Source organism: Quercus robur, chromosome 7 (genome assembly GCF_932294415.1).
Source record: "Quercus robur chromosome 7, dhQueRobu3.1, whole genome shotgun sequence".
NCBI lineage: Eukaryota > Viridiplantae > Streptophyta > Magnoliopsida > Fagales > Fagaceae > Quercus > Quercus robur.
In genome coordinates this window covers 21,246,061-21,317,318 of record NC_065540.1, presented here as the reverse complement: position 1 = coordinate 21,317,318, position 71,258 = coordinate 21,246,061, and the positions used below count along the sequence as shown (strand labels likewise).

General features: G+C 36.7%; 6 protein-coding genes, 1 long non-coding RNA gene and 3 other non-coding genes across 13 annotated transcripts in view; 8 read left to right on the top strand and 2 right to left on the bottom strand.

The window, feature by feature from the left end:
- LOC126692729 (nuclear transcription factor Y subunit A-10-like) overlaps nt 1–595 on the top strand; it is a 4,839-nt gene extending 4,244 nt beyond the window's left edge. For all 4 annotated transcript variants that reach the window (XM_050388430.1, XM_050388427.1, XM_050388428.1 and 1 more), the window contains one exon: nt 1–595. This exon is cut by the window's left edge and continues 292 nt beyond it. In XM_050388430.1, coding sequence (XP_050244387.1) covers nt 1–104 — 104 coding nt within the window. In that variant the 3' untranslated portion in view covers nt 105–595.
- An 8,012-nt stretch (nt 596–8,607) lies between these two features.
- Nucleotides 8,608–9,189, top strand: LOC126691155 (uncharacterized). Its single transcript, XM_050386221.1, has one exon. It carries the CDS (start codon nt 8,608–8,610, stop codon nt 9,187–9,189), a length of 582 nt encoding a protein of 193 aa, XP_050242178.1.
- A 12,069-nt stretch (nt 9,190–21,258) lies between these two features.
- Nucleotides 21,259–24,103, top strand: LOC126692728 (33 kDa ribonucleoprotein, chloroplastic). Its single transcript, XM_050388426.1, has 4 exons — nt 21,259–21,956; nt 22,053–22,154; nt 23,171–23,479; nt 23,571–24,103. Exons 1-4 carry the CDS (start codon nt 21,465–21,467, stop codon nt 23,700–23,702), a joined length of 1,035 nt encoding a protein of 344 aa, XP_050244383.1. The 5' UTR covers nt 21,259–21,464; the 3' UTR covers nt 23,703–24,103.
- A 2,151-nt stretch (nt 24,104–26,254) lies between these two features.
- Nucleotides 26,255–36,167, bottom strand: LOC126692727 (uncharacterized). Its single transcript, XM_050388425.1, has 12 exons — nt 36,019–36,167; nt 35,864–35,884; nt 35,671–35,771; nt 35,253–35,310; nt 35,090–35,133; nt 34,887–34,967; nt 29,583–29,653; nt 29,350–29,460; nt 28,636–28,718; nt 27,493–27,709; nt 27,117–27,200; nt 26,255–26,736 (listed from the first exon to the last, which is right to left on the bottom strand). Exons 1-12 carry the CDS (start codon nt 36,038–36,040, stop codon nt 26,664–26,666), a joined length of 966 nt encoding a protein of 321 aa, XP_050244382.1. The 5' UTR covers nt 36,041–36,167; the 3' UTR covers nt 26,255–26,663.
- Nucleotides 36,168–40,029: 3,862 nt separating this feature from the next.
- LOC126692726 (uncharacterized) lies at nt 40,030–43,108 on the top strand. The gene is made up of 2 exons (XR_007645072.1): nt 40,030–40,268; nt 42,070–43,108. It is a non-coding gene; the product is annotated as an uncharacterized LOC126692726 (long non-coding RNA).
- LOC126693847 (small nucleolar RNA snoR26) lies at nt 40,387–40,477 on the top strand. The gene has a single exon (XR_007645559.1). It is a non-coding gene; the product is annotated as a small nucleolar RNA snoR26 (small nucleolar RNA).
- On the top strand, nt 40,591–40,681 carry LOC126693850 (small nucleolar RNA snoR27). Its single transcript, XR_007645561.1, has one exon. It is a non-coding gene; the product is annotated as a small nucleolar RNA snoR27 (small nucleolar RNA).
- Nucleotides 42,257–42,344, top strand: LOC126693848 (small nucleolar RNA snoR27). Its single transcript, XR_007645560.1, has one exon. It is a non-coding gene; the product is annotated as a small nucleolar RNA snoR27 (small nucleolar RNA).
- Nucleotides 43,109–46,579: 3,471 nt separating the features above from the next.
- LOC126692725 (tubulin beta-2 chain-like) lies at nt 46,580–48,902 on the top strand. Its single transcript, XM_050388423.1, has 3 exons — nt 46,580–47,090; nt 47,178–47,447; nt 47,949–48,902. The coding sequence occupies exons 1-3, from the start codon at nt 46,697–46,699 to the stop codon at nt 48,623–48,625; spliced, it is 1,341 nt and encodes a 446-aa protein (XP_050244380.1). The 5' UTR covers nt 46,580–46,696; the 3' UTR covers nt 48,626–48,902.
- A 13,700-nt stretch (nt 48,903–62,602) lies between these two features.
- Nucleotides 62,603–64,022, bottom strand: LOC126692724 (L-type lectin-domain containing receptor kinase VIII.2-like). The gene has a single exon (XM_050388422.1). It carries the CDS (start codon nt 63,789–63,791, stop codon nt 62,724–62,726), a length of 1,068 nt encoding a protein of 355 aa, XP_050244379.1. The 5' UTR covers nt 63,792–64,022; the 3' UTR covers nt 62,603–62,723.
- Nucleotides 64,023–71,258: the final 7,236 nt, after the last annotated feature.

The following is a 71,258-nucleotide window of genomic DNA, read 5'->3' as shown; positions in this document are numbered from 1 at the left end:
TGCCTCCAGCCCACCCTTTTGCAGATCTGATCGATGGTGGGCGTGGCCTTGTTATGCCTAAGTGGGTTACAGCACCAGATAACTGCTGTAACCTCACAGTCTGATGTAGCAAGGTATCAGGTGGGGTTGGTTTTAAGTATACCAATCCCCATCTCGCAACCAGATGGAGAAGCTTTGTTGTGATCCTGGCGATTGCAAATGGTTTCTTTTGGAAGGCTATCCTATCCTTCTTAATATGCGGTTGCGCCGAAGGCAAATCATTCTTGGCTCAGGTAAAAGGTTAGACTCTTTCTATTCCTTGCCCTTGCTGGCTTAAGGGGGTTAAAGATTCTGACGCCTTAACGTAGCTACTAGTGGAGTAGGCTAAAAAAGTCTGTTCCGTAATTAAATAAGAGTGTTAATGTATGGATATGAATCTGTGACTTAGAGATACTGGAGTGTGATGTTGCTGATGTTAAAAATGTAGTATGTCTATGTACCTGACTTATGGAGTGATGTATTGCAGAACTTGGTGCTTGTGTTGTTATCTTAAACTATATATGGAACCACAATGCATTACCCTAGAACTTGGTGGTGCTTGTGTTATTAAATCATACATATTGTAGCAAGAGCTTCTTGATTCACACCGTGGCAAAAATGTGCCATATTATGATATTACACAACAGAAGGTTGCCACTTTCATTGAAGTTGAAGATTGACCTTTTGTTTTTTTAGTAAAATTGATTGATTGAAGGGTTCCTTCATATTTGCATGCTGAGAATTACGTTGTGATTTGTCTGCAGCCAAACCACAGCGGAGCTAGACCTATGGTTAATTTGACATAATGAGATAGAGAAACCTTCTGTCCCTCGCTTGAACTGTGTTCCTATGCCATATTTTCCAAGTCTTATTTAAATTTATCTACTTTCTTTTCTAATGTATAGGGATCAGTTGTTATTACTTCAAAAAAAAAAAAAGGGATCAATTGTTATATTGTGTGAGCCACTTAATTTTCTTTCCTTTGCAACTTTAATGAATAATGACTGTTTGACATTCCCATATGAAAACCTCAGAAAAACACAAAGCCAAACCTTATTCTTAATTTGGCTGAAAGAAATTATTTTTAGCTTAGGTTTTCATCAGAACTAAAGACACCCCCACAGGAAAGTAATATTACCCACTTGGCTTCATAATCTTCTTTTTAACTAACCAAAGTAGTTGTTTTCATGGTCTTTCTTTTCAAATAACCAAAGGTAAATAACAACAATGCAGTTAATGTGTACATAAACTAATATGAAAAGAGAGGTAGGTAGCTTGTCATGTGCTTTGCTTGGGAGTTAGAATGTGGCTATAAAGAACTAGCTATTCATTTAAGAACACTGATAGTAGCAAAACAAAAGAAGAAACAAAGAGCAAAGTAACATGAGGAATATCACCATCCTACTCTTGTTGCTCTTTGGCTTATCAAGAATCATCGTCTTAGGAAAAGTTCGTGTTAGAGTAGTGAACAAGCTAGGATCTGGTATGATCATGAACATCCACTGTCAATCACACGATAATGATCTCGGTTATCTTGCTGTTCCAGATGGGTTGGAGGTGGAATGGAAATTCTCTGTGAATATTTGGGGCACGACATTGTTTTACTGTGATGTGCAATGGGATAACTCAAATTGGCATCATTTTGTTGCTTATTCATATGAATGGTACTCTAACCGTTGCCAGACTGAATGTAGTTGGTTGATTTCGAAGGATGGCCAATTATTTTTATATAACCAAGAATTGGGAAACTGGGATTTGATGCCATTTCAAGATTAGGCCAGGTATAGCCTGAAATATTTGCTTACTCCACCATTCATAGTAAGGAAGCTCATCAGACTTGTCTAGCTGAAAGTCACAGTAAGGTAACGAAAATTGTTATACCAATAACACTACAAAGTATTCATCAATAAAATCTCAAGTTCTTTTTAATATACTATATCTGAAGCTAATTATTTCTTGAACACATTGTAGATTATTAACTCTTTCTTCACTATTTTGCGCCATTTTAAGTTTTCAACTCCTTTTTTTTCACTTCTTTTTTTTTTTTTTTTTTTTTGTTGCAAAAGCTACCGAAAATTACAGGATACCAAAACAGCCATGACAATGATTGTTTCATTAGTCTCTTCCATGAATGATATTCCTAAAAGTTACTAAATATTAGGCAAGAACAACTGCTACAACGATTTTTTTTTGTTATCCTTGCTAGGGACAATTTAGAATATACAATTAAAACAATTATGCAAAAAAAGACCAGTCGTACCATGAAACTAGTATACAAAGGTAAATAAATTAATCAATGGTGCAATACTAAGTCGCAGTCGAAGGAGCCAGGTCAGTTTTCATGTCGGGTGGGCTAACTACATTATTGATTGAATAAAAATGACGTTTAATAAAAAGTTTCATCATCGTCATGAATTCTTGTATCATCACATCGATCAAAATCAAAGTAGCAATCAGCAATTGTAAGCAATATAACCCATCACACATAAAAAAAGGTTGAAACGTGTTTGATTGGGACCCACACGTTTCACCAGCATGCTCAGTGCCACCCATAATATATATATATATATATATATATATATATATAGGAATAGGATTGAATTCCCATATCATAGTCATCATCAAGGCTTGACCCATGACTTTTTGCAGATAGGTACTGTTCACCAGTAATGATTGACAGTCCAATGCCACTTCAAACCTAGTAGAGTATTATTTTTATTATTGGGATAATTTAATGAAAAGATTGTTCCTTAAGAACATTCGGATAGGTGTAAAACACCTCCAGTTACTATTTTAACCACTGAGAATCTACAAACATGCTCCAATCCGGAATGCAAATTTTAAAAATTTTACAACCTGTGAACAGTAGGTACTTATATTTAGAGCATTAGCAGCCGGAGATGCAAAAAAATTATATTTTGCATCTTCAAAAATCTACTTTATCTATTTTACCATCTCATTTTACAACTCCTCTAACATCCCAATTTCTATTTTTACATCCAACTAATTAAAATAATATAAACTACATCATATAATATAAAAAAAATTATGTTCTCTTTTCTCTTCCAAAACTCAGCCACCACCAACCCCAATTTGTTACCACCAAAATTACCCCAAAAAAATTGTCACCACCAACATTACCCAAAAATAATGGCCACCACCATCACTGAAAATCCAAACCACAACCATCAAAACTCAACCCCCACCACCACAACCACTGCAACTCACCACCACAAAAAAGGACTCACCATCATCATCCACCACACACTTCAAGAAAACTGGGCTATTGCGGCAGTTCCACTCGCCTGCTATGCACTGTCACAATAGTTCAATTGTGGCGATAACAAAAAACACCGCTATAAATTCACCTTTTAGCGGCGTTTTTGGTTTTTTGCGGCGGGAAGAAAACCGCCACCATATGCTGTTAGAATTCGTGTCTATTAACTTTTAGTGGCTGGTTATACCCACTGCTATTGTGGCAACTTGTAAACATTTAGCGGCGGGTAGAAACGCTACTATATATGTAAACATTTCAGCAGTAGGGGAAAATGCCGCTATAGAGAATCATTTAAATCATAATATGTGCGCCTTTAGCGGTGCTTTTTGACCACCGCTATAGAGTTTCTTTTTTTTTTTCCCCAGCTAGCCTGTATTAAAACCACTATTTTTTTTTTTTTTTACAAACATGTTACAAAGAACCTGTAACTAATTAACACAATACCACAAATGTAACTAATTAATAACACCAAAAATGTCTCCAAACTAACGTAATATTAACATCAAAATATATTATCAATTTACATATAACATTGTCTAGTTAATTGAATAGTTGCTCAAATAGTTTAATCCTGAGAAGTTCCAATTATAAGACATGCTTCTCCGTCGACATATCCCTTGTACCATCACATTGTAAGCGTCTAGGTTTTCGGTCCTAAAACCAAATGCAAAAAACAAATTTTGATAAGAATTCCATACCTCAATGACAGAACTGCTATAATCATCTTTGTGCACAAAATGATATTATTTTATTAAGTAGTTGTACATAACACCACTAAGGCATGGGAGAATGCATATATGGTTAAATCTAGACCTCACACATGGAACGGCTGTGAGCAGAGGAAGAGAAAGTGTTGGCTAAGGGATCTTGTTCTTGGTTTGTGCTAAAGGCGTGACTGCCTTGGAAAGGAAGTAAGATATGCACCTGACATGGTACTTAAGCACTCACAAAAAAAGGAGATAGTGACTTTCTGAGGTCAGCAGCTATGAGGACACCCCTTATTGGTTGAGTGCATGTTGGACCATTTCAATGACACGTGTATTATTCATAGTACTCCTGATGTCCCTCTCAATGTCCAAGAGTTGTTCCCTGAGTAGTGGCAAAGTCACCTACGCACGGGTCCTAATGCCACGTTGGCACAATTCCTATCCTCTAGTTAGCAGATAACCTCACAGCTATGAAAAAGTCCAAGATAAGAAAATGATGACTTAACACCTGTCCTTGTACTCAACCATATTTCTCAGATTATAAGAAGGACATGCAGTTGTATTTTTAGGGTAAGAACTCAAATAGATATGAGGAGAAGAAAGTAGAAAGTTGATAAGATAGGAAGGAAAATATCCTTATTGTACAAGATTGACCTCTTTTCACACATAATACAGTCTGAGAAGAGCAAGAAAATTCTATTCTTACTCACACCATGGTTTTTCATCCCTTTATAGGGTTTTCCACGTACATCCCATGTCTTTCTATTTTCTTTTTATCACTTTCTTTCTCTCTTTTGAGTGTCATGTTAAAACTAGCATCTTTTCAAGCTTTTCATGTAAATGTACTGTTAAATAACTTATTCTACTCACTCATATAAGTCCAAATCTAACTTACACATACAGTAGTTTATATTATTTTATTGGGTTGTATGTAAAAATAAAAATTGATATGTAGGGTGAGTTGTAAAATGAATTGGTAAAATAGATAAAGTAGGTTTTTAGGGTGTAAAATATAACCTTTTTTGGCCACCCGAATGTGAATACTCTAACCCTCAATCCAATCCTATTAGGTTGGAAAAAAAAAAAAAACTTAACATAGTATGCTTTTAGGACATCTAATATTTTCCAACATCTATATTTTCTTAAATGTAATGCTTAACGACTTGGATTTTGGAGAATATAATTATGCACACATTACGTTTGATAAATAAATAAATAAAGAAAATCCGTCCAAAGGTAAGATCTTTATGTTTGGTTTATGAATAACCATATGAATTATTTAATCTTTCAAAAATATTTTTTTTATTTCTAAATTTAATGTCATGCTTACCAATTATCACCCATCAATTTTAGGTGATGTCCTCAAAATAAATAAAAAGAAAAATTCTAAAGTATAAACAATAAATTGTACCTCTAACTTTAACCTATTTTCATTTTTTATCCCTATAATTTTACTGTTTTTTCCATTTCATCCGTTAACTTATTAATTAAGTTTTTAATGTATGTAATCCTTCCATCCACAAAACTATGTCATTAAGAGTTTGTTTGGCATCAACTTCAACTTTTAACTTTTATGTAAGATATAAGTATACTTTAGCACAATTTCAGTAAAAGGTTCTTAGCAAAAAGTTAGATAAATTGTTCTCAAACGGACACTAAACACTATAGAACGACTTAGTTTTGTTATTTTTTAGAATTCATATTTATAAGAAATTATGAAGAAAAAATTATTAAATTTATTATTAAAAATATAATACATTACTATTTAAAATAAAAATCAACCACCTATTTTTATTTTATTTATTTCCTCTCTCTCTCTCTCTCTCTCTCTCACTACCAAGGGGACCCCCCCCCCTCCCTAACCACTCCCCACAATAAAAAAAAAAAAAAAATTATATATATAATATAATTTGAAACTATGGATCTAGAAAATTATATTTGGTCCCCCAAAATTAAATGTTAGCCCAAACAAATAAAATAGTCGGTTGACCATCTAAGGCACATTTGTGATTGGTATGACACTTTAGTTTTTGGGATCCAAAGTTAAAATTTTAGCATTTTGAGATTTGAGTACTACCAAATTCTTTTACTCCCCCTAAAGAATTGTTTGGGTGTTTTGTCTTTGATTTTTTTATTTGTATTTGTTAACACTAATTAATTATTTAGTTAGAAAAGTTTTGGACATATAAATGAGATAATAAATATGATTGTCAACTTTCACGGTTTATGCTATGCTCTCCATGAATTGAATGTTCGCTTCTTAAAGATACACCTTTTTTACTACCATAATATCTCTTTAATAAGTCATTTGGAATTCATAGGCATAATGCATTTGGAAAAATTGCACTTTTTTTAATCATTTAGGAAATAGTTCTAAATTATCTCACATCGCTTAGGTCTATGTTAGGAGAGGGACTTATAACTCGCTCCGTGACTCCAACTGCCACATGCAGTTTTGGAGTTGGCGTGTGAGTTTAAGTCCTTATTCCATTCCGCTAAGTATCGAGTCTAGGTTTCCCCTTCCCCTATTCCAAATAAAAAATAATAATAAAATAAAAAATAAAAAAAAGTTCTAATTTTCTTAGTAAGTTAATGAAAATTGTAGGGGTAAAATTCTCAAAGTCAACAGTGGGCCTTGGGCCCCACACGGAGCCCAACCATGACCCAAAGGGAAAGGGGGGACCAAAAGACTTCTGGCCCAATCCTGTTGAGCCCAATTTATTTTAAAAGACGTCCGAGGAGGAATGTCTCCTCGGACACACAAATATGTGCCCAATCTGCGCCCCCTCCACAATGAAGAACCATCCCAGACAAACGTGGGTAGTAGGATGAGCCTTACACAGCAGGAAAGCGAAAAATGTAAGACGTCCAGGGAGAAGCAACCACTGCCGTATTAAATGCAAGGAAGCTACTTTATTAGCCGCATTAATGTAGAGAAGACAGGCGAACAGTGTTACATTGGCCAGTGCAACTCACAGAAAGATAAGGTGGATGTCCGATGGGACAGGCACTCAAGTGAAGGTCCAGATGGTTAACAAATGTAAGGTCTTTATCAATTTAAGGAGGCTATATAAGAGAAGGAAATCTCCATGAAGAAGGGATCGGAGAATTGAGGGAAAAGAGAGAGAGAGAGAGAAAGGTAAAAGAATTCTGAAGTCTTTAACCAGAGCAAGAGGTGCACTTATACGTCTCCTCGGACCAGTATCCTGTAAACTTAAATGAAATATTCTCACGTTCAAACTGTTACATGGCATACAACTAACTAATATTCACTCTGTCCAGCCCTAGTTCTGTAACCCGCTCTCTACAAATTCATTGTCTAGGGACTTTTGGGCCAGAGTCACTTACTTGTTGGGCCTGGGCCCCAGAAACCGCCCCTACAATTGGCGCCGTCTGTGGGAAGAACTTGTGTCTCGACAAGTGAAACTGTAAGAAATGGAAGGATCAGGTCCGCGCCATACCGGACGTGTAGATTCTCAACGGCAGAACAATTTTTTGAATCTCAAACGAGAAAGGGACCAAGATAATCAACGAGAGGGCAGTGTGAACACCTCTCACACGAGTAGAAGCCGCTCAAAGCGGAAAGATCATGCATCCCATAAGCAAAACGATAGAAAGGCTCTACAGCAAGAGATTGATGATTTGAAGAAGAAGCTGCGCCGAGTGCAGCGAAAACGTCCTTCACCCGGCTCGGACACTAGCAGTGATGAGGATAACGAATACAGGTGAAGATCAAGAACCCCTCCGAGCGAGACTTTTTCCTATGAGGAAGAGCGGCCTCGCAAACGCGGCCACAAAAGCCCATCTTACCAAGGCCTGGCCAACGATGCCATAAGCAAAGCCCTGGATCGCATCTCCCAGTCGCCTTTCACGCGTAGAATATAGAGGGCAGTGCTTCCTCGGCGGTTCCATCAACCAACGTTTGCCATATACAATGGTCGAACTGACCCAGTAGAGCATGTAAGCCAATTTAATCAGAGGATGGTCGTCCACTCCAGGAATGAGGCGTTAATGTGTAAGGTATTTCTATCCAGCTTGGGACCTATGGCGATGAGATGGTTTGATGCCCTCCAGCCGAATTCCATAGATTCCTTTAAACAGTTGACACAGGCTTTTGGTTCCCGCTTCATCACCAGTAGTAGAGTCCCTCGGCCCCTCGATTCCCTCCTATCCTTGTCCATGCGGGAAGGAGAGACGCTGAAGGCCTACTCAGACAGGTACTGGGAAATGTATAATGAGATATAAGGAAATTACGATGACGTCGCCCATAGTACGTTCAAAAGGGGCCTGCCGACAAAGCATGGCTTAAGAAAGTCCCTCACTAGGAAGCCAGTCACCACCATGCGCCAACTCATAGACAGAATTGACAAGTACAAAAGGGTCGAGGAGGACCAGCAGATGGGGAAAGGTAAAGCGAAGGTTGTCCCTCAGGAGAGGAGGGACTTCAGGTCGGACCGCTTTAACAGTAGTAACAGGCCGAGAAGAGACTACGCGGAACAGTCCGGATCTACTGGGGCTCAGGCAGTCCATGCTGTGTTCCGAGAACCATTACACAAGATCCTAGAGAATGTGAAGTGCGAACCTTTCTTTCAGTGGCCGAACAGGATGGCAAGTGACCCCTCAAAACGTAATCAGAATCTGTACTGTGCGTACCACCAGGAGCCAGGTCACACCACCGATGATTGCATGAATCTAAAAAACCATTTGGATCGGCTTGTCCGAGAAGGGAAGTTGAGGCATCTATTGCATCGCCCTGAAGGATGGCAGCAACAGTCAAATATCGAAACCAGACAAAGCACATTAAGGCCACCCATTGGCACAATAAATGTCATTCTTGCCGCACCTGGAAGGACCGGTTCCAGCCCTTTCAGAGTAATGTCAGTGGGCAGGTTCCCGACTAAGCCGGACGACAGGGAATCCAAGAGAGCCAGAGTGAGTGCCACGCCCTTAATCGGGTTCTCCGAGGAGGACAAGCAAGGAACCCTTCAACCCCACGATGATGCCCTAGTCGTCACGCTCAGAATTGGAGGTTATGACGTGAAAAGGGTGTTAGTTGATCAAGGCAGCGCCGTGGAGGTAATGTACCCTGATTTGTATAAGGGGTTGAACTTAAAGCCAGAAGACCTGTCGCCATACGATTCCCATCTGGTCAGCTTGAAGGAAAAACCGTCACCCCGAAAGGCATGATTAGGCTGCCTGTGCAAACAGACTCGAACGTGGTAGAGGTGAACTTCATTGTCGTAGATGCGTACTCCCCCTATACAGCTATCGTGGCCCGACCGTGGCTTCATGCACTAGGGGCTGTGCCATCAACCTTGCACCAAAAAGTGAAGTATCCGTCAGGAGGTCAAGTTAAAGAAATAATAGGAAACCAAGGAATGGCTAGGCAATGCATGGTGTCGGCAATCTCACGACGACCAAATAGTGAACCTTCCACTTCAGCCGAGAACGGCTTATAGCAATCAATGACCCCGGTCCCAACTGCGGGTGGTGGAGGACCAACCACAGAGGTGAGCTGTGAGGAGCTGAAGAAAGTACTCGTCAGATCAGACCCTGAGAGATTTTTTCAGATCGGCTCAGAGTTACCACCACAGGAGAAGTCAACACTAATTGATTTTCTCCGACGGAATGTGGATGTGTTCACCTGGGACCCTATGAGGCCCCCGGGGTTGACTCAGATCTCATATGCCATCACCTTAATGTTAACCCGGCTATAACGCCTAAGAAGCAACCTCCTCGGCGACCGTCAAAAGAACATGCAGACGCTGTGAGAGAAGAGGTTGCAAAATTGAAGAAAGCTGGGGCTATCAAAGAAGTATTCTACCTCGAATGGTTAGCCAACACAGTCGTGGTAAAGAAGAAGAGCGGGAAATGGCGGGTCTGCGTAGACTTCACGGACTTAAACAAGGCCTGCCCGAAGGATCCTTTCCCAATGCCACGGATAGACCGATTGGTAGATGCGACTGTTGGACACCCCCGAATGAGTTTTTTGGACGCCTTCCAGGGCTACCATCAGATATCCCTGGCTGCCGAAGACCAAGAAAAAACTACTTTTGTCACCCCAGTTGGAAACTATCATTATAAGGTGATGCCCTTCGGCTTGAAGAATGCTAGGTCGACCTATCAAAGGATGATGACTAAGATGTTTGAACAGCAGATGGGTAAGAGCGTTGAAGTGTATATAGATGACATGGTGGTAAAAAGAAAATTAGTGGTCGACCACATCAGAGACCTCAGCGAAGTCTTTCAAATTCTGAGAAAGTACAAGCTACGACTGAACGCATCCAAATGTTCATTTGGGATAGGATCAGGAAAATTCTTAGGTTATATGGTGACCCACAGAGGAATAGAAGTTAACCCTGACCAAATAAGAGTCATTCATAGCCTGCAGCCTCCTCGGAATCCCAAAGAAGTCCAGAAGCTCACCGGCATGATAGCTGCTTTAAACCGTTTCATCTCCCGCTCAGCGGACAGATGCAGGCCTTTCTTCCTCCTATTGCACAAGTAGAAGGGTTTCGAGTGGACTGAGGAGTGTGCTTTAGCTTTCCAACAACTCAAGGAATACCTCGCCCGACCACCGATTATGTCCAGTCCCGATGCCGATGAGGTGTTGTTCGCCTACAATACAGTAGCCTCTCATGCGGTGAGCTTAGTGCTAATCCGAGAAGACAACGGCACGCAGCGACCCGTCTATTACGTGAGCAAATCACTGCAGGAGGCAGAGACCCGGTATCTCCCCCTCAAAAAAGCTATCTTGGTCGTCGTACAAGCCACGCAGAAGCTCCCCCACTATTTTCAAGCACATACAGTAGTTATGCTAACTCAACTTCCGTTGAAATCCGTCCTCCGCAGCGCTGACTACACAGGTAGAATTGCAAAATGGGGAACGATCCTGGGCGCCTTCGACATTAGATACATGCCTCGTACCGTCGTAAAAGGTCAGGTCCTCGCCGATCTAGTCGCTGAATTTGCGAAGCCCACCCTAGAAGGAATGGAAGTGTCAGGATCACCAAGTGCTGGTGAGAAACTAATCAGCACAGTCTCTCAACATGATCACAATTGGTGGAAAGCACACATCGACGGTGCAGCGAACCAAAGGGGCTCAGGGGTGGGGCTCGTTCTAGTATCTCCCGAAGGGATAACCATAGAAAAGTCGTTGAGGCTCGGATTCTCAGTCACGAATAACGAAGCTGAGTATGAAGCGCTATTAGAGGGAATGTCAATGATCCGGAAATTGGGCGGAAAAATCGTAAACATGTTCTCGGATTCGAGACTCATCGTGGGACAAGTAAACGGGGAGTTGGAGGCGAAGGATGAAAGAATGCAAGAGTACCTGGCCCGAGCTAGGCACCTGCAGACCCATTTCTATCACTTCCATTTAACGCATGTACCTAGGAGTGGGAACACCCATGTTGATTCTCTCGCAACGCTGGCCACCTCCTCGGCTCAGCCCCTTCCGCGGGTTATTTTAGTTGAAGATCTTTACCGCCCAACAACAAAGAAGGCCAACGGAATTCGGGTACACAACGTCAGGGCAGGACTAGCTGGATGGACCCTCTGGTGCTATTCTTAAAGCACGACACCTTGCCAAACGATAAGGTTAAGGCCGACAAAATCAGGAGGAAAGCTTCTCGATTCTAGCTATCCGAGGACTCCAAACTTTACCGACGCTCGTTCTCAGGGCCATACCTGCTGTGTGTGCACCCAGAGGCTACTGAACTCATCCTGAAGGAGTTACATGAAGGAATTTGCGGAAGTCATACGGGGGGTAAGTCCCTGTCCCACAGGGCCATGACGCTGGGTTACTGGTGGCCGAGCATGCATAAAGAGGCTCTGGAATATGTGAAGAAGTGCGACCAGTGCCAAAGGTTCGCCCCGAACATACACCAGCCAGGCGGAGAACTTAACCCACTGTCCAGCCCTTGGCCATTCGCACAATGGAGCCTAGACATACTAGGACCATTCCCCAAAGCGGCGGGAACAAGAAATTTCTTCTCGTCGGCACCGATTACTTCACAAATTGGGTCGAAGCTGAGGCACTAGCAAACATTAGGGGCGTCGATGTCAAGAAGTTTGTTTGGAAGAATATTATCACTAGGTTCGGGACCCCGCATACCCTGATCTCGGACAACGGCCTCCAGTTTGACAGCAAAGCCTTCAGAAAATACTGTAATGAGCTGGGAATTATCAATCGATACTCCACACCGGCCTACCCACAGGGTAATGGACAGGCGAAAGCCATCAATAAAACTATAGTGAATGGGCTGAAAAAGAGGTTGGACGATGCGAAAGGGAGGTGGGTTGAAGAGTTAGCCCACGTCTTGTGGACATATCGCACCACGCCTCGCAGGTCCACCAGAGAAACCCCCTTTTCAATGACCTACGGAGCCGAGGCTGTCATCCCACTGGAGATAAACTTCCCAACACAGAGGACTACTGCCTTCAGCCCCATTGCTAATAACAAACTTCTGGAAAGAAGCTTGGACCTCCTCGAAGAAAAAAGGGAAAGTGCAATGGTCCACCCAGCATACTGTCAGCAAAAGCTCAAACATGGTTACGACGCCAAGGTGAAGTCAAGGCCATTGGCGCCCGGGGATCTAGTACTGAGGAAGGTCCTGGGCACCGCGAGGAACCCTGCATGGGGAAAACTTGGACCAAACTGGGAAGGCCCATACCGTATCACTTCCGTAGCCAGCATAGGAGCCTACTTTTTGGAAGATTTGGATGAACATGTAGTGCCACGCCCTTGGAATATAAATAACCTGAAAATGTACTGTTATTAATGAAAGACATCATTCTTGACGCCGTATTACTGTACAGCTACTTGCACTACGTGTTAAACAGAACCCAAGTCCTGCCTGGCTCTTTGGACCACAGACTTGGGGGAAATTAACCTCGTAACTATTTTCACTACGTGTTAAACAGAACCCAAGTCCTGCCTGGCTCCTCGGACCACAGACTTAGGAGAAATTAACCTCGCAGCTATTTTCACTACGTGTTAAACAGAACCCAAGTCATGTCTAGCTCCTCGAACCACAGACTTGGGGGAAATTAACCTCGCAGCGATTTTCACTACATGTTAAACAGAACCCAAGTCCTGCCTGGCTCCTCGGACCACAGACTTGGGGGAAATTAACCTCACAGCCATTTCGTCTAATTATCGACTATCATTTTTCCACATATTCATTCACTTATGCTTGGTTTTCAACAGTTAATGACAGAATAGACATCCATTCATGATGAAAACAGAAGAGAAAGTAAAACAATAAGATTTAAAGGAAAACAACTCTTCTCATTAAAATCCAAAAGCGGTCCTTCTACAAACATTAACAAAACAGAATATAGAGGGTAAAACAAATAAAATCCTACACTACTTTCCTAAGTCTGAACCCTGAGTAGGCCCGGGTTGATCGTCTACTGCCTGGGGTCCCGGAACAGACTCCTTAGCCTGTGCAACAACCTCCCTGATTGAAAGACTGTCCTCGGGAAACTTGTCCTTCACGGCCGGTTGCGCGTCCTCAACTTCAGGCATAGGGGGGTCCGAGGCTAAGGCCTTCGTTGGGAGAGGCTCTTCAGGGGCAACCATATCGAGAAGCTCACGAATGTCCTCCGTAAAAAAGATATTCTCAGCTTTCCTGAGATCGGAATCCGCTGGGACTGCTGCCCGATCCAAGGCTACACCCCAAGACAGGGTGATGTATTCCCTGCATACAGCGGCCACCTCCTCGGTCAGCCTGACCTCAGTGTCCCTGACTCCGCGATCATAAGAGGTTGCCACTGCTTTCTCGGCCGCCTCCCTAGCCAGACGGGCCTCCCCCTTGACCTTTGCAAGCTCGGCCTTGAGATCTGAAACCGCCTGCTTCTCTATCATGAGATTTTCCTCTGACTGGCGGAGCTGTTGGCGCAAATCCTCAGCCTGCTTAGTGGCGTTTTTAAGGCCGGCCTCCGTGCTCGCACAGCCCTTCTTTACCTCCTTTACTTCATTGCTCAGGTGATCATTTTCCTGCGCCAGAAAAGTAAAGGCTTAATTAAAAGAGAATGATGAATAAATAAGATACGTAACAAGAGAACGAGATAGGAGAAATTTTCACTTACCATAGCCATGTCCCTCTTCAGCGACATGAAGAGGTCTGGTTGTCGAGTATCCCGGAGCCCCTTCATATCGCGAGGCAAAAGAAGAGGCTGCTACAGGGCCTCAGCCAAGAATGACGTCTGCCCTCACTGGGATTCCCACAGGGTCACATCCCAGGAAATTGGGGCGCCGTCCAGTTCAAGCCATGGCGACCATATCCGCTGTTCCCTTCGAATAGCCGCCTCGTCTCGGCTATCAATGGACCTGGTCCTCTTCTCTTTAGGCCCTTTGGTCTCTTTGCCTTTCTTCTGAGGCTTGGCTTTTTCTTGGCCAACCTCGCCCTCCTCCAATTCCTCCACAGACCTTTTTCGCCTCAAATTGGGCATAGGCTGCAGTGCCGCATCCGATGTGGGAGGAAGAGGAGGAGGAGCCTTAGATATCGGCTGTTCCTTCGAGACATCCTTGGAGGACTGCCCTTTGTTCCTGTTGGAAAGGAGGCCCCTGAGACCAGACCTTTGTTTCAGATCCATTCCTTCTTCTTCAAGCTCTTGGCTGGTATCAACTTGTGCGATTACTAAGCCAAGATCAGGGGCTGCCAAGGCACGGTCTAAATCTGAATCAGAATCCGAGAGCTCTACTGGCCTGGCCGACACCTCTCCCTCCTCAGCGAAATGGAACTGGTCTATCTGATCTTCCAAAGACAAGTGCGAGGAACCAGCTTCTTCCACTGGGACAACTACTGCGAGAAAAGCACGCTGAGGAGGCAGTTGGACAGGAGGTAAATCTCTCGAAGTGAGAAAACCTGGTACGGAGACGTCGATTCGTGCTAATCGCGGACTGCCAGCCCTGATTGCTTGACCGGCCTCTACTAGAGCACGAGTAAGGGGCTCGTATTCCAAAATCAGAGGTGCAGCCCGCAATTGCCCGTCTGCACTCACATAAATCTCAGACCTTAGAAGGAAATTGAGTGCTTGGACGTTGACCAAACTTAGCCGAGGAGTCGTATGCGCCTTGTCTGCAAAGCCCAAAGAAAGGGTTATGTTAGTCCGAGGAGGCAAACAAGCGAAGTCAAAATTGAAACAAAGAAAAAGAAAGATCAAAACTAAGATCCCTTCCAAGGGATTTAACTCTATGGTGTCCCACCTGGTTTTCCTGCCCTGACAGGGCAGTGAATACCGTCGTGCCATTGTCCAGAGACGATCAAAAGGTTGTCCTTAAAGCCTTTGTTGGACTTGGGAAGGCAGGATATCAACCTCACCTCATCGGACCTGGACTTCAAGTAATATGAGTCGCCGAGGCTGTGCAATTCATACAGATGAACCACGTCATGCCATGAAAGGCCGAGGTTCATCTGATTGTTCAAAACGTCTACGCACCCCAGAATCCGGAACATATTCGCGATGCATTGGTGAGGGGCCAACCTATGACCACGCAAATAATCCCTAATTATCCTCCCCATGGGGATGGTCATTCCTCCTTCCACAAAGGCTATCACTGGAATGGCAACCTGCCCCGTTCTTCTCTTGATTAAGACTTCCTCCAAAGAACAATACTCTAGACCTACCTCCGGCGGAATATGGTATTTAGCCCTGAAGCCTTCTATACCGGCCGGGGAATCTACCATTTTCTCAAACTTACCCATCCCCCTAATCCTAGGTGACGCGAAGACGATTTACTTAAGGAATAACGCCGGAAAAGGTAACGGAAAAGGAATGTGCACTTACGGGTGAGGAACTTGCAGGAAATCTTCAAGGGGACGACTGCGAAGGCTTGAACACTTTGAAAGGGAAGGTACTGGAGTGCTCTGAGTGCTTGAGTGCTTGTCCAAAAATGAAAAGGAAACGCCTTTGAAAAATCTTATATATCCGGGAGAAGCTGGACAGACATACTCCCGCCTAAAGAAATGGAAATGATCCCAACCGTTGATCTAGCATCCAACCGTCAGATTGAAAAGATATAAAACCGCTAAAAGCAATAATTAGCGCCTCATGGGTCATTAAACACCTCTGTCATTAATGAGGCACGTGAGAAGCATACCTCTGCACGGGTGAAGCAGGAATCCACAGTAAATAATCCTATGAATGTCAAAATCCCGCCTTTCCTCCTCGGACAAGAAAGAAGGAGCCGGAATTTTGAGGGGCTATTGTAGGAGTAAAATTCCCAAAGTCAACAGTGGGCCTTGGGCCCCGCACGGAGCCCAACCATGACCCAAAGGGAAAGGGGGGACCAAAAGACTTCTGCCCCAATCCTGTTGAGCCCAGTTTATTTTAAAAGACGTCCAAGGAGGAATGTCTCCTCGAACACACAAATATGGACCCAATGTGCTCCCCCTCCATAGTGAAGAACCATCCCAGACAAACGTGGGTAGTAGGATGAGCCTTACACAGCAGGAAAGCGGAAAATGTAAGACGTCCAGGGAGAAGCCACCACTGTCGCATTAAATGCAAGGAAGCTACTTTATCAGCCGCATTAATGTGGAGAAGACAGGCGAACAGTGTTACATTGGCCAATGCAACTCACAGAAAGATAAGGTGGATGTCCGATGGGACAGGCACTCAAGTGAAGGTCCAGATGGTTAACAAGTGTAAGGTCCTTATCAATTTAAGGAGGCAATATAAGAGAAGGAAATCCCCATGAAGAAGGGATCGGAGAATTGAGGGAAGAGAGAGAGAGAGAGAGAGGTAAAAGAATTCTGAAGTCTTTAACCAGAGCAAGAGGTGCACTTATACGTCTCCTCGGACCGGTATCCTGTAAACTTAAATGGAATATTCTCATGTTCAGACTGTTGCATGGCATACAACTAACTAATATTCACTCTGTCCAGCCCTAGTTCTGTAATCCGCTCTCTACAAATTCATTGTCTAGGGACTTTTGGGCCAGAGCCACTTACTTGTTGGGCCTGGGCCCCAGAAACCGCCCCTACAAAAATCATGTGAGGACCTATCGTTTTTATATCTGAGGTCTTGATGTCATTCGTCTTGTTACATCTACTAAAGTGCTTATCAAAAAATTTCTATTAAAAAAAAAAAAAGAAGAATAAAATGCTTTACTTACCACAATGATAACATTTTTCAGACGCACACAACATGGGAAATTTTTTTTTTTTTTTTTTTTTTTTGGTTGGTAAACAAGTTTTATCTACAAGATTTCACTTATCATGAAAAACTAGAAAATGGAATTTAATCGTTACGAGCATAATGTAGTTCAGGATTCAAACTTTAATTGTGCCAATAATTATTAAAAACCAGAAAATAAATAGCTTATCAACCTGTTTATAAAGTTATTGTACTTATAAAGTGATTATATATAGACACACACTTATTCTTCTAGTGTTTATTACAAATTACAAAATGACAACTTCTACCTTCAAATTTGGAGGAATCTCTTCCAACCCATTATATGACGATTTTTAAGACTATTCATGTGCATTATTTAAACAAGTCACATGACTCATTAAAACAGTCACCTAACTAAAATCACACATGAATGGTTTCTTCAATCGCCACATAATGGATTGGAGGAAGATAGTACTAGTATTGGTTTGGAGCTAAACTTTTTCCATTTCAAAATGATCATTTTCCATTATAAATATTTTCAAAACTAACAAAATGAAAGATTATTTTATAACAGACTCCTTGATTTTGTATATCGAAAGAGAAATTGTTGTGAAATTTATTACAAAATCAATAACAGGTGATTTTTGGAATTTAAAAAAAAAATGTTGAATTTCAATTTAATAGATTATAAATGATTGAGCTGAAATGTATTAAAATAATTATTTTGTATCTTTTAATTTTTTATATTTTATTAAAACTGAATAGATGCTAGTTTTATTTTTTACATATTAATTTAGTTTTGAATAATAATATATTTCTTATTCTTAAAAGGTCAATTTTCATTACTTCATTTAGCCTTTTATTGAGAAAATTATGGCTCTGTTCCTGTCTTTCTCCATCCTCTCTTTACCAATTCATGGCAACAACTTTACCAAAAATATTTCCTAAAAATACAGGAATGCTCGGAAATATTATTCCCAAAACCCTAAAGCAAATGACTAGTAACTACCATTAAGATCAGGGGTAGAACTGGAATTTTAAGAATAGGGGGAGCCATGATGATAATAAATACTAGCCTTTGAGCACGCGCGTGCGCAGAGGCTTTTCTATATTTTGGATAAAAATTAATAATTTGTATTTATTATAATTTGGGATTTCTACTTTTTCTAATAAAAAAAAAACTAAGGGTGTAATGAAATTTAAAAAAATAAATTTGAAAAAAAAAGGAAGACAGAAGAAACAAATACATTGTGATGAAGTGAGCGCGTGCTCAGAGGCTCTTCTATTTTTTAGGTAAAAATTAATAATTTGGATTTATTATAATTTGGGATTTCTACTTTTTCTAATAAAAAAAAAACTAAGGGTATAATGAAATTTAAAAAAAAAATTTGAAAAAAAAAGGAAGACAGAAGAAACAAATACATTGTGATGAAGTTAAAAAAAAAAATGAATACGTCACGTGGGGTGCGTTTTGTAGATTGGAGGAGTTTTAAAACTAACAAAAGAGTAATCCTATTTTGTAGGAAGTTAGTGAGTAGAAGTATAAATTTAAATCAACGTAAAAGTAGGAAGACATTTCAACGTAGAAGTAGGAATTTATTATTTTTGTAAATTTACTATTTTAACCCCATTTTTAAGTTTTAGGTAGGGGTATTTTTGACAGTAAAAAAAACAATAACTAACTTTCTTTTTCCAATTTACTATTTTAACCCAATTTTTAAGTTATTGGTTAATTAATTTAGGGATATTTTTGACAGGAAAAAAAGCAATAACTAACTTTCTAAATCCTCTTAATATATACAGATATATAAAAAAAATGAATGAATTTAAAAGTGTCATACAAGAAATATGCAGAATTTTTTTTTGGGGAGGGGGGGGGGGGGGCCAAGGGGCGCAATCATGTATCTTTTTTTTTAATTTTAGGTAAATTTAGGGGTAAAAATCTAATATTTGAGAAGTTTAGAAGGGGCAACCATATATCTTTTGAAAAATTTAGCTAAATATAGCAGTAAAAATCTAATATTTGAGAATTTTGGACCTTCTATGTGGTTCTGCCCTTGATTAAGACCCATGGGCTAACAATTGACTAGGTTATAACACCAAACACAACAAATATATGATGTGCCACTAGACCACGTAGTGATCAAGCACACTTTATGTAATTTGGATTTTGAACACGTAAAGGAAAAATTTGAACATTTTTTTAAAGGTGACAAATATGAATCTAAACTCATTAGCCTACCAATGGTGGAAACACAACAAAAACTAAGTGATTATTTTGTCATTCTATTCATTTGTCATGATTTTATCGGTAAATATTGTGATCCTAGAATTACTCAATTAGGAGTTATGATGACACATGTTGCTCTTTAATTGTTATCATTACCTTGGTCATGGCCCATAATGGGTGTTAGTAGACTCCGTACCACTATCATGGGCATAATTGGAGTTACTCTATCATGCCAAGAATCTCGGCCTTATTCTGTGTTGAGTTACTCTAATTGGAGGGTTTGTCTTCTCTCTATGAATTTCAAAGAACTGAGTATTTTCATGTGGGTAGACAAGGGAATAGGTCAGCACATTTTGTTAGCAAAACATGCTTTTGGTTGTTAATTTATTAACCTAGATTGAAGAGTCTTTACTTCTTAGAGCAAGCTGTTCTCTAAGATGTAACTAAGGGTCATCAAATAGCCCATGACCCATGGGCTGGCCCAGTAGCCCGCTAGCCCACCAGGCTAATGGGCAGCCCAGCCCGGTAATATTGAAGCCCGTGGGCAGCCCAGTAGCCCAATGGGACACGCTATGGGTTGGTTTCTTTACCCATGGGCGCCCGGTGGGCCGGCCCGTTAGCCTAGCCCATTAGCCCAGCCCATTAGCCCGACCCGTTGCCAAAATTTATAACAAAATAATTTGGGGGTTGGGTGGGTGAGGGATTGAACTTTAGACATTATAAAAACTTTAAGACCACACACCTAACCACTAAATACTTAGAATGATTGTGATACAATATGCGTAATAAATATATATATTTTGGTATTAGGCTAGTAGCTTTGATTTTTAAAACAAAGTTACTAAGAGGACTGTTGCCCTACCTCTGTGCCTCTGGAAAGAAAGTCATTCTTTCCTTTGATAAATTCCAATTCTTTCCTTACAAGTTACAATTATAGAAGAAATTCCTTTAAAAAAAAAAAAGCTTACCGTTGGTTGGAAGAAATTCTTTCCTTAATGAGTTGATATTTGATTCTTCAAATATTTAAATATTTGAAGAATCAAATATTGTTCAAACGGTAAGCATTCTTAAAGGAAATTTCCTTTAAAAATGCTTACCGTTTGAACAATACAAAAGTCAGTTCTCCTTTCTTTTTTTTTTTTCTTTTTTTTTTGTGTGTGTGTGTGTGTTCAAGTATGCAATCTATAAATACCTATGCCATTTCTCTCATTTTACTCACAAAAAATCTCTTAAATTCAAACTCTCCCTAGACTATTCTCAATTTTTCATCTCTTATTATTTTTGCCCTCTTATAGTTATATACTCCATTGAAGACCTGTTAAAAATGCCCATGGGTAGCCCATTAAACCCATCTCACTAGCCCAGCCCGCTAAAGCCCAAGTGGGCATTGCCCATGGGTAGGGCCATGGGCTAGGTTTTTTCATCCAGCCCGGCCCGACCCAGCCCATTGACTAGTCAACAGCCCGTTAAGCCCAGCCCATTAGACCCATGGGCCAAGTAAAAACGGGCCGGGTTGGCCCGGCCCGGCCCATTGACGAGGCCTAGATGTAACCTTTGTTTTTCCATTTGAATAAAGTTTATAATTTTCTTATTAAAATTTTAATATTTAAAAAAAAAAAAAACTCAAAAGGTTATGTGTTACACAATTAATAGTTTACGCACAAAACATATCACAAAAGAGTGAAGTATTATACTCAATACCTATATGTGACGTTTTTATATTTTTCTCAATGTTTTAACTTTTAAGATAATTAAAAGTAAAATAAAGGACAAGGATATATTGGTAAGCACCAAGCAGCAAACAAAATGGAATGGATCACAGCAAACAAGTTATTATTACTCACTGGACTGTACTAGAAAAACTCTGGAGACACTTCATTCCAATTTTCCCAGCCCAGCCCAGCAGCTTCAACAGTTCAACACCACCCACCAAAACACACAAATTTCCAAGACCAAACCAACCTTATCCATGATTTCATTCCATTTGGTTTTCCTCTGTGTCAAATTCCAAGCCCTTCTTTCATTCTTTCCCTAATGCCTTTCGACATTGAAATAGCTTAGCTTCGTTCCCATACATATGAAAAAGTAAGTATCTTTGACAATAATGTCAGCCTCATCCCTCTTCTCTATGGCTGTTGCTACAACCACAGCTTCTTCCTCCTCTCTCTGCAACAACCTCTCTTTCCCTCACTCTCCCATCCCCACTCCCACTCACACTCACTTCCCATCAAAACCCAAACCTCTAAAACCCCTTAACCTCAAAACCCACCTCTACAATTTCCCTCCTTTACCTCTAATCTCTCTGCCACACTTTCACCGTGCTGTGGCTTCATTCGACGACTTAGAAACCGAAAAGGAGAGCCAAAGCACAGAACAACAAGACCCAGTAGCAGAATTCAGTGAAAATCAAGAAGAAGAAGGAGAAGAAGAAGAAGAAGAAGAAGGAGAAGAAGAAGAGGAAGAAGAAGGAGAGCAGCAAAAGGTATTTGGGTCTAATGAAGAAAGGAGGCTGTACGTGGGGAATTTGCCATATTCTATGACTTCTGCTCAATTGGCTGAGATTTTTGAACAGGCTGGACATGTGGTTTCTGTCGAGGTTTGTGATTCTCTCAATCTTCTTGTTTCACTTTCAGTTATTATTTTCTCCAATGTGATCTTAGGATGTTTGTTGGCTGTGTTGGGTTTCATTTAGGTTGTATATGATCGAGTTACAGACAGGAGTAGAGGGTTCGCGTTTGTTTCAATGGGAAGTGCTGAAGAAGCTAAAGAGGCAATTCGCATGTTTGATGGTTCTGTAAGTAGTAACATTTATTTTAACTTAATGAAAGATTATTAAGTTTTAATTCTGTTGGGTTACAAATTTATTATTAGAAACTAGCCCACATTTAGCATTACTCTTTTTTGTCACCCATTGGGCCATTCCTAAAGCTAGTAGGTTAATAGAGTTTTTGCATTTGTTTGTAGTGTAACTATAACATTGATAGCAGTAGAACCTTGTTAAAGCAAAAGAATGCTCAGTTTGTCTGAACTACTTGCAAGCATAGTAGAATTACTTGGATTTATAGTAATGTGGTTACCATACCAGGATAGAGGCTTTCTTTTCTTTTTCTTTTTTTAAGAAACAATAGAGGCCTTCTGTGTTGCCTTTAGTTGTAGCATAGGGATCATGGAAAATTAGCCACAAATGATCATTTCTCTGCTTTGCTAATAGAATCATGGATGGTCAATAGAATTCTACCTTTGTCATTAAATGGCTTCAACATAGACCCAGTGGTTCGTTCTTAAATTTATTTCTTGTCCAACCATGCTTGTGACACACCTACAGGCTGTAGAATAAGTCATGTTATTCTCAGTGAAAGCAGTCCAAATTGGATGGGTTTTTTTTTTTGAAAACAACCATGTTTAATTGAAAATAACTCATGGAAGCCTTACCCTGAAATGGCAACCTGAGCACATTTAAACTCAATAGAGCCTCAATCAACTGTAGTGATAACGTTTTTCGCGTTAAAGTTGTTTGTGTGTGTGGAGTTGGCAGATGAAAAAAAGTATACCAATATATGAAAGTCAGCAAATATTTGCATATGAAAAAAAATGAAGGATTAACTTAAAATTGTATGTGTATGTGTGTGTGTGGATGGCTGGGTAATACGTTTCCAATTTCAACATGAACTTTAAAGTAAAAACTGTCAAAATAATTTACAGAAGCTTTCAAAAGCTAAGAACACATGAAGAGCGGAGAAAGTTAATGTTTTTTTTTTTTGATAAGCGAGAAAGTTAATGTTGTTCTTAATGATTCTGATGGTTTGACAGCAAGTTGGAGGCCGAATTGTTAAGGTGAACTTCCCAGAAGTGCCAAAGGGAGGTGAAAGGGAAGTAATGGGGCCAAAGATGTGGGGCACCAACAGGGGCTATATAGACAGCCCTCACAAGATCTATGCTGGAAACCTTGGTTGGGGCCTCACTTCCCAGGGTCTAAGAGATGCTTTTGCAGATCAGCAAGGCCTATTGAGTGCCAAAGTCATTTATGAGAGAGACACAGGAAGATCACGTGGTTTTGGGTTTGTCTCTTTTGAAACCGCCGAGGATGCAGAATCTGCATTGAGTTCCATGAACAGAGTGGTAAGATAAGCTTGGCTACTGAATTTACAAAAGCGAATCGTTCTAATGATGAATCAATAATAACCTGTTTTTTATGTAATTGTGGAATTAGGAGGTTGAAGGGCGGCCTTTACGATTAAATATGGCTGCACAAAGGGCTCAGTCTGCTTCTCCACCGGTGGTGGAAAGAAATGTGGAGAACAATCTTGACAGCAGCGATTTGCTTTCTAGCATCAGCAGCTGAGGGAAATATGTCAAAGAGTGGGTGCTTGGATATGCTTTTGGATAAGTGCTGCAAGTAGTGCACCCCTTCTGCTTCCAGAACCTTACTCTTTGTAGTCTTCAAGTCTTCCTCCGTGAACAAATTTGAGTATTGAAATAAAGCGGGTAGAAGGAAAAGCTTGTGGTAGCAGTCCTTTGTGGTGAGATTATAATTCCAGGCTGTACAGTGTATGAGAATTTAAACACTGAGTAAACTTCCTCAGCAAAAAGTCATTCTTCCCCCTTGACCATAAGGCTCCAAATTGTAACTATGGCTGAGTTATTCGCAATGTACTAAAGCTGAACTGCCTAAACTGTCCTTCTCAAAAGTGGAATTATTGAATAATCCATTGATGAATATATTTGTAAAATAGTTTACGACAAGCCCTAGTTGCTTACCCAAAAAATCCCCCCTAATTTGTTGTTATTCTAGAATCTGGATTGATGATGCAAGTTCATGTATGTTGCAAACTTTCCTAACTACAAATCCTTGATTCAATAGGTACATATCACTATAACCCATCCTCTTAAGTAAGTGTCCATTTGTTTCCATGTTTTGAGCCCAAAAAGGGCTTTTTGAAAAAAGCCAGGCCTAAAATTGCGTTTGGTTAAGCCCAAAACGCAACTTTTTGATAAAAGTTACGTTTTGGGCGCAACTTTTATCAAAAAGTTGCGTTACGCGGACTAAACGCAGAAAATTTATGGACCTCTGAGGCCATAAATGAAAATGCGCACTGCGCGTTTGATGGGTTACCGTTGCTGATGATGGAATTACGAAAATACCCATGAAATTAATCAGTTCTCTCAACGCCTAACCTCACACCCCTCATCTCATCTCTCTGCTCTCCCTTTGCATGGCGCCTCCCATCTCTTCTCTCTGCTCTGCTCTGCCCTCTCCGTAAGTCTCTCTACTTTGTCTTTCTTCGTCTTCCTTTTCTTCTTCCTCTTCTTCTTCTTCTTCTTTTTTCTTTCTGTCTTTCTCATCTCATCTCTCTGCTCTCCCAACAAATTTCCAAATCCAAACACAAAAAAATCTATAACAAATTCTCAAATCATCTCTCTGCTCTCCCAACAAATTTCCAAATCCAAATACAAAAAAATCTATAACAAATTCCCAAATCAGTTAAGGAAAAAAAAAAAATCAATCCCTTGCAAATTAGGATTCCTCAAAATGCAAAACAAAAAACATCAGAATATAGCAAAATGATAGAGAATTACAGGACAAAATCGAAGCCGAATGCGTCAAAAACACCGAGCTCTGGGTTCGATCAAATCGACGAACCCCTCCCAATCAAACCCGGACGACTCTGACTCCAACTCCGACTCCGACCCCATTTTCAATCTCCAAGCCCTTCCCTCTCAGCCACTCATCGTCTCCGAACTCCACCGCCTCATCTTCGTCGCGCACTCTGATGGATTCTACGTCGCCAGAACCTGAGTGGGATGCTATCGATTCCGCCAAGAACCAACATATGAAGTGCTAAAAAAAAAAAAAAAAAAAAAAAAGGGAGAATGTTCTGGTGTTTGGAGGAATGGCAGGGAATGAATAAAGAAAGGAGGAAAGAAGGATTAAAAAAGAAAACAAAACGGGTACATGTGTGGAGGAGAAATTTAGTGGGAAAAAAAAAAAAAAGGAAAAAGAAGAAGAAGAAAGAAATGCCGTGTGGAGGATAAAAAAAGAGAGGAAAAAAAAAAAAGGAAAAAAAGAATAATGAAATATTATCACAATTTTTTCACAATAAATTTTAAGGGGTCGGTTATTATTAGCTAATATTGGTGAGAAAAAAATAATTTTTTTAGAAAGAGAAAAAAAATAATTTTAATAGTATGTTAAAATTAAAATTAGTATCAATTTTTATCACAATATTTTCACAATATTTTTACAATAAATCTTAAGTGGTAGGTTATTATTAGCTAATATTGGTGAGAAAAAAATAATTTTTTTAGAAAGAGAAAAACATAATTTTAATAGCACGTTAAAATTAAAATTAGTATCAATTTTTATCACAATATTTTCACAATACTTTCACAATAAATCTTAAGTGGTAGGTTATTATTAGTTAATATTGGTGAGAAAAAAATAATTTCACAATATTGATTTAAGTATGAAATAAACTCTCTTATATATACATTGTCTTTTTTGGTAATTTACCTTTCAAACTGCCACTTTTATAGCCAAACACTTAGTTTTTTCAAAAAGCACCTTTTAACGGCTTTTACCAAACACTCAGTTTTTTGAAAAAACACTTTTTTATACACTTTTTGAAAACTCAACTTTTTCATTATGCACTTTTTCAAAAAGCTGAACCAAACTCACCCTAAATAATCTTTCTACGAAACATATTCTTGAGTTAAACTAATAGGCTAAAGTGGTCAATGTCTGAAAGTTTCAGAGAGATCTTTTCCATTATATAACCCAGAGCACTGCGACCATAGATTGTAATTAGGATATAGCCAAATCTCTACTTTGAAGCAACTTTTATATCCCTTCTGTAGATTGCTGCTCTTCTATATTATAAATTATAACAGTAGACATCAGAAAATCACAAAACTCATTCACAGGTGGAGATAATAATATGACAACCTGGGTCAAGCACAGATATCTTGTTCGCAAGAACAATGATCATGAGCACTTTGCACCGCGACCATTACAATTTCAGAATATATCTAACCTTTTTAACAGTTTGGTAGACAATGAAAAGATTGAAAGCTTCGGTATTCTGAATTCCAAAACTCAAGGTAGTTAGCAAATAGTATACAAATTTTGGTGTAACTCTCATGACAGATCCCCATCCAAGAAATTCCTTTTCAATATTCAGAATATTACCGGAGAGTCTGAGACTTGTTGCTTTCTCAGTAGAGTGGAGAAGTAGAGGAACTGACCAGTCTTTGTCATGAAGAAATATGATCTCAGCATAGTCTCCTAATAACCTAAGAAGTTGCTTCACTTATTAGAATCATCACCACCAGCAAGGATAGCATCTGCCGCAGAATCCAAGTCATGAGGAAAGAAAACCCTGCACAACAAGATGGTCTCATAAAGTGAAACAATGAATGTCTGCACTTGCAAACAAAATAAACCATGTCAATAAAGCAATTCTGGTGGCAAACAGAAAATATCACTCTCAGGTTACTCTTAACATGAATTATTTAGTTGGAATTAATATTTATTAAAATTATACAGACACTCACACACACATATAAAAATATTTATAAATAAATAAAAGGGCATTCCAAGCACAGAGAATTATTGATTAAATTAATGGTACAATCTGATATTCCCAAAAAAGAGAGTCATTGATCAGCTATAATAGTAAAATTGGTTAAATATCCACATCTAAGTAATAAGCAGTTCTATCATTCTGTAAGAGTCCAAGATCTAGATTAACAGAATTACCTGCATGTGTTGTGGTACAACGTCCTGCTGAACTGATCTAAATCCAGGACACCTTTACAACCAGCCACCACCTCCAGAACTTGCCTAAAATGCCATGAAACATATTGTCTCAAGAAACAAGTAAACAATTAAAAAATTACTTTTCTTTTTCTTTTTCTTTTTTTGATAATTAAAAAAAAAATTAATTACTTTTCTTTTTCTATAGGAACAAAGCTTCATTGATCATTTTAATTTTTTTTTCCCCTTGAAAAATGTCATTTATTAACTCTATATGACATCTATCCATAAAAAAATTCAATAAGTAATATAATTCATCTGAAAAGAAATGACATTAAACAGGTTATGACAAAGCGCTAGGGAAAATAAAATCACTAACCGAACTAAACAGGGTTCATTGCGGCCTTTCACAATGCACTCCTGATCATACTTTTCTTTTTTCTTAGAGGGCCAGACAGATTTTACAAAACTAATCCCAGCATGAGTATTCTTGATTTCACAATATGGAGAATCTGTCTCGATCATCATTCTCTCCATAGGAATGCCCCTCACAACCTCAAGATTCTCAGTTGTCTTCAGAGAGCAACCATTTACTCCTGTTCAGTACCAAAAACTGAGTAATAGTTATGACATTGGCCAGGACATATAACCAGTGATAGATTCAAAACAAAATCCAATGTGTGAAACTTTGGGGGATCCCTCGGGGAGAGGGAGGTGGGGGAGGGATCAACAAGTTTCCAAAAATGCATAAATAAAAATTTGAAATGTTATTTCAGACACAACGAAGAAGCAGATTTTATATCCGTAAACTGTTCTGTAAGCAACATACAAAATATATGTTGGAAAAATAATATCGTTTCTTCAACCCAGCAAAATACTAACTTAGATTCAATGCCTGACTAACAACGAGTAGATGGATGTTGATTTGGTCAAGCCTGGTCAGCATTTCAGATGCCAAACTCTTGCCCCCCTCAATGCTCTGTAAACATATCTATTTAAGGATTTTTTTTTTTTTTTTTTTTTTGTCAACAACCTTCCAGTTTTCCAATTCACGGTTCTCCTCAAACTTAATTTTCTCTTTCACAAATTGTTCATTGAGAGGTTCGAAGCCCCTAGACAATAATCGCAGACATAATAAATTAGTTTATCTCATTCTCAAAACACCCCACACATTTGTCTAGCATCTTATCTTAAAAATAAATAATAAATAAAAAAGAACGAAAAGAGAACTTTCGAACTGGGCACTTACATCTGAAGACTGATAATAAAAATTAAATAAATAAATAAATAAAAACCAGAACAACATTAATGAATTCCTCTAGAAAGATTTATGCATGACAGCTCACCTGATGAAATTTGCAATTAGCAGAGTAAAATCAACCATTTAGTGTGGTTTCTAGAGAAGACAAAACCTAAGATGAGACTCATACAGTTCCTTACATGACCACCTATTATAACAGATATTATGTAATTGCGTTCACTACAAAGATATTGAAAAGCTGGTAAACAGATACACTTTCACCTATATACATATCACTGAATGAAAGAAGCTTGTCACGATCTTCTGCACTACCGGTAAATGAGTGGGTGACTCCAGCACTAAACCTGTGAAACAAGCAGAAGAAATGCAATCAAGCCTACAAACATCAGCATAACAAGATGCCATAAAAAAATGCAACCAAAACCTGATGTGGGATACACTAGGAGATTTTTGTTTTAATTTAATATTATTTATTTTTGTAAGTTAGTTGTATTTTTTTGTTTTAGGTCCTAGTATTTTATTAGGCTATTAGTATTTTAATATTTGGAAGTAAGGTTATTTTTGTAATAAGGCAATTAGGGTTTCCTACGCCAATTAGAATTAAGGCTTATTTTTCCCTATATAAGCAAACTATTGTACTACTTTCGGAGATGATTAATATTCCGATGAATGAAAAAAAATAGCCTTTCGGTTTACTTGGACTGGTGTTGACTCTAGTCCCATCCTAGGTGCTGATTGACTCCTAGTGGATTTCTCCACTTGGTGCTAACTCCAAGTTAGGCCTAGGTGCTGACTACTAGGTCATATCCATTTATTTTCTTATCTTTCAATTTTACTGTTTAATTGTTCTGGTTGTCCTGCGTCAAAACCCTTCAAAGCTTATGTACCTTAATGGTGCAAATAGGATTATACCAAGCTAAAACTAGTAACAATCTTAAACCAGCACATTTGATTTATGGGGTTCAGAAATTGCACCTGAACTTATTTTTCTCTAGAATTTCACAGAAATCTTCAGCAGCTGCACGCATATGAAGAAACATGGGCAGCTTTGTAGTATATGCCAATTCGAACTGCTTCTCAAAATACCTAGCTTTCACAATGCAGAAAATTTAAGCAAAATAATTATTTGATAGGAGCATTGAAAACTTTTAACCCCAAAAAAAAAAGGAATAAAAGGGAGACAAATAACTATACTTGCGCCCGCTTACTTCTTTTGAATCTCTGCCGGGCAGAAGTGAAGCCTGTCATAGTCCAATCCACATTCACCAATTGCGACCACCTAATTCAACATTAAAAATAATATATAAGTTACAAGAACATAAAACAACTATCATCTAATTGAAGATTATCCACACATCATATTGCAAACTTCTGCACCTACATAAGTTGCATATGAATTGACAATTGAATGTATGACAGAGGTCATACATATTTGATATTTTTATAATTAAAAAAATAAAAATAAATAAAAGAAGAAGAAGAAGAAGACAGTAGAAGGTCATTCTTTCGCATGCAATTATCTTACCAAATAGCCATGCCCCAAGAACAATTAACGCCTAAACTTCCATAATGCAATCAGGAGCACAAGAGAAGGATTTACTTTGATTGTCCATCAAAGCCTAAGTTTCTTAGAGGGAAACAAAGGAAAAGCCTCTTCCTAGGTGCTTAAGCAAACCCTAAGTTTTTACAAACTATTGAGCCAAAGGCTAATTTTTTTCTTTCTTTTTTTTTATTGAAAATAAAAGTCAAGCTGTTACCTCAGACCCCTTTTTTATATGAGTAATAAAGAATCTTTTATTAATATAAAGAAGCGTAAAATGATAAGGCTATCCAAAAAATTACAATGGTAAACTTAAGTGATCCATAAACTCAACAAAAGTATTACAAGATATCCCCCAAGCTCAGTACACCATTCAAATAAGACACGTAAAATACCACACTTATGCTTTGTTTAGCAAGGAGGATAGAAAAGTGAAAAAATAAAATGTAGAAGGATGGATAAATAAAAATAATTACAATAATTATAAAAAAAAAAAAAAAAAAAAAAAAAAAAAAATTCAGTGAAAGAGATTAATATTTTCCAGTATGTTTCAGTGCTTGGTGGGATGGATAGAAAAATGGAGAAAACAAAGCATTTTGCATTAAATTCCTATTTTATCCTTGTATTGAATTGTTTTTAATAGATGAGGGATAATATTGTTGAACCTGTAAGATTCTTTCTTTCCTATTTTCCTTCCATTTCCAGAACTTTAAAATTGTGGGCCTAAATAAATAATCATCTCGCTTTTTTTTCTATCCTTCCACTTTTGTACTTTCCAAACAAGAGAGACTATCAATTCATCTTACATTTTTCTCTTCCCCTTATTTATCCTCTCACTTTTCCACCCTACCAAACGCACTCTTAAGCAAAATAACCAATCTCTCCACACCCTCACAACACCTAGGACAAAAGAGGAGTCACATTCAACGTGATGCCTATTTTTATGCCTTCCATTCAACCCTTTCCAGCAACAATAGGCATCAATCACCTTCTGTGGCATCACCCAGGCACCCCAAAGACCAAGAAATAGAGGACCAAAAATTATGAGCAACAAAACAATGAAGCAAAGGATGATACACTGATTCGCAACTGACCTTGCACGTATAACACCAACTGAGCAGTGATGTATTCCTTTTAATAACAATGTTACTGCCCACACAAAAAAGCCACTTTCTTAGGCACATTATAAATCCAAGTGCCTTTCAATAGAAAAAGCTTCCTGCTAGCATCTATCAAACGTTCATAATAAGAACATACACTAAATTCACAATTTCTATTTGGAAGCCATCCCATATAGTTAGTCCCTCTAGAAAGTGCAAAAGTGAGTTTACAGTAACAACAAATCCATTAGTATATCCACCCTTTCCATCTCCTAGTCATGAAAACTATGAATAGATCTCATATTCTGATAGCGAGGCCCATGCTCACCTCTAACACTCACCATACAAGACATAGAAGCATCCTTATTCTTTCTCAGCAATCAAATACAGATCCGGATACATCTCCTTGATAACCCAATCACCACACATTATGTCATAATTTAATCCCCTTACTATACCTTACCTTCAAAAAAACAAAGTAGATAATTTCTTCCAACCAGCTTTGATTCCCTTTTATAGGCTACACTCGTGAGGCTTTCAGATAACTGCCAACATCCACTTGTTTTTTTATAGGTATGTTTGAGATAAGTAAATACTAGGTGGCACACAGTATTTCAATCTAAGAGGTGAAATTTAAATTTTCTATCTACCCCAACCCACAAAAATTTTCCATTGAATCTTGATGCAGGACAAAGGGAACAAAACATTTTAGATTTGGAAATCCTGGGTCAGGTCTGGCAGTTCCTGGATAGCTTGAGTTTGAGGAATTAGGGATAGGGTTTGGTGGGCAGAATGCTGAAAGATGGTAAGGAATATAGGGATTCTAATGGTGAATATTGTAGAATTTGGGGATGAAACAAAGAGGAAAAACTAAGGTTTGGGTTTCTGCTCGAGGGCTGTGAATAGTGTTTTAGCTCTTTATGGGATATTTGGGGCTATTTGATGGATAGCTGTTTTAAGTTTTGAAGTTTTCAATTTTATGGTTTAAAAGGTTACAAATCATTGTGTGCTTGCTAGGTTTCAAGTTGTTGGAAGTTTAAGGGCAAAAAAGAAAAGGAACAAATTCTAGGCTTCACACCTGGGATTTCCTTGGCATCACACCTCAGAGAAGGTTGTATCACACAAACCTCAAATACAAATTCATAGCTTCTAAAAATTTAGAAAACTTATTTCCAATATCTAGTGGAACTTGTATTTCTTGACCCCTAATAAGGGTTGGACTCCTTGGCCTTTTACTAGTGAGGCCAAACTAAACAACCAAACTCAAATAATACCTAAACAAGACCCAATGGACTACTAGAAGGGTCCATTCCCCACAGACCAAAAAATAAAAATTTACCGCTACCACGGACACTTTAAATTAAATGTAAGTGTAAGAAATTTAACCATAACTAATTTAATGCCCAAAAACATAATAAAATAAAACTCCTAATCTACTAGCTTAGTATCGTCCAACATGTTCCATATTAATGCTGGAGTAGCATCTAACATGTGCCAGATTTAAGGATGGTGGGGTCGCATATGGTCTCTTTTATAGTCACACATGTTCTTTTTCACGGTTGCATATGGTCTCTTTTATAGTTACACATGTTCTTTTTCATGGTCGCAAACAGTCTCTTTTATAGTCACACATGTAACATGTTCTTTTTCATGGTCAATCCATCTATTTACAAGAATAAAAAATAAATAAATAAACCCAAAAATCCTAGAAACAATTAATCATGACCACTAATTTAGACTAATCCTAACCATGCATAATACAAATAAACCAAATATAACTCAAACCATAAATAACCTAAAATAAACTAGGTTACTATAGTGCCACATGAATAGCATCTGTGAATGGTGCCACTACATAACACATGGACTTTTTATTTTTCCATCTTTGTCTAGTGTCATTTCTCCCCAAGTTGGACAAAACCCATCCTCTAGTTTGGCTTCAATCTTCCACAATTTATTGTAACCCCAAACAATGCCTTCCATCCATTCTTTCTATGATATCCCACCATAAATAATTTACTCCGTCATGTTGCACAACTTTATTTCTCTTTATTTTACTTTGTGGGCAGTTTGTGATAAAAGAAAAATAAGCATAACCATCATTGAATTCCACGCAGCTCTCTTCCAAAATATGGATCACTACCATCTTTGCTTCTTTACAATTTTTTTGAATTAACTCCCTTGTCATAAAATCTTCCCAATTTTGATCATACATAACATTTTCCGTATAATGCAAACAAGGCACATCATACAATACCATCATCGCGAGATGACAAACCATCAAATTGTCCCAATTTTTTATCATGTGAACTTTCATCAAACATAAACATGTGCATGAAACCTTCCATGTCCTAAAGATGTTTAAGACTTGCATCAAATACATCACTCTCTTGAAAGGTTTCTTTAACATGGAATAAAGTATGCACCTTCACCAAATCATCATAGTTAAAGTAGCCATAGTAGATCGGTGGAGAACCTTAGAGCAAACTTCAATTTATAATTATCTTCCATTCTGTCTGGTGCCGCATATTATAATAGTACAACATCCTAAGCAGAGCCTACTTTCTCCTAATTCATAATCTTAATCCTTGAGACCATCTTTGAGTATATTTCAAACTAATTTCAAAATCTATATGGAAAAGCTTCCAATTCATCAAGCCACTTAGGTAACTAGTTCAATCTTTTTCAACTTTTACAATCTTCTTTATTACAAAGTAATGGATTGTCTTTAGCTATGATACCAACTGATGTAGTCAAGAGTGCGATGAGACAAGGATTTACTTCGATGGTCCACCAAATCCTAAGTTTCTTGGAGGAAAACAAAGGAAATCCTCTTCTTGAGTTAATATTCAAGCAAACCAAAGTTCTTAAGGGAGCTTTTAAGCCAAAGGCTAGATTTTTTTTTTTTTTTTTTTTTTTTGACAGGTAAGCCAAAGGCTATATTTTTATTGATGATAAAAGTCAAATCGTTAGAATAATCTCATAATCTTCTATTTACATGAAGACAAAGCCCTGAAAATCATCGAAACAATCTATCACAAACCTTATTCAAACTAATCCTATCCATATATAATAAAAATATAACAAAATACCAAAATACTCTTAAATAACCTAAAATAAAACCAGGTTGCTACAGTAACACATGAATAGTATTCGTGTAGAACCAAACTGCTCTAATAACCCATTAAATTTTTTTCAGATTACTTCCTACATCATTTCAACTTCTCCAATAACCCGTGAAATGGTTTGGTCATGTTCAAAGGAGAGTGATTAATGCACCAACAGGAAAGAATGAGTTGATTCAAGTTGAGGGAACAAAAAAAGGTAAACGAATACCAAATACAATATATAAGGAGAAGTAGTAAAAAATGATGAATCAATTAAAGAAGTAATAGAGAGTATGACTTCAGAAAGAATAGAATGGTAGAAAAGAATGCACATGGCTAACCCCAACTAATCTGTTGAGGATCCATAGTGAACCCCAAAAAATTGAGACTAAGACTTGGTTGTTGTTGTTGTTGTTGTTGTTCATATCTACATAAGATGCAATTGAAGTACCATTTGTGCCATTAATATCCATATCTCAACAAAACATATCCAACAAAGTGCTTTATAAAGAAGAAACACAAAAAGTTTATAACATAAATCATTTAAAACTTTAACATATACATACATACAGATACTTGATTAGGAAATTCAAGTATATATCGTAAATGATCTGTCACAAGCCTTGCAGCTCAGTGACATTGTCTACTTTCCTTAGGAGGAGAACCAGGGTTTAAATCCCCTCTCCTTGTTTTAACTATCAAATTATCAAAAAAAATTGCATATCATCTATACTAGAAGTTTCTGATCAAGACAATATGACATACCTTCCCCTTCTCAATCCCCTCTTTGGCCAATGACAAAAGAGCCTGAAAATGTTTTTCTGGATCCCCATTTTCTTCAAACTCCTAAACAAAACACAATATCTCACAATGACAAACTTTGATTACCAAACTATGCCATTAAACTCATAATTGGTATACGAGGTGAAAAAACAATTAAGTCACAACTTCAAGGAACAATAATCAACCTTGCATCTTGTTGGGTGCACACCAACCGTACAAAAGAGCCTCCCTGTGACAAACAATGAACCATCAAATGGGTGAAAACCCCATTTTGAGAAACATATATAAAGTGTTCATAGCCCAAAAACAAAAAAATGTGAGGTATATCTATAAATATTGTTAACAAACCATCCGTTTCTGCAATTGCAAGAGCTTCCTTTGATTCTTCAAGTGACCCACCAGTCACCTACACCACAAACAAACCATATTGAACACTACAATAAACCCAATTGAATTCATAACTAGTATTTCTGAATTTGCTAATTGGCAATTTAAATTTCCCCAATTTCAGCAACTGAAGAAAACTAGTAGGCAAAGAAAAGAAACTTAAACAATAACAATTGAAATCTTTGAACCCCATGTTTTATGGTCCAAATTCCAATGGTTTCCCCAACTTCACTAAGCCCATCAAAAGTACTAGAATGATCAAATAATTCGAAATTCAGTCATTTTGGTCCTTACAGATACTTAGGAACCAAATTATTGACAATGTTAAAAACAAATTGTGCACCAAAAAATGCAAAAGGCAGTGTCCAATAAGACTTACGATGATTCGGTCGACGCCGGCACTCCAAGCCCTGCTTAAAACCGAGGCTATATCCGATACGTGGCATTGCTTGCCATTGTAGATCCCTTTGAACATTCCATCTGTTGTTTGAAACTCGAAATTCATATTCGACTAAGGAATATACTAAAGAAAATTGAAGTTCAAAACGTGTTTGACGAAATGCCTGACTGACCTGTGAAGTTAACGGCTATATCTGTTTTCAATTAGAGCGAGTCGAAGAACGCAGAGTGAATGAGAAATGATTAGTTGGAGCTTAATAAGAGAGAGAATGATTGATTATCGTATTGCATTACAAAAAGTGGGATGGGGAGTTGAAGAGTTACTTGCCTATCATTCGCACTTTCGCCATTGCTGAGCTCAAAAAGAGTTGGAAGATTGACCACTTCGGGTTCGGGCAGACGTAAGACGTATTCTCTCATTTCAGCAGTTTAAGGGGAGTTTGGTTCATGGGTACGATACATGGATCTGTATTTGTGAAAAAGTATTTAAAAATACGTATAATATTATTTAAAAATTAGGCGTATATTTGTGAAAAAGTATATAGAAATATGTATAATATTATTTAAAAATTAAAAATGTGTGTTTGAGTGTGTACCAAACACCTCCTAACAAAGATCCATTTAAAAAAATTCATAAATTAATTATCTAGTAATTTTTTTTTCCAAATAATAACCTATTATTATATAGAAAATACTAACAAGTGCCCTTAAAGCATTAGTTAACAATCTATTTTAGGAAAATTTTGATATTACTTTTATGGAAAATAAAAAAAAAAACTTGTCAAAATATTAATTGTTTTTTTTCCCATAAAAACTTTTTTTAACTGAATTATTAACCAATACCCTAAGGGCACTCGTTAGCATGACTCTTATTATATTAAATATTATTAAAATATCACTTTTTTTTAGTGAGATAAAATATCTCTTATTTATACATAAAATATATTTATATTTTAATTACTATATTAGTATTTTTTTTTAATATAGAACAAAAGATTTGATATAATACCAAAAAAAAAAAAATCATCAAATTAGTGTATAAAAGGGATGTTTAAGCAACCCATGGAACCGACTCACCCATCCAACCGACCAAATCTAACTCGATGCATGTGATGGTTAGTAGTGGGTCTCCACCCTCAAAAACAAATTCTAGCATGTCGATTGGCGAGTCATTAGATGAAAATCTGATTCCAACTGACCCAACTAATCTCCACCCTTATAAGTCGTCATTCTCCACCGGTATGAGGCTTTCTCCCATCAATTTAGTCTATATCTGATGAGATCCGAAAAAAAATATCGTATAGATCTAAACAAATTTGATGTGATCTCACAAAATCCGGAGAGTTTCAGCCATATCTGCTATTCCCATACTCCGACTTATACCCAAAGAGACCTAAGTCGCCCGAACAGACTTTGCTTCTTAGTCAAGCAAATACTATTCTTGGGATTCGAAGTGATTGGGTCAAGTCTGGATTGGGCACAAACTTGATCCAACCTAACCCATAGATAGCCCTAAGTGTTTATGTTTTTAAGTTATATTCATCCTTTTAATATTCTTCAAACAATTTTTTTTTTAATTTGTCAAATAAGTTAGTGTAAGGTCACATTTTGGGGCCCAAGCCCAAATATGTATGGAGCTTTGGTCCAATGAACCCGATACAATGAATTTGTAGAAAAATGAATTGGAAACTCAGGCCTTAACGAGTTAGACACGCAACCAACATGTCCAAATGATAAAGAAAGAGAGATATCGTCCATTTACTAGGGAGTGTCGTCCTCAGATAAGATCTGAGGAGGAGGTTAATTCTTAATATGTTCTTATCTTTTTTCTTTTCTTTGTGACCATTCTGACCCTTTTTTTTGGTGCTATATCCTCTATTTTATATTGTTTTCCTTTCATCCCCACCGCCCACGTGTAGATTCAGATTTATGGTGTTGATACTTGTCCCATCGGCCCCTCCCCAAAGTCGTTGGGAATGATTGTAAAGGTTGGGAAGTAGGGTTCAGTTAGTTGCAGAACACTTAATGCATTGGCAGCAGCTTTCTCTTAGATATTTCCCTGCCTCTCTTTGTCATTTTCTTTCTTAATACTTATCCTCTTTCGTGGAGCGGTCCGATGCGTTACCTTCAGATGGCTGACCGTCCCCTTTCTCCTCGGCCTGGCCTGTCTGAGGAGGGGTTTTTCCTTGGGTTGGGCCCCTGGCCCAACATATACATTGGTCTAGGCTTCCCCGTCTATCACCCCCACAGTTAGAAATTACCAAGTTAGAGTATATTAACAGTTTTTAATTTTATGAAACATTTACAAATTTACTTAAATTCTATATAATTCAAAAAATAAAAATCACTTTACCTACTTAATCATATACAAGTCAAATATTAGAAAAATTAAACAATAATAAAAATTAAATGAAAAAATTTAAACCTTCTATCACTTTTATTTTTTATTTTTTATACAATATAGAAATTCTACTCTAATCTAATCTAAATGTATATTTATGTAAAACCCCCTCCTGAAAACTTAAACCCCGGCCCTTGCCCCTACACATATACAAGCCAAATATTAGAAAAATTAAATGAAAACATTTAAACCTTCTATCACTTTTTTTTTTTTTTTTTTTATTTTATACAAGATAGAAATTATATTCTAGCATAATCTAAGTGTATATTTGTGTGAAGCTCTCTCCTGAAAACTTGAATCCCGACCCTTATCTCTCACACTCCACAAGTAACCACTGCACCAAGGGTGTGCAGTGATACATTTTTTTATGTTAACACCGTTAAACATTATGTGACCAACTAGTTTAAATGAAATACCTTGTTAGGTTCTACACTTGTATGGATACTGCTGTACTAGGCTACTAGCTAATTCAATGTGGGTTTGGCATTTGATTATAAACTTTTTTTTGCTTAGTTTATGTATTATTTATGGGTCTTACGCTACTTTTTATTTAAGCTTTATTTTAAATAATTTAAGGTTGCTTTTGGAAACTTAGATTTGGATTTGAATTTGAATTTTAAATTAATATATTTGAAATGTCTTGATTTTAAATGAGATATTTCAAATTCATTATTTTAAAGATTTCAAATCCTTTGGGGATTTGTCAAATCCAAATCCTCGACTTTTTTAAATTATCCAAACAAGATATTTGGATTTTAATTACCCAAATCCAAATCCAAATCTAAATACCAAAAATCATGTCATCCAAACACACCATAAATTTCATCTTTTTAGAAATAAGCTAGCCTTTAATTTTTTGTATTACATTATGCAAATAAGTAACAAAAAATAAGAAATTTTGAAACAGACACTCAATATGTTTTTTTTTTTTTTTTTTTTTTTTTGTCAAGTAAGAGTCTGTTTGGGATTTGTTTATTTTGCTAAAATTGAAAACTTTTTACTGAAAGTACTGTAGATAAAGGTAAAAGTTAGCTGAAATAGTATAGTGAGACCCATGAACAGTACCAAAAAGTGCAGTGGGACCCATGAATAATAGCAAAAATAAGTTGAATAGTAAAATAAGTTGGCAAAATTAATCATGCCAAATAGACACTAAATGTTTTAGATTCAAATTATATCAACCTTATGTTTTAAAGAGTAATCATCATAAAATAAATTTGTAGATTTCAAATTTTTTTTTATTACATTATACAAATTAGTTATGAAAAATAAGAAATTCTGAAATAGGCACTCTATATGTAGTTTTTTTTTTTGTTGTTGTCAAGTTAGTGTTTTAGGTTCAAAATATATTACACATAAGAGTAATCATCATAAAATGAATTAGATTTCAAATGTTTTTTTTTATAAGATAAAAATTATACTCTAGTATAATCCAAATGCATATATGTGTGAAGCACTTTCCTGGAGACTTAAACCACGACCTTTGTCTTTTACATCTTATAAGTACTTATACTTGTAGAGTAATCATTGCACTAAGGGTGTGCGCCGATATAGATTTCAAAGTCGAGCCTTGTTGGTCTTTTTCTCCACACACACGCACAAACAAACAAACAAAAAAACAAAAACGTAAACGTAAGCAATGTTTGGATAGCACTTAAAATGACCTGTGTTTGGAGTTTGGCATTTTAAATAGTGGGACCCATGGCTATAGTGGGTCCTATGGCAACTGTGCATGCAACAGATCAAGCAATTTTTTATGTCCCACACGACACTATTTACATTTAAAAATTATTTTGATACAGTATTTTTAGCAATGAGCGGTATCTAAACACACCTGTAATGTTTAAAAAAATAATAATAAACGACAGTAATTATCCTTTAAAAATAAAAAATAAAAAGACCAAACACGCCCTAGGGTTTCCCCAACCAGGCAGAAAATCCAGTTTTTAAAAGCCCCCACACCGCCATCCCTCTCATTAGCGTTCTCTCTCGTTCTCCATTCTCTTGCTCCTCCTTTTGGTCTCACAAACAAACTCTAATCCCTTTTCTCCGTAAGCTCAGAAAATACCACTTCTGAAGCTAATGCTCGCTATATGTGCTTTGTCTACACCTCTTTTCACATTAGTATATCGCTGTATATGTATCTGTCCTAGCTAGGTTGAACAATAAAAATTGAGGTATATTATGAGACCTTTGTCTTTCTCTTTAAGGTTAATGTTTTCGCGTATGAATAATTGTTTTTACGACTTGTAGATTTTTTGTTTCTGCTTTTATTTGAATTTTATTTCCCTGATTTGGGCATCAGTGATGAGTAGATTCCATTGTTATCCTTGCACTTTGATTGTTTGTGAAGAAAATTATGGGGAAATTTCTATCTGAGATGCTCTTCTTTCATAGCAGGAAAAAAATAAAAGGTTTTTTTGTTTTGTTTTTGGTTATATACTTACATTTTAAATCTTATTTCTGTTTTTATGGGTTTTGCATATTTTGCTTAACTTGAATGGATCACTGATGTTAGTAAAAAACTGCGTTATCTTTCTGCAATTTCCGTAAAGGGATTGAAGATAATTATAATTTACTGAGATCCTCTCTGCATTACTTAATCGTAATTTTTTTTTTTTCACATTTTAATGCATTCATTGTGGCTGTAGACTTACTATTGTTTTAATTTGTATCATACTTGCCTTAATTTTTGTCGCGCATACGTTTGTTTGTGATAGTATTTTCTATTGAGTTGCAAGTTAGGGAGTGGGCAATTTTTTGATCCTTTGGCATTGTAGTTATTGTAAGTTTAATCAATTTTGCCGAAGCATCTGAGTATTTTTCTGGGGTGTGTTTAAAACTTGTTAAATAAGCGCATAGCCGTTTAATTGATTCATTGTTGTGAGATAACACGCTTGGCAATCATTTTTATTTTCATTTGCTCTAAACTTGCTTCTTTGCTGAACTGGTCTTGGTGTATATAGATGGTTTTTCCTCTGTTTACCTTTGTTAAATTTAATAATACATTTAGCGAATGTCAAATCTTTATTGATATAAGTTTAACCCATCTGTTCTTCTCTCAAAATTACATTCAGTGCATCATTGTTCAAACTTTGTAAATATCACTTTATGGTTGTGCTTTTAGTAACAGCACAAGCAAGAAAGCATCTTGGCTGATTTCTTAAGCATTAACTGTCAAGAAAGTAGTTAGAACAATCCGTAAAGTCTAGAGTGGCTAAGCCACCATTACCCTGTTATCATGAATATCAGCTCCTATGCATTTGTAAAGGGGTCTTTTGATTGAAATTTTCTAAACCTTTCAGTTTTACACTGGGTTTCCAATAGTCATCTTGAAGAGTTGTTTCTCTTTATTCTTTCTCTCAAGCAACTCAATCCCAACCCATTTCCTTTCAAAGTTCCTTATCTATTTCCCACCACATCACAGGACAAACATGACGTGGTAACATTTGTCTGTCTTCATCTCAAGTACTAGTTACTTCTAGGCTGCAGCAAATATGTCTACTTTTTATATATAAAGTCACGAAATTAAGCTTCTATCTCAACTTTATTGTGGTGGTTGCGAGACTGAATTTCAGTGTATGCACTCTGTGTTATATCTCTACATTCTATATGAAATGAGTTGAAGTTAGATTATAATGAAGTCCATCACGGACTTGAGTGGTAAGTCATTTTTATCTCCAATCTTCTCCTTAAAAGTTGAAAAAATGACCTGGAGATATGGATCTCCATCTTTGTAATAGCAATGTAAAAAGAAATATTCGAATAATTTCTTCCATATAGAATGAAAGACATATTGGGGAAATGTTCAGTGTTGTACTTTCTAGACTGACTTAATTGGGTTGGATCTATATCCCTCAAATATGTGAAAAGACATGAAGCCCATCATATATTGGCCTGATATCTAGCACTTTCTCTGACCTTTATTTGGTTGCAACTAATGTTAGTTCTTATTTTAATTGTGTGGCACATAATCAGCTGAAGAATCATTGTCTGCAAATTCAATCAGTGGTTTGGCTTTTGGAAAGAAGAGGGTGAGGATTGATTCATATCAGAGACTTACTTACCTTTGTATTTTGTATATTTTTCTTATTTATAATATTTTGTAAGGCATTTGTTAAATTGATGTTTTTTCAAGCTCAGCCATCGGCACAAATGTATCATTATTGGATCAATGATGTTTAGAAACTGCGTTATCTATCTGTAATTTCCTAAATGGAATTGAAGATAATAATAACATTCTGAGATCCAGTGATTTTAAAAATAATATTTTGTCATTGCTATTTTTCTTCTACAAATTCTTTTTCCCTGGTTTGATTTGTTTTTAAAGAGTTTTGAAGGTACTTGTTATGTACTTGTATTTTGCAAATGTCAGAATGTCATTATCTAGCTCCATATCAGCTGGAGCAGTTTGTATTAGTGTCAGTTTTACTTTTATCGCATGGAAGTTGCTTAAACATCTAACAAAGCATTTTAACACGTCTAGGCCTTGTTTGATATAGTATCTTAAACCTATGTTTTCAGTTTTTAAACAATATTACACATATTTTTACACACTTTTTCATTCACACATATTTAAAAAAAATACAAATAATAGTACTCAAACTTCTCTACCCCACGGATCCAGTGGCTTGATGATCTTTTACGTGGCTTTTATTTCTGTTTCATAGCAGTTCCACAGGTATTATTACCTGCTGTACTTTTTAGGTTTTCCAAACAATTTTGTAGGTAGAGCTTCATTTATTTCTTCCAATGTATTCTGGTGTAAAGATGGGGTTGACTGTAATTCTGTAAAGACTATCTCTCTCTCTCTCTCTCTCTCTCTCTCTCTCTCTCTCTCTCTCTCTTCATATCCCTGAGTTTGAACTTGGAAGAGGGTTCCCTTGAAAGAAAGATTCATGAGTTTAAAGAAAAGTTTTTTAGTTGAAATGCTGCAACTGTTAACCCGTAAAGTGTTCATTTTTTAATAGTGCTAACCTCTATAAGATATGAATGGAAATTGCGCCGTTCAAATTTCTTGACTAGTGTTTTTTAATTACATTATCTTATTCTGATTCGTTTATCTACATCAACTACTTGTTGTGCTTGCAACAACATGTTGTTTTTGGACCACCAGGATTGAGCTTTACATGTGCCATTATAAAAAAGACTTGGACTCTGAAACAATGTCAGAGTGGGACTAAGGCCATTGGTGTCACGTGAACTTTACAATTAAAATACGTATAAAGCTCATGTTTGATTGTGTATGGCTTCGTGTTTTTGAAGCACCATGTGCTGGTTCTGATACCATAGGTTTTCCAGTCTGTATTTTTCATCTGAGTTTTTTTTTTTTTTTTGGTAAACCATCTGAGCTTTTGTATCTTGAGTTTTACTCCGCATGTGCTTCTTCACATGCAAGAGCATCGTTATCAATTTGGTAAGTGCACCTGCAGATTCTGCACATGCTAGCTTCTTGTAATTAATATAATACTAGTAATATATATAAGGTAAGTGGGGCCTTTGTTCTTTTTTGTTGCCTTGAGATTTTCATTCTCGGTATTTTATATTGTCTGATTTTTTTTTTTTTTTAAATGGAAGAAGTTATCAGATGCCTAACATCCTTTTAAAAAAATACATTTTAAGAAATTTATTATTAAAAAAAAAAACAATTAATGTTTTTAATAGTTTTTTTTTATTTCTCATAAAAATGATTCAAAACTTTTTAAAAATAATTTATAACAATTATTCTAAGAGCATTTATTAATATGAGTTTTTATTTTATTTATGAGAATTCAGAAAGATTCAAATCTGAATCTAGGTGGTTAGATTGACGATGGGATAAAGTGTGTAATGGTTGTTCAGAGTGACTCAATACAATAACATGAATCTATAGCTACAAACTAAACAGATGTAGTAAACAAAAAATTATACAAATTCCTCTATGAACTTGGCTTGTCTAAGCCAGTTGAAAGGTCCATAAAGAGTTCTCTCATACAAGAACTAGCAGTTCAACCTAACATTCCTCGTTTATAATTTAAGAGGGATAATGGTTTCATCACCAAAAAAAAAAAAAAAAAAAAGGGTAGAGGCATAACGGATGTGGAATGAATGGCCAAGTCAGAGCACTGGTATGGATTTGAAAATCTTTAATAAGAAAATTGTGAAATGCATTTTAAATTGAGTTTTTATTTTTACTTTTTTAAAAGATATAAAATGATTTAAAACTTATGACGCCACATTTCATAATTATAAATACTATTTACCACTTGTTTAATATACAATGAGCTTTCTATGGTGCTTCTCAAAAAAAAAAAAAAGGTTGTCTATGGGTAGTTAACGTGGCAATCGACCTAGTCGTGCCCGGTCTAAAATTACCCAACTTGTTGCTAATGGTGGGTACAGTACACGGATCACAACCACCACGATGTGGAAGTTCCAACAATTGGATTGATCAAAATTACCTCAAAATTGGTGGAGTCAATGCATTATGGTAGAGTTGACATGTCTGATGGAGACTCGCTAGCTCTAGTCTAGATTTTGCCAAATGTGATGGACAACTTGCTAGATTTATGAAAAACAGCAACACGCAACAAATAATGATTGCTCAACGTGAAGGGAGGAGGAGGAAAATAACAATACTTTCGAATGGGTTTGTCAGAGTTGGATTTCAGGTGGAGAAACCCATCACTCTACCTGATATTATTGGGTTTGTGCAGGAGAGGTCTGTTGTGGACTAAAATTGTGAACGAGTGGATGTTTAGATATCGTTTATTGTTAAAATTATGTGCTTTTTTCATCATGTGAGTTTGGTAGAGCGGATGGAGAAGTGAAAAGATAAATAGTAAATTTCTATTATACCTTTATTATTAAGCCTCTATTTGGTTAGGGTGATTTGAGGGGAAATAGAAAATGGGGAGGAGAAAATATGGGGATTTTATGTAGGAGGGTTGTTTAGTTGAGGGGAAAGGAGGATGAGATTTTTGTGGGGAAAAGAGATTGTTTTTCCCCTGGGCCCAAAAAAAAAAAAAAAAAATGTCATCCCCCCTCTGTCTTCCCTCCATTGTGCGTGTGCTAGTATTGTTGTTTTGAGTTTTTTCCCTTATAAACTATTTAAAATTTTGTTTTAGATAATAGAGACACAAGAGTAAATTTAAATAAATTACATTATTTATGGTCTATTTGAATACAGTTTATTACTAGAAGTTGAAAACACTGTAATTAAATAATTTTTAAATGTGTGAATAATATCGTATGATCCATTTTTAATGAAAGTTTTGTTGAAAAAATAGTTTTGTGAGTCTTGTGAATAGTACACTAACAGATGCTGGACGCAGCCGAAAAATCATTTCAGCTGCATCCAAACGTTCACTTATTCTCTATTTTTTTCTCAATAAAAAAAAAAAAAGTTTTCTATCATTCCACTTTTCCATACTCTCAACCAAACACACGAGGGAAAACTGAATTTTTTTATCTCACTACTTTTCTATCATCTCATAATTTTTCCTTTCTCTCATTTTTCCACCCCCAATCAAGCAAGATATTATATAAAAATGAAAAAGCGGAGGGGGTGGGGTGGGGTTTGTTTTGTATTTTTCTTTGCAATGCCATTTTATTTTCTCTTTTCACTTATTTTGGAGAGAAAATAAACGGTGAATCTGGGTGAAAATTATACCCAACTCATTTTCTTTCTCCCTCTTTTTATTCTAACCAAACACATCACAATTTTCTCTCACTTCTCCTTTCCCTATCTTCCATCCTCTTACTTTTCACCATCACCAAACATAATGCAAATGACCTCCTGAAACTCCTTTTTAGCTAGAGGTACCAAATGTTACATGATTAGGTGTCCATAATCACACTATAACAATGTTATGTTTTGTTTATGAGTAATGCTAGAAATGTAACAAAAGTTCATAATTATCAGAAAATACACAGTAGCCTATCATCTCATACATGAGTTTGCCATGATAAGAAATTTAAATTTATTTAATACTAATTTAAAACTATTATGAATATTGTTTTAAATGGTAACATCATTATGAGTTGGCCCCACTTCTTTTTTAATTTCAATAACAGTATTAGTTTCCTTTTTGACTAATGACTTTTTTTTAAATTTCAAATTTTCAATTAAAAGAAAAGAAAAAGACGCCAGCTCTGTATTACGAGGCTCCCTCTGTCCTTTTCCCCAACTCAACAAACATATTAATGAAACCCTATGCCCCATCTCCATCCAGCTGTCTCTCACAAAATTCAAATTTCAAAATTTGTTAGTAAAAAACTAAAACGTAAAATAATAAAAAATAATAAAAAAAACCATCCAGCTCAATCCGACCGTTACTTTCAACTCCGTTTAAGATTCCACGCAAATCATTTCCTTTTCTCACTCCCGCTTCTCATTCAAACCCAAAATAAAATAAAATAAAAATAAATAAATAAAAAAAGAAGGAAAATAATTGAGCCGGTAGAGACGTAAGACTACACTTTCTATAAAGACCCTTCTTCTCCGTCCCCACACTTCCATCCATTTCTCACAAAAAAAACACTCTCTCACTCACTCTCTGCTTTATTTTCTCTTATTTGAGGAAAACCTTTTTCCCAAGAATTTGAATTCCAAAGAAAAGAGAAAATGCGTGAGATTCTTCACATCCAAGGTGGGCAATGTGGGAACCAGATCGGAGCAAAGTTCTGGGAAGTGGTGTGTGCCGAACACGGCATAGATCCAACCGGGAAGTACCAGGGAGACTCAGATCTACAGCTCGAGAGAATCAACGTTTACTACAATGAAGCAAGCTGCGGTCGCTATGTTCCTCGTGCTGTTCTCATGGATCTGGAACCTGGTACCATGGACAGCATCAGATCTGGTACCTACGGCCAGATCTTCAGGCCAGACAACTTCGTTTTCGGCCAATCCGGCGCTGGTAACAACTGGGCCAAAGGCCATTACACTGAAGGAGCTGAACTCATCGATTCGGTTCTCGATGTGGTTCGTAAAGAAGCTGAGAACTGCGATTGCTTGCAAGGTCTGGCTTTTGTTTCCCTGTGTATTTTCTAAGAATATACAGTTTTGTTAGTGTTTGGTATGTGATTTTGGGTTCTGGGTTTTGCAGGGTTTCAAGTGTGTCACTCACTAGGAGGAGGAACTGGGTCTGGAATGGGTACCCTTTTGATCTCAAAGATCAGAGAGGAATACCCAGATCGGATGATGCTTACTTTCTCGGTTTTTCCATCTCCGAAGGTCTCAGATACTGTTGTTGAGCCTTACAATGCAACCTTGTCTGTTCACCAACTCGTTGAGAACGCTGATGAGTGTATGGTTCTTGATAATGAAGCTCTATACGACATTTGCTTCCGCACACTCAAGCTCACTACCCCAAGCTGTAAGATCTGATACCCCCAATTGCTAATCAAAGATCTCTTTTCCTTTATGTGGGTTCTGTGTTTGTGTGTGTAACTGGTATTAGGATGTCTACATTTGAATTGAATCAATTTGATGGTAGATCTAGTGTCTCCTCATTTAAAATGTTGAATAACATAGCACTTTGTACACACTGTTAAATCTAAGAAGTACAATATTAATGGTGGAATGGACTCTTTGCATTTCAAGTGAAATGGAGATGATCCCCTTTTGTGTGAGGGTTATGTGATTAAATTCACTAATTTCTATTAGTTAAAGCTTTTGGAATCAATTTGTAGTTCAACATGTTACTTGAGTAGGTGGTTCTGAGTTTGAATCGTGTTTCTACTCTACTAGATCCTACTTGTTAAGGAACATCCCACTTAAAAAAATTTAAGATTTCATTGGTTGATTAAGCTTCTGGGATGATTAGTAATTTATTATGAATTAGGTTACTGAGTATGATTTGTTTGGGTTGGTGCAGTTGGAGATCTGAACCATTTGATATCTGCAACAATGTCTGGAGTGACATGCTGTTTGAGATTCCCTGGGCAGCTTAACTCTGACCTTAGAAAGCTTGCTGTGAATTTAATCCCCTTCCCTAGGCTCCACTTTTTTATGGTGGGTTTTGCTCCTTTGACCTCCAGAGGTTCCCAGCAGTACAGAGCACTTACTGTCCCAGAGCTCACCCAGCAAATGTGGGATGCAAAGAACATGATGTGCGCTGCTGACCCACGACATGGCCGCTATCTCACTGCCTCAGCTATGTTCCGTGGCAAAATGAGCACCAAGGAGGTGGATGAGCAAATGATCAATGTGCAGAACAAGAACTCTTCTTACTTTGTGGAATGGATTCCCAACAACGTTAAATCCACTGTCTGTGATATCCCACCAACAGGCTTGAAAATGGCCTCCACTTTTATTGGTAACTCAACCTCTATCCAGGAAATGTTCCGTCGTGTGAGTGAGCAGTTCACTGCTATGTTCAGGAGAAAGGCTTTCTTGCATTGGTATACAGGGGAAGGTATGGATGAGATGGAATTCACTGAGGCTGAGAGTAACATGAACGATCTGGTTTCTGAGTATCAGCAATACCAGGATGCCACTGCTGATGAGGATGAGTACGAGGAGGAGGAAGAGGAGGAAGTTGATGGCATGTAATGTGATGTTGGTGTACTTGGTATTGAATTGATGTATTGAGTTTTTCATTGTGGGAGAGTATTGAATGAATGCATAAATGCCTGCACTCCTGTTTGCCTGTCTCTTGCAAAAGGTTGTGTGGATTGTTCCTGTTCCAGTAGCTGTAGGTCAATCTTTTTAGCATTACTCAGTCTCAAGTTTGTTTCTGGTTTGTTATGTACTTGGGGAGTAGGGAATGGGGTAAAGGGAACAAGGACCCATTATATATGTTTATATGAGATTTTAAGTTGAGGGCTCATTTTCTTTTGTCAATGTTTAAATCTGCTTTTTTGTTCCCCGCTGATTTCTGTCATGATACATGGCATATTGCTTTAATTATGCTGCACATGTTTTTGCATACTAGGTAACTTCAACTTGGTAGTGGTACATGGAGGAAAAACGTCAAGTTTTAGATAACCAAGTCGAGTTAATCATTGCCATAATGCCTAAAAATTATAGATGTTATTAAGGGGAAATTCTGTTATGTTTGAAGTAGATAAGTTCGTAATAGCTTCAATAAAAAGTAAGTTATAGCTTCAATAATTTGATGTTTGGCCATTGCAGTAAGCCGAAACCTGCACATCATCAATAAATTTGATGGAAACCAAAAGTGAAAAAGGATTTGGATTTGGATGTCACAGCTAGACTTGTACTATTTCAATTTTGCTGAACAAGATTTTTACTCGCAGTGTCTCCACTCTCCAGGCTCTTGTACGCTAAAATACGATAGTGAAAACTAGTGAATTAATGAGGAAGTGCCTCCTGGCTCTTTGCAGTGCCTCTTGGCTCTTCAACCCACAACCACCAAATCCACTACCCAAGATCAATCACCACCACTACCATAGCACCACCACCATAGCCACCAAACCCATGACTCAAAATTAACCACCTCCACCACAGCCTTGGCCCACATCTATATCAAACATAAACCCATATGAACATACACCTAAGAAAACCCAGATTAGAACATCTAAATTTCACCGACCACTGCCAACTAAAACAAAAAAAACACCAACAGGAAACTCACAAACCCACAAAACCTAGCAACCCAAAACACCAATGCTCTACGCTGTTGCTGATCTCTACACAAATTTTTTGAGAGAGTTTAAGTCAGGAGAAGAAGAGAGAGCAAATAGAGAAAAAAGAAGGGAGAGAGAAATGCAAAAGAGAGAAACAACTATTTTTTGTGGAAATACCATTTTGGTCCCTACATTTTGATCTTATTCCCATTTTAGTCCATACATTTTAATTTTACCACATTTAGTCCCTAAAATTAAAAAGTGATATCGTTTTGATCCCTGCATTTTTTAATTCCGTTCTCTCTCTTTTATCCCTTGTTGTTTACTAACTATTTTTGTCTGTTGTGAACACCTCCACAGAGCTGCCCACTACCCTGCTAGCTGTTTGGCCTTTACTACACCTGGGCATGCCTAATGTTTTTTTCTCTCTTCCATTACCCATCTCACGACAAATTCTTATCCAAAATTCTACCGTGAGGCTTTCTCTCTCTTTCTGACGAGTCAAGCTTTGGGTTTCTCTCTACCTATCTTTCTGGCATGCATCAAGTGGTCCCAGCCATCTACTACCTGTTTTGAGTAAAGATGCCTTCACAGCTAAGCACCTTCCAAAAGAGGCCTTGACTGGATACTAGAAATACGCCCTTTTCCCCCTCCACCAAACCACATCTTTTTTAAGTCTCTTGATAGTGGGCTAACCTCCTTTGTATTGGCTGAGTATAGGTTGGTGGTGCTACAATGATTGCGTGGTTGTCTTATTACTTCATGCTTTTGTTTTCTTCCTCTCCCATGCTGTTTCTACCGTTGCTACTTAGCTTTATCTTGTTCTACTCCTCTATTAAGTTTGAATCTCTTTCACCCATACTTGTCCCTTATGAAGAATGGTATGGACTTATTAGGCTCGCCCCATTTTGCCTCTTCTTAGGCTTGTGGATTTTGCTTCAGCTGATTTCTGCCAGGCTGGCCTATTGGGCTTTCTTTCTTTCCTTTTTTTTTTCTTTGGGCCCATTCTCCATTTTTTTCCTGAAGGGGGGACATCCTTCAGTGGTAGGCCCTTCCATATGGCCAATGGGCCAATGTGTTCCACTCCCCATTCTTCATGGGTATCCCTTCTCTTTGGGCTTTTATAGCCCATTTGCTTGTTGTTGGGCTTTTTCTGTCGTTGGGCTGCTCTTATCAAAAATGGGCATCAACAAAAATTATTTGAAAATAGGTTTAATCTCAGCCTTTTTTTTTTTAATTAAAAAATGTTTGATTTTATTTAATAATTTTTAAATATGGGCGTTCATACCTACTAGACCTCTTTTAGATCAATCTTTTTTTTAAAAAAGATTTGGAAAAAGTGTAGGGATTTAAAAAAAGAAGGAAAATGCAGGTTTTCACGCCTAAAGCCTTACTCTTGATTATAACAAGAAGCTTTGGTCTCAATTTTAAAAAACTGTTAATATTAATCCTAGAAATGAGTCTCTGCACCTAAGAAGTCTTAATCCTATTTTAGAAAAATCTGGGTGGATGTCTTTTTTTTTTTTTTTTTTTTTTTTGGGGTGGAAAAATGTAGGTCATCATAGTCCCAATTTTAACGAATGTTAAATTTTTAGATTAATCCTAGAACTAGTTATATGCACCTAAGGAGCCCTGGTCCTATTTTTAGTAAAATCTAGTGGGTTGTGTTTTAATTTATTTATTGTTATTATTATTATTATTATTATTTTGAAATAAAACAAGTGGATATGAATTTTGAATGTTGTAGACACACTATGAGATGCTAGTTAGTCGAGCTACAACAATTTTGGCATCTTAATTTTGATTTAACAAATCTTAAAGTTTCTAGCTTAATTCTATAAATAAGTTTTTGCACAAGGAGAGCTTTGTCCCTATATTTTGAACAATCTGCTTTGTTATCTTGAATGATTCTTTTATGTTAGATTTTTATTTCATATAAATACATGCTTACTAATTGTTGGTATTCCATACTTGGTATTTTGTAGGATGTCTACTCACAGAGGTGGAGGTGGTCGCAAGGGTCGGCGTCGTCCAACTCTAGAGGAGTTGGGCAAGGCGCCCTATATTGAGGTTATTCCTCCTATTGATGAGGATGATGAGGTTATGAGTTTTGAGGAGTACACTCATTGGGTTGGTGAGGAGATTGGTGTTAGAGTCTGGAGGTGGTGTTGTTCTTGAGTGGCGCACTCATATCGACGCCAAAGCTACTAGAACCTTAAGAGGAAGAAGAGTTTCTCGAAGAGGATCTTCTTCCGGTGTATCTAGCGAGGGTAGCAAAATTAGGGTACCATTATCTGCCAATTTGTCCCACAACTTCGTGGTTACCAAGCGGACTTCAAGTTCTTGACACTCCTCTTTTGAGGAACTTGGCTACATAACCATCGATTCATGTTCGCCGTAGTGAGGTATTAGCATTTCCATTCATGTTGCATCATTTCTTACATTCCCTTGCTTTTGTTATGGTTGTAGATAATAATGGTTTTTCATTATGTAGGATCAACCAAGAACCACTTTTGGGTGGGGTGGGTGGATCGAATTTTGCGTAAGATGAGTGGTGCATTGCCTGAGTATCATGCTTTCTTGGTCAACCTTGATTTTGGTCATTTCTTGAGTATCCCTTTTATTGCTCTTAGACATAGCCTATTTGGAGCATGGTATGAGAGGTTCTTTTAGAGATAGGCACATTTTCCATCTATGCACCTGTGAGGTGGCCCCCACGCCTCCCGATTGGAGTGTTATCCTTGGCATCCCGTTGTGGGTCGTCCAATTCCTACTGACCCTATTACTGTAGAAGAGGCGATGATTCTCTTGGGTATCTCAGAGAGACCATATTATTTTTTTGGGGTGAGTAAGATACGCATAAAAGTTGCCACACTAAAAGGGAGTTTAAAGTTGGATAAGTCGTCAAGTGAGGCTATTCGTTGACAATTTTTATTTTACTTTCTTGGGGCTTGTTTCCTTAGGGATAACAAGACTTTCATCCCTTTACATTTGGTCTCATTGGTCAGGGATATGTCTATTCTTAAGGATATTGATTAGGGGAGTTTGACTTTTTCCTACTACAACTGGGATTACGTTGATATGCTAGCTAGAGTACGAGTAACTTTACAAGGTTTTGACAGTTCAAAGTCTACTGGGTGTTTAAGCAGTTTCCCACTATAAGGTCAGATAGGAGGGTAATAAAGGAGAACGATAGCTAAATATTCCCCCGATCTCAGTGTTGGGACATTGAATGTATTGAAAAGGTCATGATATGCACTTCATCGGGAGTATTGCACAAAAATTGATTACCTTCGAGATGAGGATATTGAGTTTCTACCATATGATGAGGAGTTGATGGGTATGAGTATCGTGAAGAGGGCTATTACTCTTACACGGTTGCGGGTTTGGCTTTGTGATTCCGACTCATGGGAGCTTTTTTTTTAAGAGAAAGGACTCTTCGATAGCTTGGTGAGAGAGTAGTAGTTCCTCACGACCCTCCGATTGAATTGTCTTTAGAGGCGGTCAAGCCTAGTGGCCCATATGTAGAGGGGGTGGATGCTACTCAATTTATTCATCCTGATCAGGATTATAATGAGAGGTTTCGTCAAAACTTGGTGGGTCCTTTAGTTGGTGAGAACCTGGTTACAAGCAAGAGAGTGCTTGGTGGCATTACCCTTGATCATTTTCAGTTTGGGCGAGGCTTTCGACTGAGTTAGCTCAAGTTCAGGCAAATTTGAGGGATGCTCAAGCGGAGTTGGCTTGGGCTGAGGCTCAGTTATTGGAGACTGATGCTTATTGTTAGACTGAGCTTAAGTCTAGGATAGCTCATCTTTGAGATGAGTTTGAATTAGAGCGTCGTGATAGAGAACGAGCCTAGGAGTTATGTTTTAATGTTGACAGTTCATATTTAGACACTCGGAGTTAAGTTGTTGTGGGAGCTTATCATGGTGTCCATCTTAGTTGTGTTGCCATCCCGGTTAAACTGACCATTCCTCTAGATCAACCTTCTTCTTTAGATGCCTAGATGATCTTAATAGGGACTACTTATTATCAGCACCATCCTCCACACACTCAGGCTTTAGTTGCACTATCAACCCTTCCCCGAGCTCTAAGATACTGTAAAATTGAGAGAGCTTTTTGAATATGAGATTTTATTGCTGAGAAAATGAATTAGAAAGCATCAGAATTAATTACACTAAGTTGGAGCCAAAACAAGCTAACTAGCTAATTACAATTACTTGAGCATTAAGTTAGAGCCAAAACAAGCTAACTAACTAATTTCTAAACTCACCAATAAGCGACTGACATCTGTACAAGTAGTAACAAACTAACAAACTAATCACATGCTTAAACTCTCCAACCCGTGTCTTTTATCTTCTTGATTTAAATGGAACGACATTGTTTCCTTTAATTTCTTCTTCTTGTCATTTATCAAAACGCTGTCGTTCTTCTTCTTCTTTACTAACTTCACTTTTCTTTTGTTAAACGACACAGTCCCTTGCTCTTGGTTATCTTGAATCTTCACACTCCCCCCTCAAGTCCTGAACTAATTGTTCTGAGACTTGAACTGATGTGGAAGTAGAGCTAAAAGGAACATTTAAACTTGGTGCAAAGATATCTACTAAACCCAGGCTATTTACCAATCTCGAAAAGGCAGGTAAACCCAAGGCTTTAGTGAATATATCTACTACTTGTAAATTACTTGAAACGTGGAATGTCTTGATCACACCTTCCACAATTTTGTCTTGCACTCGGTGGCAATCCACCTCTATATGCTTTGTCCTTTTGTGGAATATTGGATTAACTACAATATGTAATGCAGCCTGATTATCACAGAAAAGTAATGCACTTTGAGGATGATGAACTTTCAAATCCGTGAGCAATTGAAGAACCCACACAACCTCACAAGTGGTTGTTGCCATTGCCCTGCCCTTTGCCTCTGTCGATGACCTTGACACAATGCTTTGTTTCTTGGACCTACAAGAGAATTAGGAAATCACTCAAATACAAACTATAGCTTGTTAAAGATCTTCTAGTATTTGGGCATCCTGCCTAATCAACATACATGCAATTCTGAATTCTTTGAAAATAAAATTCACTACCAGGTGAGCCTTTGATATATTTCAAGACTCTACAAGTTGCCAGCATATGTGGTTCCCTTGATTCAGCTAAGAATTGACTCAATCTATGCACTGTATAGGTAATATCTGGCCTAGTTAGTGTTAGTTAAAACAATCTTCCAATAAGCCTTCTATATTCATTGGAATCAGGTATCAGCTTGCCTTCACTCTTGGAGAAATGCAAATTCTGTTCCATAGGTGTCTTCATTGGCCTACAACCCAATTGACCTGTGTCTTTCAGAATTTCAAGGGCATACTTCCTCTGATTCAAGGTAATGCCATTCTCATTTCTTGCCACTTCAAGGCCTAGAAAGTACCTTAAAGAACCCAGATCTTTCAAACCAAATTTCTTGTCTAAAACTTTTTTCAATTCAGCAATGCAACTGTGGTCATTGCCTGTAAGTAAAATATCATCAACATAGATCAATGAAATGGTAAAAGAGGACCCTCTTGTATAAGTGAAAAAAGAGTAATCAGTCTTGGATTGTACAAATCCAAAATTCAATACTGTGTATGAGAATTTAGCAAACCACTGCCTAAAAGCTTGTTTCAGACCATATAGACTCTTATTGAAACACAATCATTCCTTGAAACACCATTACAGCCACTGCTACCGCTTGAAACAGTCTCCCCCTTGCTGTGAAAACTAGGTGGAAGGGACATGTACACCTCTTCATCCAAGTCACCATGAAGGAAGACATTATTCACATCCATTTGATGAAGTTTCCACCCTTTCACAACAGTCAAGGATAAAATAATCCTTACTGAAATAGATTTTGCCATAGGACTGAAAGTGTCTATGTAATCAAGATCCTCTCTTTGATTATACCCATTTGCAACTAATCATGCTTTATATCTCTCAATAGAACCATCAAAGTGATATTTGATCCTATAAACCCATTTACACCCTATGTGGATCTTTCCTAGAGGTAAAGAGGTAATGGACCAGGTATTATTGAGTTCAAAGGCTGCAATTTCTTTGTCCATTGCAGCTCTCCAATTTGGAGATTGACCAACTTGGTTAAAGGATGTAGGTTTTGAAGGAGTAGCTTGTACAACTAGAACAAAGTGTTTATAGGCTTTATGGAGATGAGAATAAGTAAGGTAATTTGAAATGTCATAAGGAGAACTTGAGATTGGTTTAGAGGTGACAGCTGAGCAAGAATAATCTTGCAAGTATGAGGGTGGTTTATATGGTCTACTCAACTTTCTTGTAGGTTATGGTGGTGGAGAAGGAGGCCTAGAAATAGGTAAAGGAACTGAGGCACACTCAACAGAAACATCGATACCATCAGAATCATGTAATGGTGAATTATGTGATGAAGGGACACTATTTGGGACAGGTGAAGAATCAACAGTATCTAAAGATTCAGAACTAGGAATGTATGGAAGAGTAACATCATAATTAGGAATGGAATGAGGAAAAACAAAAGTGTCCAGTTTAGACAAAGGAGAAATTGAAGCAAAAGGAAAGATGGACTCATAGAAAACAATATCGCTGGAAACAAAAATAGCATTTGTTTCCAACTCCAAAACTTTATAACCTTTGATACCAGAAGAGTAACCAAGGAAGACATGCTTCTTGGCTCTAGGAGCAAACTTATTTCTATTGTGGGAAAGTGTTGAAATGAAGCACAAACACCCAAAAGTTCTAAGATGATCATAGGATGGTAATTTGTTGAAAAGAAGTTCATAAGGACTCTTGTTGTTAAGATGTGTTGGTGCTTCTTTTCAACAATAGCATTTTGTTGAGGAGTATCAACATAGGTTAACTGATGAAGAATGCTCTTACTTTTTTTTTTTTTTTTTAATCTTTCATTATGAACTTAGTTCCATTATCACTCCTAATACATCTGATTTTGGAATCAAATTGTGTCTCAACCATGGCTGAAATTTTTTGAATCAAAGCAGATGTTTTAGCTTTGGATTTCAATAAATAAACCCAAGTACATTTTGAAAAATCATCCACAATAGTAAGAAAGAACCTAAAGCCTTCAATGGTGGGGGTGGAGAAAGGCCCCTATAGATCACAATGAATGAGCTGAAATGGAAATTTAGAAACATGAAGACTAAAAGCAACTAGCAATCTCTTTTGCTTAGAAAATGACATACATCACAACACTGTATTTTATTAATATGCACATCAGGTACAACATTATTCAACAAACTCAACTTGGCATGAGAAGGATGACCTAGTGTAAAATGCCATAAGTTGGAGTTATTAAAAGACTGTGAATCAAAAGAAGTAGCTAAAACAGAATGAGATTTGGTTAAAAGAGTGTGTTACTGCAACAAGTAGAGACCTCTTGATTCCCTACCTAGACCAATCGTGTTCCAATGAACAAGGTCTTGGGTGAAACAATAAGAACCAAGAAAAAAAAGACAACAGAAGATAGTTTTAGTCAATTGAGTAACAGAAATGAGATTAAAAGTAAATGAAGGTACACATAAAACTCCATGCAAAATCAATGTTTTTGAGAGTTGTGTAGTGCCTATATGAGTAACTAAGGCTTGTTTTCCATTTAGTAAGGATATGAAAGTGTTTGGTGGAAGTAATAGTAGTTAAGAGAGACACTGAGTGTACCATATGCTCTGTGGCACCAATATCTATAATCCACTCAAAGGTTTTATGTGCATGTCTGTCAACTATGTGGGCAAGAAAAATGGAGTGTACTAAGGAAGGAGGTGACCAAAAAGGATTACCTAAAAAATTGTTGACAAAGTTGGCTTGGACAATAGGAGAGCTCATCACAGAAGCTGCTTGATGTCCAGAAACATCCTTGTAATTTTGAGAAGTGAGGAAAGAAAGCAGCTGCTCACATTGAGTTTGTGAGATGGGGCATTGAGGTGCATTGTACTGTGGCTGTGGCATAGAAAACTGTGATTGAGTCTGTGGATGTTGTGAACCATGAAATTGTGGGGAGTATTGCATCATCTTAGTAGAATTAGCAAGATTAGGGGCTGGTTAAGAAACAAAGTTTCCAAAATTCCCAAAGCAGGCATTGGTAGGAGGGCAATTTCCAAAAGATCCATTGCTGGAAACTTGATTTCCTGAGAGCTTTCCTTTTGGCTTATAACTAGGTGGGTAGCCATGAAGTTTATAGCATTTATCAGCTATATGGCCCATAAAACCACAGTATGTGCAAATAGGTCTCTCCTTCTTTGTATTCCCCCCTTTTCCTCCTTGATAAACATGATTTCCCCCTTGATAATTTTGATTTCCACCACCTTGATAGCTTTGATGGCCTTGATTTCCCTTAGAATTGGGATGAGTCACATACATAGTTGTTGGTTCAAAAATCACTTCAATAATCTAACCTATTTTTCTACGCTTTTACTCTTGTAAAATTAAAGAATACACCTTGCTTATGTTTGGAAGAGGCTCAGTTATCAAGATTTGAGTTCTAACATGTCCATAGCTATCATTTAGCCCCATGAGAAAATGAAAAACTTGATCTTTAAGTTGTGCATCTGATTGAGATTGTTGAGAACCACAAATACAAGTGCAAGTGCAGACAGAAAAAGATTGATAATTGACAAGCTCATCCCATAGAATCTTGAATCTTGTAAAGTAAGAACTCACTGAAAGTTGCCCTTGTGAAAGCCTAGAAATCCCCTTCTGGACCTCAAAGAATCTTGGAGCATTTCTTGTGAGAATCTGTCTTGCATGTCAATCTAAAGATCTTGTAGTGTTGATGTACATCACACTCACTGCGATGTCTTTGCTTAAGGAATTGGTTAACCATGAGAGAATGGTTGTATTTGCCCTATTCCAAGCATCTAACAAAACCAAACTTGTTTCTACCACTCAGGGATAGAAACAAGTAAGGGCTTTTGGGATTAGTATCATCCATTAATGGAGAACTAGAAGCAGGTTGTGTAGTTTGAGCAGGAATTTCAGAATTGGAAGAAACATTGGAAGCCATTGATGAGCTTTAGAGCTCTGATACCATGTAAAATTGAGAGAGCTTTCTGAATCTGAGATTTTATTGCTGAGAAAATGAATTAGAAAGCATCAGAAATAATTACACTAAGCTTTGCTATATATATACAATTACCAGAGCATTAAGTTGGAGCCAAAACAAGCTAACTAGGTAATTTCTAAACACACCAATAAGTGACTGACATCTGTACAAGCAGTAACAAACTAACAAACTAATCACGAGCTTAAACTCTCCAACACGTGTCTTGTATCTTCTTGCTTTAAATGGAACGACATCGTTTCCTTTAATTTCTTCTTCTTGTCATTTATCAAAATGTTGTCGTTGTTTTTCTTCTTTTCTGACTTCACTCTTCTTTTGTTAAACAACACAATCCCTTGCTTTTGGTTATCTTGAATCTTCACAGAAACCTCATCCTTGAGCGGATGAAAAAGAGGCTGCTACCTTGCTTATTAGTGATAAACATTAGTTCCTTGAGCCACGAATTCTTAAGATATATAATTTTATTATATCCAGCAGTTATTCATTCTGGTACTTTTTGGGATGTGCGTTTTTATATTCATACATGTATTTTTTGGGCATGTATTTAGGCATATATTTATATACGACTATAAACTGTTTATTCATATTTCTTGTTTTTTGTTGTTGAGAAAAATCCCCTCAAGGGTAGTGATCATATTATTGCATTCTCAACAAATCAAGTTGGTACACATCAAGAATGTTAGGTGGAACAGACTCCATTCAAACCAGAAAAGGAAACCTGGCAGCCCACCTAGCAAGCTTATGTGCCACACAGTTCCATTCTCTATTAATATGCTTAATTGAAATGTAAGAAAAGCTAGAAAATAAATATTTGATATCCAACAGTACGTGTCCCAAAGCCGAGTGATCCATGTGACCTCCATTAATAGAGGTAATAGTGCTTGCAAAATCTCCTTCCACAATCACCCTGTCAAAACCGAGTTCCTTAGCAAAAATCAAAGCCTGGCGAGCCGCTACCACTTCCACCATCTCCACCGAAGTAGGTAGTGGAATTTGTTATAAGAGAGCAGCCATAACTAATCCTTGTTCATTCTGGATTATGATGTCGATGCCAGCTAGTCCATCCTGTGAGAAAATCGCTCCGTCGAAGTTCGCTTTTACATAGGTTGCAGGGGGTGGCCTCCAACGCACAGCACGAGCTGTCCTCGGGATTGTTGCATGCGTAGGGCGCAACTGATGAAACTCCTAAAGAGCATCATAGGCCTAGGAAGGTATCTGCCCCAGTGGAATTGCCGCTTCGCCCAAACGAACTTTATTGCGCCGCATCTAAATTGCAGAGACCATCATGACAAAAAGATCAAAGGAGGTTTTTTCAAGTGAGGCTCTGTCAATAATTTCGAGGAAGGAGACGCTGTGTACTGTGTCTGCCTGTAATTGATTAAAGTGAACTTTCCATGCATCATTTAGTTTCGGGCAAGACCAGAGCGCATGCATGGTATCCTCTGAGTGAAGCTTGCGTTCCTGACATAAAGCATCATTTAAAACTTGCCTTTTGACCAGATTAGCCCACGTTGGTATAGAGTTGGTCCTAGCTTACCACATAAGGGATTTAACCCGGTTAGGTACTCGTAGGCTCCAAATAGACTTCCACACCTTCAGATTTCCCCCCTCACTTGAGCTGCCTTCGACCTCTGTTTCAGCTTGGTCCAACAGTAGGCGGTATGCGGACTTGACCGAGAAGACCCCGTCACGAGTGTGGGGCCAAAAGTGAAGGTCCTCCCGATCGAACAAACTAAGGGGGATGGCCTTGATGGTTGCTGCTTCCTCGGGTATAAAAAGCCTATCAATCTTGTCCTCCTTCCAGCACATACTCTCATGATTAATCAACATAGAAACCATCACATTAGCTTGGCCATCTGCAACAGGGGATATAACTTTGCCTTGCCGACGTCCAGGCAGCCAAGCATCACTAAAAATACGAACCTTAGAACCGTTCCCTATCCTCCATTTTAACCCTTACCTAATGACATCTCTTCCCTTCAAAATACTTTTCCAAGCAAAAGACCCTTTATTTTCCTTGGCATCAAAAATGGTCCCATGAGGGAAAAATTTTGTTTTGAAGAACTTAAAAAATAGAGAGTCTTGATTTTGCAATAAGCGCCAAACTTGCTTGCCTAGCATAGCGTCATTGAACTTTTGGAGCTCCCGAAAACCCATGCCACCAAGAGATTTAGGCCTACACATTGTACTCCATTTAACCCAATGAATGCGCCTTCTAGTACCTTGTTGACCCCACCAAAACTTCCTAACCATAGCCTCAATCTCGTGGCATAGTGTAATAGGAAGGTTAAAGCAGCTTATAGAATACGTTGGGATGGCTTGCACCACCGCCTTTAAAAGAACTTCCCTCCCAGCTTGGGATAGGAGTTTCTCCTTCCATCCTTGAAGCTTCTTCCAAACCCGTTCTTTGATGAAGGCCAAACTTGCTTTTCTGTTTCTTCCCACAAAAGATGGTAAGCCTAAATACTTTTTATATTGCTTGATTTCAGGAACACCTAGTAGGTCTTTAATGGAATCTTGGATCTCACTATCTGTGTTTTTACTAAAAAATAGAGTGGCTTTGTCTCTATTCAGCTTTTGCCCTGAAGCTTCTTCATAAGTAGAGAGAAGGGCTTGGATGTGCATGTATTCCTAAATTGAAGCTCTGCAGAAAAGTAAACTATCATCTGCAAAAAATAACTGGGTTAATCTAGGTCCATTTTTGCAAATAGATATGCCTCTAATATCACCAGAAGCAGCTGCTTTAGTAAGTAAGCCATGCAAACCCTCAGTGCAAAGAATGAAGAAATATGGAGATAAATGATCCCTTTGTCTCAGTTCTCTACTAGGGTGAATGGTGTGTGAAGGCTCCCCATTAGTTAGGATGGAGTACGAGACACTAGTGATACATTCCATTCTCTCTTGCTGATCTCCACTTCTTCTCAAGATTAGCTAGGTAAAATACATTTTTATATCGTCACATCCTACAACACACTTCTGTGATCTAGTTTCCAAAGTAAAATTGGTCTCTCATCCTCAATTTTGAGTTTGAAGGAGCTATAAGTGTACAAGCCTGATAGTGTTTAGGCCCATTTTATTTTATTTGTCTGGCGTGCATATATTACTTGTACTGCGCTTGCACACATAATGTTTGTACAACACTTACCTATATAAAGGCGGTCACTTGTACAGTTATACACATCAATATACAGAATTAATTCTCAATTCTAACAGTAAAAGTATTTATGAAAAAATAATTAAAAGGAACACTTTTTTTTTGGCAAGTGTTTATTTATTTTGTTTACCTAATAATATACATTTATATTCCTATCGTAAAACTTTAAATGTTACCGAATTTTCATTTCTCGTACTCATCGGACAATCCTTTTGTCTTTCCAATCCATCGATTTTAATTTCCAATTCCTTTATGAACTTTTGAACATAACTTGATTGAGACAGCAGGTTGATTGCAATCTCACCATTAGTTCTGGGTTCTGTTTACTAGTCAGAGTAAATTGACAATGATGAGAAGATAACATTGCCCGTTATACCATCTGTCAAGCAGAAACCATCAACAAAACCAGGCTAAACCAAAGATATTTTTATTGTCTAAAAACCAAGCCATCTCAAAAGAAATTTTTGTGACTCAAAAATGTACTTCAAAAATTGTTTCTCTAAAATATTCCTTTGGACTCCTGAGAACAAAGCAAGTTCGTTTCTTTCTTCTTCTTCTTCTTCTTCAACAGTCAAAACTAAACAGCATTACATGAGTTATGTTGACAGAGTAAAGGGTAAAAAACCTACAATATTTCATTTTATCAGTTCAGACTTAAAGAGTTAAAATCAGTGCTCCCCAGATTGGACAATATGTTAATGTAACAAAAACTACATTTTGACAATTTTGATTACCAAAATAGAACAATACAACAAAACATGAAAGTACAAGTACAAAAGACACTGATTTACAACACAGAATCCAACAGAATACCTCGAACACCTACTTCTTACCATCTTTGATGGCTGCTTTATCTACAACTACTTGGACTTTCTTGTACTCACAATCCATGGGCTGCTTGGCAAATTCCTCTGGCACTACCGGACGCTTACTACCAAAGATTGTCCACAAATACAACACCGTAAACGCCGTCAATGCCCCACAGCTAGCACCAAAAATCATTGCAGCCAACACTTTCGACAGACAATCACTCCTCTTTTCAACTATTGAAGCTTTGGTGTTCTTAGCAATGGCCTTAGGATCCAATGGCTCCGAATGCATCCAATTCGGAACATTTCTAAATTTAAAACTCCATGAGTACACAAAACATGTCTTTGTAGAATTCCCAGTTGACGAGCTAAAGCCCACAAAAACTTCCTTATACTCCAACACTTTGGACAAATCAATTAGGTAGGAGAGCAAGGGACTAGAGGGCCTCAAACTACCATTTTGACTCAACCTAATCTCTAATCTCCTTGAACCCGCTTCATAATCTATCCAAGCATGGATTTTTTCACTAATACGAGACAAATTATAAGCTGACACATTACTCAATTTTGCTGATACAGCGCCACTCACACCAATTCCAACATGAGTCTTAACCAAACCATTATTACCATCACTTAATGTATTAAATTTGACAGCAACAACCTTAAATTTACTCTTTCCAGATCCTAAAAGGCCTCCAAATGAACTATCATTAAACTCACTAACATTAAAACCACTTGGAACCATAAAGAAATCTAAACCATCACCATTGCCCGCAGACATAGAGAACGAGAAGTAAGTCGAAAAGGAAACCATATTTCTAGAATTACCTTCTTTCAGCTTAATGGGTTTCTTGTACATGACTTGCCCAGCACTTGAACTCACCGGACTGGTAAGTTGAACCGCATCCCCACCATCAACAACCTTTGCATCCCCATAAAGAGCGATATTGGACTCAAATTTTGGATCTTTCTCAAACTGTGTGAATGAAAAAGAAGGATTTGGGTCTGCAGCTAATGACTTGAAGAAGAAAATGAAGAAAGTAAAGGTGATAAAGTGACGGGAAATGGATGGAGCGGCCATGGTGAAGTGGGTTTTTGATGAATTTTGGTTTTGAGAAAAGTTTATGGGTTAATAGGGCTTGTGGGGTGAACCCATCTTGCATCTAAAGTTTTGAATTCTTCTAGGGTTGGAATAAGTGTGGAAAGCAGAGGAAGAAAGTAAAGAATATAGGGGAGGTTGGGTTGGAGGTTGTGAAAATTAAATACGTTTACTCGTTTCTGCAACTCTCTGACTCACTTTCTCTGAGTGGTTGCTGACTGAGGGAATATAATAAAGTGATTTTTTCAATGGTGCACTCATGCTTTGTAAAATTTGTAATTGTAGTCCGTGAACTTTGTGTATTCACATTTTTTCATCCTGCATTTTTGTAGGCAGTGACATCGACCATTGGTGATCGGTGTACCATGAATGATGTTTTGAGATTTTGAACTTTTTGCCGATGGATCTTAATGATTATGACCACCAGAGGTCCAGAGCTTTCCAAGAAAGGTCCTTTTTCAACACGATTTTAATTGTTTTTATGGGTTGATCAATGATTTCAATGGCTGAAAGACAGTGTTAGTAACATTTTTTATACACATTCAATGCAGATATAATGGAGTATATATATAAAAAAATCTTCCTTTTAACTTTTTATTTAAAAAAAAAAAATTTAGTAATATGTTTAATCCGAATAGGATTTTAAACTTTTGTTAATATAGTTTAACGTAAATTATAATTTTAAGTTAAATTGCATATTTGATTATTAACTTAATTTTTATTTAGTAATCACCCTTAACTTTAATATGTTTTAAAAATGTCTTTACCATCATTTAGTATGGAAAATATTGACATGGTAAATGGAATATTCATAAAATTGAGATCGCTTTAATGGAGGGCTATAAATGAATTAAACTGTTCATTAACATTTCAAGCTTGACTCAGGAAAAAACTTATTTATGTTCGTTTATTTAGAAAACAAGTCAAGTTCAAGCCTTAAGTTTAGGCTCGATTATTAAACGAGTTAAGCTCAAGCATAATAATGTGCTTATGAACAAGCTCATGAACATGAGAGTTCGATTTAACTATATTTAATATTATATTTTTATATGTATACATGTCTAAAAATATATTTATATAGATTTAAAATTAGATTATATAAATTTGTCAATACATTTATATGATATTAAATTATGATTTGTAACTTATTGATGATATAAATAATCTATTCATAGTAAAAATTTATAAAATTGTGAAGATGGTAAAAACTTTTGGTCATAGTTTCATAATATATAGGAAAAAAAAAAAAAGTTAAACAAGTAGCTCGTGAACAAACTTGAGCTTACTAGACAAAAAAAAGAGAGCCAAGCTTGAATATAAAATCTTGTTTAGTAATGAGCTCAAGCTCAGCTCGTGTTTGAAAAAAAATTAAATGAACAAGTTTGAACTTTTAATACTCGGCTTAGCTAAACTCATTTACTGTCCTACTTTGATGGCGTTGATTCTTTGATATGGCATGAATTTTGTTTATCATGTCAGCATTTTTCATCTACCAAAAAATGATGGAGTTCAAGCAATAACCCATTGATAATAGTATTCTTTGTGGTACCTCATGTTTGTGGTTTGTCCCACCTCTTGATAATAGTATTCTTTGTGGTATCTCATGTTTGTGGTTTGTCCCACCTCTTCTTTTCCTATTATACCTATCTTAAAATAATAATTTGAAAGTATTAGGTTTAAAGAGAAAACATTTTAAAGTATAATGATGATTTGAAGCAAAAATCAAAGGTTTATGACCGAATATGCAATTTAACCTTAATGCATTTGGCTCCATATTACAATATAGCTCGAAGACTACTTTAATGTTTTTTTCATCTTCATGGTTAGGTAGAAATGTAGAATGAATTAGAAGTTTTAAATTGTTGCATAGAATAAAAAGAATATTTAAATGGAAATGAAGAATGATAGAGGCTGATGGAGATCAATGTAAAAAGTGTGGCTGAAATAGAAAAATTGGGCTTTTACTTCTGACTTAGCTAAACATTTTATTGGACCAATGAGAATGGTCTAATAGAAAACCACATATCAAAAGCAAATTGAATGATTTATAGCATATACATAAAGTCATTTGGAATTTCCCTCTAACTGAGAGTGTTTTGTTTCTTTGTATTTGTGCAGGCCAGGCGATCCACTAAAGTACTAAACACCATCAATATTAATAATTTTGTTAAAATACTAAGCTGAATTTTTTTCCTTTTTTTTTTTTTGTTTTTGATAGGAATTTTCCCCTCTTATTTTGAGTCCATTTTGTTGTTGTTCGATTTTAGTGATAAAATTTATATTTTACTTTTTATTAATTTGTCCATCTCATTATCCTATTATTAATAGGATTTGAAATTTAAAGTAGCCAGGGTGTGGCAGGGCTTTTACTCTACCTCGTAAAAATCATAAAACTCACGACCCAAGACTTTAGCAGTATATCAAATGTCATAAATATAGAGCAAAAAGAAAAAGAGTTGAAAAAAAAGAAGTATTATCATAAATTTTCACAAAATAATTTAAGAAGAATATACGTAATTCATCAATGTCTATAAATAGAAGATGCAAAATATGAGAGAGAGAGAGAGAGAGAGAGAGAGAGAGAGAGAAAAGAATTGATATAAATGCAAATAAAAGAAGAAGCAGTGGGTAGTTACAAATTTAATAAAGCTGGATGGAAGTGCAACAATTATACAGAGTCCTATGAGAACATAAATTAATGCACCCTCGTGTATAGACAACCTCTTTTGCTCCTCCTTGAGAGAGACTTTACAAAACAGGACAGCTGTAAAACAGAGTCCGCGACTCTGGACTTTTAATATCTTCTTTTCTAGGAGACTCCCACTAATTTTAAATTCACACCCTTTATCTTTACTCCATTTTTCTTTCTATCTTAGAGCACTATATTATAAAAAGAGGGAAAAAAAAAAAAAAAACTAAAACAACCAATCAAATTCAAAATTCACTTATATCTAACTATGTAAAATAATGTAAAAATACATGATTGTTATCGTAACTGTATAAATTTACATTGATACTATTCATTTTGGTTTTTTACTCTTTCTTTGTGTATCACGAGGATGAAAGAATAAAGTAAATGATGGTTATTGTGTACTAAAAATCAAGAAAAATTAATAATTTAACGAAATGTAGTGTAAAATAAATAATATGATATTTGATGTGTTGAAAAGCATGTAAAATAGAAAAAAAAAAGTTCTTATGCTAAAATATATATAAATTTTGCATGAGCTGATGCAAAATGAGATATTATAATTGGTTGTATATCACTTTTACATAAACTCATAACTTTTTTCCTATTATTTACAGTATAGCATCATAACTATATCAAAATTGTAGCACAAAATGAGTGGTCCTAATGATTATTTTTTTGTTAATAAAATTTCAACTTATGACGTCAATTTTTGATGATTATGTTTTTTATTATCAAATCAAAACATCAATTAGGTTTTGGTGTAAATGAAGATTGAATTTTAAATTTTTTATTTAACTATCAAAAACTCTACTAATCGAAATAATTAGAATTCAAGATTGGTATTAAATTTTTTAATTCCCACCCACGAGCCATTTTCAGTTTTACTAATAAAATTTTGTGTAAAGGAAATGGGGAATCCCTTTCCCTAGGGGACCATAGTTGTCAAACTTGGGCAGCAAGCGTTGACACACGCATGACCCAACCGACTGTATTGTACATTGTGCCTTCTTCTTCTTCTTCTTTTTTTTCTTTTTTTTTTTGATGGGAACATTGTGCCTTCTTTAGCAAACTCTTTTCAGTCAAAAACTAATGTGCGCGTGCTTTTGTCTTCTTGGTAATACAACTGGATTGGTCTCATTTAATGAGTCCATATAAAAAATGAAACAAAGAAAGAGAAAGAACTATATCTACTGTCAGTAATAGTATACAAAAACAAACGGTCCCTCTAACGAACCTTCTTCGATTTGGCTATTCACTTCCTTTTGCATTAAAAAAATTACTACTAGAAAATTATTTTTGGTAATGTATAATTGTATATTGCCATGTGTTGGTAGTGAACTAGGTACATCTGGAACATGGGGTTCATAAATGCTACTGAGAACTGGGTTTAATGGAATCAGCATTCTGTTTTGAAGAAGTGGGGCCCATGTTTGTTTGTCTTTTTGGATCAATTATGTTATGTTGGGGCAGTCTGATCTGTTCCAATGAATGATCATTCATCAACCAGGTTGTACTGGTTATACCGTTCAACAATTACTCTGATATGGTTTGATTTCGTGACTTCGATGTGGTCCCTGCTAATCCTTCTTTACCTTTTAATTTGTAATAAGTTTAGAGGAAAGTTTTTTTTTTGGGGGGACAATATTCATACATTTTCGAGTATACGACTATTTATTTGGGTGTATGTTGTTTCACACACATTAGATCATAGTCCTAAAATGTTGATAAGAGATTTCAAACTCATAATCTCATAAATATTATGAGGTTTTAAGAATTACTTAGTTAATCTTTTGGAGTTAAGAGAAAAATTTACAGATGCGAATATTGGTTTAGAGAATATTTTTAAAAACTTTATATAAAAAAAATATTTTTTTGACACCTTTTTATATTTCACATAAAAATAGTGTTAAAATTAAGGACACTAGTTAATTGGATCCTAAGTTTAAAACATAAAATTTTTAATGTAGTAATTTTTTTTTTACAACAATTGACATGGCTAATAATTTGTTTATAGTAATAATGACATTAGTAAAAAATTGATTGTGAAAATTATAGTTCCTAACGTACTGCTTAACCTGTGTCCTATCACCTATGATGACATTTTTATTCTTTCCTTTTTATAACGCAAAAGGTTGGTAACTTATTGTTGATAAATGATCATTTATCTAAGCCTTTAAAAAAAATCTGTTCACAAATAATTTTTGACAACATGTCTTACCCATGGCAAAACAGTGAGAATGCAAAGAACTCGCTAAAATTACACAAAGGAGGTTGCTGTTTGAAATGAAATAAAGTTGGAACCTTAGAACATGCAAGGCATTTATCTTTTTTTTTTGACAAAAGTGATAGAACAAGGCATTTATCTTTAAATCTGACAAAAGTTGGAACCACAAGAAGTTGCGCAGTTGCACTTGTTTGAGCATTAAAATTGAGATAAGAGTAGGACCACTAACCTTTTGAGCTGTTATAGCCATGGACCATGGTTTTTCAAAGAACTCTCTGAGTAAAACTTTTTCAACCTCCACCAGCGCAGTTCAGCACATGGGAGCTGAAGTGGCAAGCCTAAAACCCAGCCTTTAAGCTTGGAAATGTTAAATTATTAAATAGATTAAACTTATTTTTTAGAAGGGTTATATTGACAGGTGCCTTTTTAGCAATTGTTAATAAATTTTTTTAGGAAAACTCTTTTTATAGCACTTTTATGAGAAATTGAAAAAACTGTCAAAATATTAATTACTTTTCTTATAAAAACTTTTTAAAAATGATTTATTAACAAATGTTCTTAAAACATTAGTTAACCTTTTCTTTTATGAAAAACTGGCTTCTTCATAAATAAGAGAGGTTGTATTAATGGGCGCCGTAAGGTGTGCTCATTAACAACATATTTTTTTTTTTTTTTTTCGCATCTTTATGTTCTTTTTTTTTTTTTTTAGCTTTATAGGCTGTGGGGCAACTTCATAAAGAGAGAAAAAATTAAAATAAGTTGTGGGGGGTCAATTTTATGTTTTTTTCTTCCATTTATCTAATTTTTGTATTAAATAGGACTCATATTAATCCAACTTTAACAAACACCACATTACTACCGCACACCCTTGGTGCGTTGGTCACTCTACAACTATAAGTGTTTGTGGGGTGTGGAGGGTAAGGGCCGGGGTTCAAGTCTCTAGGAGGAAGTTTCACACACATATACACTTAGATTAGGTTAAAGTAGAAATTCTATCTTGTAAAAAAAAAAGCAGCATGATACTTGTTAACATTTGCCTATTTAGAAAATTCAAAGTTTTGAAATTATGCATGATTGAATCTGTCAAATACAATAAGTGGTGTAAAACTATTTTTTAATGTACATTTGGTATATGGTAATCTTTTAGAATTTTCAGGAATGATAAAACATTCTCACATTTGGTTTCAAATCAAATGTGTGCAAAATTAACTTAAGGAAGTGAGAAAAGTTTGGATAAGTTGGAATTCTATTTGACATCATGTGAAAAATTTTAGGATTTTCAATGTAGGGAATTAACACGAAATTCCCAAACCTGTGAAAAACAAAATAGAGAAAACACACGCCAAAAAAAAAAAAAAAATCACACGCACAAGATGGTACTTACGTGGTTTGGCAATTTACCTACGTTCACAGAGTTGCAGGGATTTCACTATTATCAGGGAAAAAAAATACAAATTGCGGTAGTACAGTTTTTCTCTCTCAAAAACTACATCAAGAAAATCCTAATCACCAAAACAATGATTATCCTGCGCACAGGATTCACAATGACTACAAAATGGGTCAAAAAAATTTTCCCGGGGGCAACGAGAGCTACGACTTGGGCTTATCGGCCCAAACCTCTACTCCATGGACTAAGCCTCAAAAAATCTCCTATTAAAAACCACGCAATATCATTTCAGGTTGGGTCGTTATTTGGATCAAACACAATTAGGCTCCACAAATCCTAACATTCAAAATTTTCTCTTTTAGACTATTTTAGCCATAATTAAAGATCTCTTTTTGTACGAGATATATATAATTTTTTTTGTAAAGCTGCTATGGACATTTAAAAGATGACATCATGACACCAAAAGAATAAAATTATTTTTTAAAAGTAAAGATGATTTATCTACATTTTTCCCCCCCTTCATCTGATAAATGGAGGAAGCATGTGTAAATGTCGTTTGTAGTCAGCACTACACTAAAGAATTTAGCTCTAAGCAAGTAATCATAATTAGGGTGTTATTGGATTTATTTGTTTTAGCTTAAGATCCTAGCTTATTTTACCATCACATAATGCACAACTTTTAAAGTTCCACTATTTTTAACTATAATTGTACTTTTAAACAAAATAAACCAATAAGTTCATCCAAAGAAACTAATAATTGTATCAATTCATAAATTCTCTGATGCAAAGTCCCACTCAGATTACACGATAACAATAATGCACAACATATGGGAGTTCTTATGCCCAATTTTGTGGGACAATTTTTTTCTTTTTTCTTTTTTCTTTATGGTATTAGTATTATTACATGAATCAGATTTATACCATATTATTATGTTTTGTTTGTTCTAGCGAATGGTCTTCTTTTACTTTCTAATGTTTGGTATGCTAGAAGACAAAAGCCAATGAAAAACGTGTCTTTTGATCGATCAAAGAAAAACAAGCCAAAAAGAGAGAAAAAAAAAAACCTTCATCTCTCACCCCTTTATGCGCCCACTCCTTCATTCCCTTTGTGTTGTCAACACAACCACCGCTGAAACTTGCATATCC

What these genes read in the sequence shown, in the direction of transcription:
- LOC126691155 (XM_050386221.1), top strand. Translation starts at nt 8,608, where the DNA reads ATGGCAAGTGACCCCTCAAAACGTAATCAGAATCTGTACTGTGCGTAC.
- LOC126692724 (XM_050388422.1), bottom strand. Translation starts at nt 63,791, where the DNA reads ATGGCCGCTCCATCCATTTCCCGTCACTTTATCACCTTTACTTTCTTC.
- LOC126692728 (XM_050388426.1), top strand. Translation starts at nt 21,465, where the DNA reads ATGTCAGCCTCATCCCTCTTCTCTATGGCTGTTGCTACAACCACAGCT. An exon ending in GACATGTGGTTTCTGTCGAG is followed by an intron (nt 21,957 to 22,052) that starts GTTTGTGATTCT and finishes GGTTTCATTTAG; the next exon opens with GTTGTATATGATCGAGTTAC. An exon ending in TTCGCATGTTTGATGGTTCT is followed by an intron (nt 22,155 to 23,170) that starts GTAAGTAGTAAC and finishes ATGGTTTGACAG; the next exon opens with CAAGTTGGAGGCCGAATTGT.
- LOC126692725 (XM_050388423.1), top strand. Translation starts at nt 46,697, where the DNA reads ATGCGTGAGATTCTTCACATCCAAGGTGGGCAATGTGGGAACCAGATC. An exon ending in GAACTGCGATTGCTTGCAAG is followed by an intron (nt 47,091 to 47,177) that starts GTCTGGCTTTTG and finishes TGGGTTTTGCAG; the next exon opens with GGTTTCAAGTGTGTCACTCA. An exon ending in CAAGCTCACTACCCCAAGCT is followed by an intron (nt 47,448 to 47,948) that starts GTAAGATCTGAT and finishes GGGTTGGTGCAG; the next exon opens with TTGGAGATCTGAACCATTTG.
- LOC126692727 (XM_050388425.1), bottom strand. Translation starts at nt 36,040, where the DNA reads ATGGCGAAAGTGCGAATGATAG. An exon ending in TGCACCCAACAAGATGCAAG is followed by an intron (nt 34,968 to 35,089) that starts GTTGATTATTGT and finishes TGTTTTGTTTAG; the next exon opens with GAGTTTGAAGAAAATGGGGA. An exon ending in AGGGGATTGAGAAGGGGAAG is followed by an intron (nt 29,654 to 34,886) that starts GTATGTCATATT and finishes ATGTTGAATTAG; the next exon opens with GTGGTCGCAATTGGTGAATG.